Source organism: Rana temporaria, chromosome 4 (assembly GCF_905171775.1).
Source record: "Rana temporaria chromosome 4, aRanTem1.1, whole genome shotgun sequence".
Taxonomy (NCBI): Eukaryota; Metazoa; Chordata; class Amphibia; order Anura; family Ranidae; genus Rana; species Rana temporaria.
Genome location: NC_053492.1, coordinates 95,701,620 through 95,767,201, shown reverse-complemented (window position 1 = coordinate 95,767,201; position 65,582 = coordinate 95,701,620). Strand labels below are relative to the sequence as shown.

The 65,582-nt window shown below is 42.2% G+C and overlaps 1 protein-coding gene across 2 annotated transcripts; it reads left to right on the top strand.

The window, feature by feature from the left end:
• The first annotated feature begins 5,396 nt into the window (after positions 1–5,396).
• Positions 5,397–53,566, top strand: ALLC (allantoicase). Of its 2 annotated transcripts, XM_040348652.1 has the most exons (13): positions 5,397–5,491; positions 9,076–9,113; positions 11,503–11,618; positions 21,394–21,444; positions 26,738–26,825; positions 29,652–29,777; positions 31,177–31,253; positions 34,886–35,018; positions 45,135–45,290; positions 45,431–45,504; positions 47,202–47,310; positions 51,084–51,211; positions 53,105–53,566. In XM_040348652.1, the coding sequence occupies exons 3-13, from the start codon at positions 11,526–11,528 to the stop codon at positions 53,243–53,245; spliced, it is 1,176 nt and encodes a 391-aa protein (XP_040204586.1). In that variant the 5' UTR covers positions 5,397–5,491; positions 9,076–9,113; positions 11,503–11,525; the 3' UTR covers positions 53,246–53,566. The 2 variants fall into 2 exon arrangements, with proteins under 2 accessions (XP_040204586.1, XP_040204587.1); XM_040348653.1 differs by lacking the exon at positions 9,076–9,113 and having other exon boundaries at positions 5,416–5,491.
• The last annotated feature ends 12,016 nt before the right edge of the window (positions 53,567–65,582 follow it).

Sequence of the window (65,582 nt, the reverse complement as noted above, 5' to 3'; positions counted from 1 at the left end):
TGGCAGATTGCCTCTGGGGGAGGCCTGCCTACTCCCAACTCCTGCAGTCCAGCTCCTCTCTCGAGTACACGCACAAAATACACTTTAAAAAAAAAAAAAAAAAAAAAAAAAAAAAAAAATCATTGACCAGATGTAGTCTTCTCCCTATTTAGAAAATTAGACTAAAGCCCTGTACACACGATCGGATATCTGATGGAATCTAATCCGATGGATTTTTTCATTGGATAGCCGATAAAGCTGACTTTCATCAGTCTTGCCTACACACCATCAGTTAAAAATCCGACCATGTCCAACGCAGTGACGTAAAACACCACGACGTGCTGAGAAAAATGAAGTTCAATCCTTCCAAGCATGTGTCGACTTGATTGTGAGCATGCGTTGATTTTTGACTGATGGACTTCCACACAGACGATCGTTTTTTTCTATCGGTTTTTTATCCATAGGAAAAATTTAAGACAGGTTCTATTTTTTTCACAGATGGAAAAAAAACGATGGGGCCCACACACAATCGGTTCGTCCGAAGAAAACGGTCCATCGGTCCGTTTTCATCAGACAAACCGATCGTGTGTACAGGGCTTCAGTGATTGAGATCCAGGTTGCTAATGCATGTTTTACAGAAAGTGGCAAACCATCAGTTTCAGTTAGCCCTGAAATGGAAACTTATTTTCTTTCCTGGGGAACTCTAAAAGACAAGGCAGTAAATTTGTACTTGAACATGTATGATGTGCCTAGGCAGGCATAGGGCTGCATATAAATATAAACAGTAAACTCTGATATAGTCTATAGTAATTTTGGGGCTATTGCAGAACAGTGACAGGGAAAATTGTGGTAAGTGATTCTGGGCGGTCTCTGGAGTAATAGTGTTTAAAAAAATGCACAAATGCAAAAAATGGAAATGGACATTATACTTAAAATACTAAATTGGCAAAGTGACAGGACTCTTGAAAGCCCACCCCCACCGACACACCTATACTTACCTTCCTGTGCTCCCCTGCTGCTCCATATCTCTAGCATGTGATCTCCTCCCAGGATGCAGTTCTTGGGCCTAAACACTGCAGGAGAATGTCAACCGTAGGTTTGCTCTGGCATCATCTGTCATGTGGCTTGCATTGAGTTACATTGCTGGAGGAATTGAACAGTTGGGGAACAGAGCCAAGATGAGGAAAAGTAGGTAAGGGTGGGCTAGGAAGAGACAAGGGACATAGGAGTTGATTTACTAAAAGCAAATACATAGTGCACTTTGCAACACGCAATTGCATTCTGCAAGAGCAGTTGCTCCAGAGCTTAGTAAATGAGCAAAAATTCAGTTTTTCTATTTTCTTTACAAAGTGAAGCTTTACCTTATTTATTAAGCTCCGGAGCAACTGCTGTTTGCCTTTAGTAAAACAACCCCATGGTCTTTTTAATAACTGGATACTACAGATGAATAAACATAAATCTGCCAGTCCTTTATATAAGCCCAACTCAAAAGTCTAGATATCACCTGTAATGGGCCTCTGCTGGAACTGATGCAGGTGACTGATGTGAAGATAAATGTGATATAAGGAAGTAACGGAGAAAGACCAAGCTATGGCTCTATCAGAAAAAATTGCATTGTAGCAACAGATTGTTCCAAACTGTCCCTCTCTTGGAACCAAATACCTCTGTTCCCCTTTCCTTTTCATTTGTTCCTCTTTTCGGTCTAATGAATAGACCTCTGTTAGAAACAATGTATTATTTAACATCAAAAGTGTTATACTACACTAATCTGTCATTTAACCTTTATATTATTGCATTTGTTATTTTGAAAAGCCGGTATAAAAGAAACTTTGTGTGAAAAAACTTTTGTGCGCTTCACCAATAATTTGTTGTATTATTTCTTCATGGTCCATTTACCCAAGAGTGTGGCAGGGGGGTGTACTTTGCCTACAAAATTGTGATAAATGGTACCCTCCTTTTAATCTCAGAAAGTTTGGAGGCATGACAATGCTTTGTAAGTACAACGTGTTAGACTAAAACAGTTGAATGTTTCAGGGCAGTTGGTGCTTTATAAGTAGCGTATATACTCGACTATAAGCCAACCCAAATTTAAGCCAAGGCACCTAATTTTACCACAAAAAAATTGGAAAACTTGAGTATAAGCCTAGGGTAGGAAATGCAGCAGTTACTGTAAATGGAAAAGAGGGTCAACCATGCCCATTTGCAGCTTCACTGTGCTCATTTCCAGCCTCACTGTGCCCATTGCATGCCTCACTGTGACCATTGCATGTCTCACTGTGCCCATTGCATACCTCACTGTGCCCATTGCATGCCTCACTGTGCCCAATGCATGCCTCACTGTGCCGATCTGCATACCTGATCTCTGTGTAATGCAGTCAGTTGGCGGGCGTCCAGTGTAACAAAGCCCCGCCTCCTCCTCGCCCTCGTCCGTGATAGATGGAACACTCCAAGCAGTGAGTCAGTGTTCAGTGTTCTGCCTATCACGGACAAGGATGAGGAGGGGGCGGGGCTTTGTTACACTGGACAGCCACCATCTGACTGCATGAAACAGGGGCTGGTCAGGTATGCAGATCGGAGAGACTCGAATATAAACTGAGGGGGGCTTTTTCAGCACAAAAAAATGTGCTGAAAAACTTGGCTTATACTCGAGTATATACAGTACATAATGCTCAACTAAAAATTGAAGTTGAATGTTTAATGTTTCAGAGCAGTTGGTCCTGAGTTCTATCAAGGGACCCACTTTGGGATTACACTACTACTCCCATATAGTATACTCCGTATTCCCATAAAGCGGTATTAAATACAAAAGCAAACATTTATTATATTGCAGCTTACCAATTCTTAGATGCAGTGGCTGCATTAGTTCTTTTTTACTCTTTCTTTCCTTTATTTTCACCTGGTGATCCTGACAGTAAATCTGTTGATTTTTCAAAAGAAAAAAGCTCTTTTGCAGGTGTAGCAGCAAGAGCAATAGGACAAACCAATTACCACTGACAATGATTAGCTTTTATTTATTTATAAAAACCCAAATGATATCCTAAAAGAAAAAAACTGTTGCCGCTTATAAATTATTAGCTTAAATGGGTTGTAAAGGTTAATTTTTTATTTTCTAAATAGGTTCCTTTAAGCTAGTGAATTGTTGGTTCACTAAACGTTTTCTTCGATTTCCCTTCTAAATGTTTTTTTTCTTTGTTTTCTTTGTCTGAATTTCTCACTTCCTGTTCCTCCTCAGTAACAGAAACAGGAAGTGAGAAATTCAGAAAAAAAAAAAACATTTAGAAGGGAAATCAAAGGAAAAGGTAAGTGAACCAACAATGCACTAGCTTAAAGCGGGGGTTCACCCTAACAAAAAAAAAATTGTCTACCTTGCCATCCAGCATACTAGCGTGAGCTACAGTATGCCTTTATTTATTTTTTTGCGCCGTACTCACAGTTTAATTCATTAGTTAAGTTTCAGACTCCCCGCGGGGAGTAAGCGTTCCTATGAAGAGGGGAACATGATTGACGGCCGGCTATGGCGCGTCACGCTTCCCGAAAATAGCGCTTCCCGAAAAACGGCGCCTGCGCAGTCAGCTCCTAGTCTGTGCGCAGGCGCCGTATATCGCCGTGAAGAGCCGAGTCCTACTCCGGCTATTTTCGGGAAGCGTGGCGCGCCATAGCCGGCTGTCAATCATGTTCCCCTCTTCATAGGAACGCCTACTCCCCACGGGAGTCTGAAACAAAACTAATGGATTAAACTGTGAGTACAGCGCAAAAAAATAAAATAAAGGCATACTGTAGCTCACGCTAGTATGCTGGATGGCATGGTAGAAACTTGTTTTTTAGGGTGAACCTCCGCTTTAAAGGAACCTATTTAGAAAATAAAAAACAAACCTTTACAACCCCTTTAAGTTTGAGTTCAATTTGTTTGTGTTTCTAAATCTGCTAGTGCTTCTAACACTCCCCTCCTCTTGCTGCTGTCTTAAGGTGCCCCTGTGGTCGTTCATTCAGAGTAAAGACACTCTAATACAGGAGGTGTGTTACTGGCGAGATCACCAGGTGAAAATAGAGGGAAAAAAGCCTAAAAAAACAAAACAAATTCAGCCCCCAACATCTAATGATTGATAAGCTGCAATATATTACATTTTTGTTTTTGAGTTTAATACCACTTTAATTTTATCTTCACAGTTTTCTGTCAAAATGAACAGTTTCCTAGGGGGTGCCTGGAAGGAGAGGTTGGGTTTTCAGGTATACGAAAAACAGTTTAGATAAATCAGCACCTATTCCAAGGCTTCCACTGGACTGGTATTGCCCACGTGAAGCAAAGAGACAGATATTTAATGGACTTAACTTGTCTAGGTTAATAGCCATTTTGGTTACGGCCATACACAAGAGATGACGTACCATTGATGTCTCAGTGCCAAAGATCACCCTTTCATCCTACATGATCATTGGAGTTGAATATTCATGTACACTTCCTGTCAGGTTTATCTCAGGGAAACAAATGCTATCATATGCAAAAGTGTTTTTAGAAGGTCAACTTTGCTGATGCAGTCAGTCAGAGGCTGTCTGCTGCATTATGATTATGTCCTTAACAAGACCATGCAAATATCATCTCATGTTGATGGGTAGCCTAACGGTGGCTTAAAGATAGCAGTTAAAAGTATTCTTCTATGGGGTTACTAGACAAGGATACCACTGCATGTAAAAAAAGCTTCCCCTGCTATACCCCCTTTTCCGGACATATGTTTTAATCTGATCAGGTACTGAAGCATTCACATATTTACTAGCTATTCCATGCAAAGTGACAGTACTTCCTGATAACTTATTCTCCCCCTCCAGCCATGTTTTGCTCAATTATACCTCTCTGCTACCTCCTTGGCTGGACCAATCAAAATGGCCAAAGATCAAAACCTGACAAAATAACAGTTAAATATGTCAATGGTCTCCAGGACACTGGGAACTCCAGGACACTGCAATGCTGGGGCAAAGGTGCAGTACCACTACCCCTGTCAGCCTATAGCAGAGCCAAAGGGAACAAGATGTCCCATTGACCCAACGACCCAACTGATTAGTCTGAGTCTCTGGGCAAGTTCCAAAATGCATAATTGGACCATTCTTTAATTTATTTGCCCAGTTTTAGATTGACATTAGTGATCTGCAGTGAGAACATTTAGCAATTACACGTTATGCTCTTGTACCCAAAGTTAGGTATACAATATTACACAGTGATATCGCACAAAAATAATTTCTTTGTATATCTAATTCTATAATAATATAAAAAATATCTGAAAACATGCCCAGGTATAGAAGAGAGAGAGCATGTAAATATAATAACATATTGTGATGTAATTCTGTGCTATCACTTCAACTTTCAAATCTCAGAGTAAATCAATAAAGTGTGGTAACTGATTGACAGGGTGGTTAGCACATGTCTAGTTCTGTATTTATTTAACCAGTTCAATCACCCAGTGTAAGAGCTTTGAGCTGTGACTGACAGTGATCCCGGAGTACGTGGAATCCTGCTTATACGGTAAGATGGCATGATATGCAGTTACTATGTCAAGACCGAAGATTTGCCTTTGAAGCTCTTAACTTTCAATAGCTGTTTGCTCTATATCAATCAGTAAATCTGCCACACATGTAGCAAGATTTTAGTGTTTGGTATCAGCTTAAATCCATATAGTAATCAGCAGAGAAAATGTGTGACATAGGCATCCTTGTAAATATACAATGTGCCCTGTTTGAGCACTGCAGATTTAGCGTACGGTAACTAAATCCAGTATTTTGACAAAACAATATTTTGAACACTGATAGGCAAATTGAAAACATTTTTATTTAGTGGGCTGCTGCATGTCTAAGCTTGAGCACAGGTTCCTTTGAGTTTGAGGACCCCCCCCCATCCCTCCAACAACCCTTGTAGTCTAGGCCTTAATGGATTGTCATCCTCAATCGCTAAAATTTCATAAAATTCGAACATGTTATTGTACAGTAATTTTAAACATTGTTTTTAATATTTTTAAATCTGCATCTTTTATTAAATAATAGACATGTTATGAAGATCATAAGATTTTCATATACTGTTTACACAAATTTCAAGACAATTCACAGCTTCCAAAAGAAAATTACTGAAGGAGCAAACATCACAATTTTTCTCGTTCCTGAAAAGAACTTACGGTTTTCATGTAAAGTGTACTGGTTTCTTGTTCAATAATTTTTATTGTAGGTATATCAAAAATGTACAACAGTACAAAAGTGCCTTGTCCGCCCACGCAAGGGCTGTGACTGGCAACATAGAGAACATAAATGTACATACACAGCATAAGCAAAGGAGGAAGGGCCTTCTTCTCAAACAGGTATATCCAGGTATACCCAACTTAAACAAAACTTACAGTTGTATGCAAAAGTTTAGGAACCCCTGACAATTTCCATGATTATCATTTATAAATATTTGGGTGTTTGGATCAGCAATTTCATTTTGATCTATCAAATAACTGAAGGACACAGTAATATTTCAGTAGTGAAATGAGGTTTATTGGATTAACAGAAAATGCGCAATATGCATCAAAATGAAATTAGACAGGTGCATAAATTTGGGCACCCCAACAGAAAAATCACATCAATATTTAGTAGAGCCTTCTTTAGCAGAAATAACAGCCTCTAGACGCTTCCTATAGTCTGTAATGAGTGTCTTGATTCTGGATGAATGTATTTTGGACCATTCCTCCTTACAAAACATCTGCAGTTCAGTTAGGTTTGATGGTTGCAGAGCATGGGCAGCCTGCTTCAAATCACCCCACCGATGTTCAATGATATTCAGGTCTGGGGACTGGGATGGCCATTCCAGAACATTATACTTATTCCTCTGCATAAATGCCCGAGTAGATTTTGAGCAGTGTTTTGGATCGTTGTCTTGTTGAAATATCCAGCACCAGCGTAACTTCAACTTTGTGACTGATTCCTCAACATTATTCTCAAGAATCTGCTGATATTGAGTGGAATCCATGTGGCCCTCAACTTTAACCAATTTCTCAGTACTGGCACTGGCCACACAGACCCACAGCATGATGGAACCTCCACCAAATTTTACTGTGGATAGCAAGTATTTTTCTTGGAATGCTGTGTTCTTTTGCTGCCATGCAGAACACCCCTTGTTATGACCAAATAACTCAATCAAAATGAAGCTGGCTTGTCCAAATGTGCGTTTGCATACCTCAAGTGACTCCGTTTGTGGCGTGTGTGCAGAAAAGGCTTCTTTCGCATCATTCTCCCATACAGCTTCTCCCTGTGCAAAGTGCACTGAATTGTTGAAGGATGCACAGTTACCCCATCTGCAGAAAGTTAATGTTGTAGGTCTTTGGAGGGGGTCTGTAGGCTGTTTTTGACTGTTCTCACCATCCTTTGCCTTTGCCTCTCCAATATTTTATGTGCCTGCCACTTCTGGCCTTAACAAGAACTGTGCCTGTGGTCTTCCATTTCCTCACTATGTTCCTCACAGTGGACACTAACCCCTTATATCTCTGCGATAACTTTTTGTAGCCTTCCCCAAACCATAATATAGAACAATCTTTGTTTTTAGGTCATTTGAGAGTTCTTTTGAGGCCCCCATGTTGCCACTCTTCAGAGGAGAGTCAAAGAGAACAACAACTTGCAATTGGCCACCTTAAATACCTTTTCTCATGATTGGAAGCACATGTCTATGAAGTTCAAGGCTTAATGAGCTCACCAAACCAATTGCGTGTTACAATGAATCAGTGCTAAGTAGTTACAGGTATTCAAATCAACAAAATGACAAGGGTGCCCAAATTTATGCACCTGTCTAAATTCATTGTGATGCATATTGCGCATTTTCTGTTAATCCAATAAACCTAATTTAACTACTGAAATATTACTGTGTCCTTCAGTTATTTGATAGATCAAAATGAAATTGCTGATCCAAACACCCAAATATTTATAAATGACAATCATAGAAATTGTCAGGGGTTCCTAAACTTTTGAATATAACTGTGTATGCATTTTGGGGGAAAACCCCATATTTGCCAAGGTGGTCGGGACCTTTATGCCAACACCTCCTTAGCGGGCAGTCCTGACACCGATAGGCAGCCAAAAAGGGGCGGAAAATACATTAAAGGACAAAAAAACACCAGAGCAGAGAGCAAGACAGGTGAGAGAGGGAAAAGTAAAGTAGAAAAGAAAAAAGAGTGGTAGGGCCCGGGGTCACCCGAGACATCAATTAGAGCCAACCCACGCTTGTCAGGGGGAGATCAAGAAAGACATATGCCAACCAGACATGCCAACCAGTTTCTCAGACTTTGAAAAACTTGGCGTGTGTGTCGTGGAGAATACTAGACATTTGTTCATTTAGCATCATGACTGTAAGATGGTCCCTCACTCTCTGAAAGGGGACTGTGGGTTTTTTCCAGGCCTGGGCAATCGTCTTTTTGGCTGCTATGAACAAGTAAGATGACAATTTTTGCAGACAAGTGAATAGGCCCAGCAATGCAACAAAGCAAATTTAGCCTCCTTCCGAGTATTTAAATGGAATAGAAGAAACAAGGAATACAGCAGACCAAAAACTCAGGACCAGAAGCCAACCAGTCGAGGGCAGATCCACCAGATATGTAGAGCATCCCCACGATGGCCACACCCCCGGAAGCAGCGATCACTATAAGTCAGATTAGAATGGGCAACATGGGCCGGAAACCAATATCACCACAATAACACTTTATATGCTGCCTCTAAAGTGGCAATATTAAATGAACATTTAGCAATCGAAGACCAGACCTTGCCCCAATCCGCCAGATCTATCCCGATCTTGCTCCCACTGAGCCACAAAGGTAAAGTGAAATTAAAGATGATTGTGGTTGCAGAAAAGAAAATTGCACCATCTATGGCCGACTTTAATATAAGGATTGAAAAAAATGGAAGGGCCCTAGGTTATAGAAGGCATAAATATTGATCTATAGATGTCAAAATTAATTCACCAGAAATATTGACATTTAGATTTTTTTCTTCTTTGTACTAATAAGGTTTATTCAGAGTATGTGAAGTGTTATGTGAAGTGAAGTGTTATAAGTTATAAAATGTATTTCTGACTTTTGTTTTCTCTATGTACAGTACTGTTCAAAAGTTTTAGGCAGGTGTGAAGAAATAAGGTAAAGTAACAATGCTTTAAAAATATATAATTGTACTTGTTTATTTTTATCAATTTAAAAAATGCAAAGTGATTGAACAGAAGAAAAATCGAAATTAATTTAATATTTCAATACCCTTTGGCTTCAAAACACCAATTCTTTGAGGTATACTTGCACACAGTTTTTGAAGGAAATAAGCAATAGTCAGCAATATGTTTACTTTTCAAATTTGTTTTCAAATTCATTCAAATTGATTTGAATTCGAACATAATTTTGTTTTATTATAATTTATTTTGCATTTCTTTAAATTTGTTCCTGTTGTGATTCGGAAATTCTAATAAATCTGAATTTCCGGATATAAAAAAATTTGTCAGAATTTCAATTTGAAATGAACTGTACATGTCCAATAAATAATACCTGGTTATTTTGCTCTGAAGGTCTGTATTCTGCACTTCTTTTTATGTGGTGACAACACTCCGTTATTCCAGTTGTTCTCCTGAGTTGTCACCCTGTCACATATGCCCCTATTAAAGACTGCAAAAGGCCATGTCAGTCTGCTTTGTACAGACATGGTCCACCTTTGTCACTATCAGGAAGCTGGCCCTGAGCAATGATGTGCAGTGGATGCTGAAATGTATGTACATAGTAAGTGGCTGAAAGATGCTGGAGGAATTCAGCAATGTTGTGATGCAACAAAGGAAAATAACTGTATTATTAACCACTTCATTACTGGACACTTAAACCCCCTTCGTGCCCAGACCAATTTTTCAGCTTTCAGCGCTGACCCATTTTGAATGACAATTGCGCGGTCATACAACACTGTACCCAAATTATATTTTTATCTTTTTTTTTCCCACAAATATAGCTTTCTTTTGGTTGTATTTGATCATCTCTGCGATTTTTATTTTTTGCGCTATAAACAAAAAAAGACAGAAAATTTTGAAAAAATAACACAATATTTTTTACTTTTTGTTATAATAATATCCCAATTTAAAAAAAAATTTAAAAAAATCCTTCGGTTTAGGCCGATACGTATTCTTCTACATATTCTTGTTAAAAAAATCGCAATAAGCATATATTGATTGGTTTGCGCAAAAGTTATAGCGCCTACAAAATAGGGGATATATTTATGATTTTTTTATTTTTTTACTAGTAATGGCGGCGATCTGCGATTTTTTTTTGTCAGGCCTGCGATATTGTGGCGGACGTATCGGACACTTTTGACACAATTTTGGGACCATTCACATTTATACAGCGATCAGTGCTATAAAAAATGAACTAATTATTGTATAAATGTGACTGGCAGGGAAGGGGTTAATACTAGTGGGTGAGGAAGGGGTTAACTGTATTCCCTGGGTGTGTTCTTACTGTGAGTGGAGGGGGACTGACTGGGGGAGGTGACCGATGCTGTGTCCCTATGTACAAGGGACACAGCATCGGTCTCCTCTCTCCCTGACAGGACGTGGAGCTCTGTGTTTACGCACAGAGCTCCACGTCCCTGCTGTGTCACCGCCGATCGCGGGTACCTGGCGGACATCGCGGCCCCTAGGCACGCGCATCGGCTTCCCAGCCAGAGACGTCCACCCGGCACTTGAGAGCCGCGCTGTGGACGTCTTTTGTCTACAGCGCGGATCCCAAGTGGTTAAAAAAAAAAAATACAATCATTTATGATAAATGTTGCTTTATGCCCTGTACACACGATCGGATATCTGATGGAATCTAATCCGATGAATTTTTTCGGCGGATATTCGATGAAGCTGACTTTCATCAGTCTTGCCTACACACCATCAGTCAAAAATCCGACCGTGTCCAATGCGGTGACGTAAAACACAATGACGTGCTGAGAAAAATTAAGTTCAATGCTTCTGGGCATGCGTCGACTTGATTCTAAATATGCGTGGATTTTTCTCCGATGGAGCTCCACACAGACGATCGTTTTTTTCTATCAGTTTTTTATCCATAGGAAAATTTTAAAACATGTTCTATTTTTTTCATTGATGGAAAACAAACCGATGGGGCCCACACACGATCGTTTTGTCCAATGAAAACGGTCCATTGGTCCGGTTTCATCAGACAAACCGATCGTGTGTACAGGGCTTTAGAATACTAAATGTTATCAACTTTTACACACTGCTAACTAGTATTGAGTCACTAACCCAGTCATGACTGGTTCTCTTTAAACTGTTGGTTGTTGATTGTACATGGACATAAAAGTCCTATTCTGCCTGAGAACATGAAAAAGATGTATTAACAACATTAGTCAGTTACATAATGCAACGGACATGCCACATATAAACTGCTGAGTACATCCAATCCCAGATTATGTAATCTATAACGTTTCTGCAAATAAAAAATAAAAAATTATAATAATTTAATGGTAATTTTTTTGCGTATACATATGTTTTTATAGAGCAGACAGCAGGTATTTATAAGATGACTGCAATATCCAGAGATCATGGAGTTCAAGAGTGTGTTCCTGAATTTGTACAGATGAATAACCTGGCCTGTGAGTCTGTTGGAGGAAAGGTAAACATGATAGTACATGATTGTTTGAAGATCAACGCCAAGAAAATCTAAAACACGTCATGTACAGCCCAGCTACCTCCCTACTTCTCAAATATTTTTTTTTTCATACTTGCTTTTTCCAGATGTCTTTAGGCTGATTATGTGCCACACATGGTCTTCTTTTTTTTTTGTTTTTTTTCTAGCAGTAGGTAGTCCTCAGTGATGAAGAGAGCAGTTCTGATGTGATGACTCTGTATTACTGTATGTGAGTGTAGGGCATTGTTATGACACCCCCTCGGGGGTGGGTTCATGATGCCCTGCCCTTGCAGAATGTTCTGTGATGATTGGAGTTTTTGAGCCCAGAAGACTGAGTACCTCTAGTGTATTAAGGAAAGCACTACAGGGAACAGCATTGGAAGGGAGGTGAGTATTGCAGCCAGGGATACTTTTTTTAATTTTAAACCCATGCTGGGAGACTAGTATGTGTTTAAAACAAGTCTAGGTGCCAGTCAGGCTCTGATGCAGCTTACTGTGCATGTGTCGACAGGCAACATGCTGACAGAAGGAAAGAGTAATGACTCTTTAGTGTAATGCTGTTCCTAAAATGTTCAATAAGCAGCCTGGGATGTGATATTGATCAAACTGTGGGTTGGTTCTCCTGCGTGAATCGCCATCATTGTACGTTGGGGGCAGATACACAGCAATCTGTGGGCATGCGTGTACCACTGCAGACACACGCACATTCCCATTTGCTAGCGGGGGAGCCAATCAGCAGGTTCGGCCACCCATGATTGCTCCACATAGAGGCAGAACAGGGATCTGCCAGTGTAAACAAAGCAGATCCCCATTCTGTCTAGGGAGTGGAGTGAGATTATCTGTTCCTAGTGATTAGAAACAGCAATCTTTTTCTACTCCCTGTCAGTCCACTCTCCCCACAGTTAGAAAGCACCTCCCTAGGGAACATTTAACCCTTTGATTGCTCCTGGTGGTAACCCCTTCCCTGCCCGTGTCATTTATACAGTACTCAGTACTATAATCAGTGAATGTTTATAGTACTGATCGCTGTATAAATATCACTGGTCCCAAAAAAGTGTCAAAAGTGTCTGATCTGTCTGTTGCGATGTCGCAGTCCCGCTAAAAATCGCAGATCACCGCCATTACTAGGAAAGAAAAAAATAAAACTAAAAATGGCATAAATCTATCCCCTATTTTGTAAATGCGATAACTTTTGTGCAAACCAATCAATATACGCTAATTGGGATTTTTATTACCAAAAATATGTAGAAGAATACATATTGGCCTAAACTGAGGAAGAAGTTACTTTTTTTTACTTGTTTGTGAAAGTGAAAAATAATGTTTTTTTTTTTTTTCAAAATTGTCTCTCTTTATTTGTTTAAAGCGCAAAAAAACAAAGCGCAGAGGTGATACCACCAAAAGAAAGTTCTATCTGTTGGAAAAAAGAACATCAATTTATTTTGGGTACAATGTCGCATGACTGCGCAATCGTCAAAAAAAGCTGCCAAAATGTACTCTTTCGTGAACAGGCACATGTTTGCTAGCAACAGTAGATTTGGAGACACTTGTTTGTATAGGTTATGTAGGGGAATTCATATTCCTTTTAAAATTGCAAGCAGTGAAGCTTACAACATGTACATGTACGTAAACAAGTTATTTTTGGAGTGTTTCTGTCCAGTGACCTGAAAACTGCAATGTTAAGCATTAACACACTGCTGTCTTAAAGTTATCTAAAAAACTTTTCATGCAGAAACATTTTTCCTTTTTTTACACTTTGGTCAAAAGTAAAAATTATGTACATCTTAACCACTGCAGCCCCAGAAGATTTGGCTGCCCAATGACCGGGCCATTTTTTGCGAGTCGTGTGACATTGCATCCAAACAAAATTGACGTCCTTTTATTCCCCACAAATAGTGGTATTTGATCATCTCTGCGTTTTTTTTATTTTTTGCGCTACAAACAAAAAAAGAGCGTCAATTTTTGCTATAATAAATATCCCCAAAAAATACATAAAAAAAAGTATTTTTTCCTCATTTTAGGCCGATATGTATTCTTCCACATATTTTTGGTTAAAAAAATTGCAATAAGTGTATATTGATTGGTTTGCGCAAAAGTTATAGCGTCTACAAAATAGGGGATAGATTTATGGCATTTTTGTATTATTTTTTTTATTAGTAATGGCGGCAATCTGCGCTTTTTATCATGACTGCGACATTATGGCGGACACATCGGACACTTTTGATGCTATTTTGGGACCATTGTTATTTATACAGCGACCGGTGCTATAAAAATGCACTGATTACTTTGTAAATGACACTGGCAGGGAAGGGGGTTAAACACTAGGGGGCGATGAAGGGGTTAGGTGTGTCCTAGGGAGTGATTCTAACTGTGGGGGGGCTGGGCTACAAGTGACACAACAGTGATCACTGCTCACGATGACAGGAAGCAGTAGATCTCTGTCCTGTCACTAGGCAGAACAGGGAAATGCCTTGTTTACATAGGCATCTCCCCGTTCTGCAGCTCCGTGACACGATCATGGGCACCCGGTGGACATCGAGTCCGCGGGACCCGCGGTCACACTCACGGAGCACGCGGCTGGCGTGCACGGTTGGCAAGCAGTCAGTTAAACTGAGAACAAAAGTCAAATTTTCTGAAATCTGCACAACATAACATTAACAGGTTATCCCTACTTCCTAGATAACCCCATAGGATTGTATGTTAATAAATGCTTGATATTCTGCATGGCCACAATTATTTTTATCCTCCTCCTGTAAAAAAACTAAAGTGAATGAAAATCTTCATTACAATAAAATCATGGTGAAGAGGATCTGGGTAAATTGTCCTGGTACAAAATTGCACTGCACCCCACTAAAGGCATGGTATGGTGAGATTGCTCATACAAATGCCTAGTTCACAACACACTGTGAATTTAGTTAGTTACATTTTTTTGTCAGCTGGGCAGGCTAGGACATGCTTTATGCCACGTACACAAGACCGTTTTTAATGTCATGGAAAAAAACGAAGTTTTTCTCGATGTAATTCCTCTCAAGCCTGCCTTGCATACACACGATCGTGAAAAAAAATGCTTGAGAAAAGCGTGGTGACGTACAACACGTACGACAGCACTATAAAGGGGAAGTTCCAATTGAAATAATAAGTGGAGTATTTGGGAAAGGCAGCCATAAATTACATTAGAGCTTCCTCTCACCATATGTTGTACGGAGTGACCACAAAATGGGTACTATGGCCTTTGGTGGTTGACCCTTTCTCCAAGAATGATTGGTATAAAATACCCTACGCTTTTTGGAGAAAAGAGACTAGATGGAACCATCTCAAAAGCGACTGGAGTAAAATCTGTATTGATCCCACAGGACAGGAACATAATCAGGCAGAAGAGGTTCCAACCTAGAAGGACCATGCTGGAAAATAGTACCAGAAGTTATAAACCTTTGTCTGCCCCCTTCTGGACTGTGCACATTACATCATCACATACCTTTTCCAATGTTATCCTAGCTTGATCATTAAACTCAGACAGCAAGAATATTTCATTATCTAGAAAATATTCTAGTAGAGGTACAGGACAAGCAGGTTGTATTACACCATCAAGATCATGTATTATCCACTCCAGAGGATGCGTAACCAATTGTCACTGCAACCTACCTGAGGGAAGATGGCCATCCATGAACTCACTGACAGTTTTAAATATCTTAGAATTAAAAGCAGTTATGGAAGTTCCGTGGGCCTTTTTGGTTTACTAAAAGGGCAAGACATGAAGGTGCAGATGGACAACAAAACAGCCTCTTCATGCTCCTCAGTGAGTTCACACAATGGCCCGGGCCCAAGAAGACTTACAAAGTCTTAAAAAGAGGAAATGAAGAATGCCAATGTTAACCCCATTACAGGACATCTATACTGGAAAATCAAATATTGAAAATAAGCGTACTACACAGCCAGTAATGTAGTCCAAAAATAAAATGATGCCAATGGATACAAACAAGGCCTTAAAGGAGTTGTAAAGTAAAACATTTTTTCAACTTAATGCAATCTTTTCATTAAGGTGAAAAAACATCTGATGCTGGCGCCCCCCCCCCCCCCGAGCCCCTCTTCGCCGCTCAGCCTGGCCGTTGATTGGCTAGAGTGGATGGATTGAGAGCAGCGCAACCATTGGCTGTCAATCACATCCAGTGACGCGGCGCGCTGAGGGGCGGGGCCAAGTGATACAGCGAGCGGCTATGGCCGCTCGCTGTATTATGGAAGCTCTCTCGCATGACTGTGGTCAGTACTTGCGGGGAGGACCAGAGACAGCCGCCGAGGGACCCCAGAAGACATGGATCGGGGCCACTCTGTGCAAAACGAACTGCCCGACTGTAACCCCATCTTAGCAGAATTGGTGCCCGAAAATTATCGCATCCTAACCGAACATAGAACAGGACAAAGAGGAGGAGGCCTTGCAGTGATCTACAAATCCCACCTCGCTCTCACCAAACCTACTCTACAGAACTCTCTGCCCTTTATGGAAACGCTGACCCTGCAGCTTCAAACTACACCAGAAGAAACCGTCCATATACTACTATGCTACAGACCACCTGGACCAAAAACGCATCTCCTCTCACCCTTCTCCGAATTCCTTTCGACGCACACTCTGAAAACCAAAAACCTGTTGCTACTTGGGGATTTCAACCTCTGGGCTAACTCAACTCAGGATCCCATCGCTACCGCCTGCATCGACCAACTGGAAGAACGGGGTCTGCAGCAACTGATAAAGACTTCAACACATACATCAGGTCACACTTTGGACCTCATCTTCATACAAAACGTGAATGTCAACACTATGGACAATAGACCTTTACCATGGACGGACCACCACGCCATCAAATTCATATTAACCACCGATACCGTCCTTCAAAAACCCAAACTCCCAACAACTATACACTGGGCAAGATCAAAGAAGAAATTACACTCTGAGCTCTTCAAAATCACACTAGCAACTAAAATAGACGTACCAAATCCGAACCACTCAACGGAGCAAACTCTCAACGCTTTAAACAAAGCACTACTACAAACAGCAGATACAGTCGCTCCAAAACGCAGAGCTCTCAACCGAAAAAATAACTCAGGCTGGTTTAATGACTTTCTCACTCTACTGAAACAGGAACGCAGAAGAGCTGAAGGAGCCTGGAGGAGGAACCCATCAAAAGAAAACCTCACAAAGTACAAAACCCTCACCAAAAATTACCACAAAGCAATCTTTAAAGCCAAAAAAGACCATTTCGCAAACACCATCTCCAAAGCCATAAACCATCCACGGGAACTTTTTAAACTAGTCTCTAAGGCTATGAACCCCTCCTGTTTGGAGCCCCCTGCAAGTGAGACACAAGAATTCTGCAACGAACTATCAGACTTTTTTATCGACAAAATTGAAAAGATTCGGGCAACAGTTCAACAGAAAAAAAACATAAACCCCACTCAGATACAGCAAGAAGAAGAAATCAACAAAACTTCGATGAATTTCGAGCTGATCCCAATTACCATCGACACCACAAAAAACATCATCAGAAGCCTCCGAGACAACACATCCCCAAACGACATCATCCCGACAAAACTCTTGAAAGAATGCACGGACATCTTGGCACCCACCATAACGCACATCATAAACCAATCATTCAGGGAAGGGATGGTTCCGGACAACCTCAAACAAGGCATAATAAAACCTCTCTTAAAGAAGCCCAACCTCGATCCGAAAGACCCTAACCAGCGCAGACCGGTAACAAGCCTGAACACGATCTCCAAGATCATGGAGAAAGCAGTAGTGCAACAGCTCCAGCCCCACCTGGACGACCACAAACTCCTAGATCCTCTACAATCAGGTTTTCGCCCAGGCCACGGCACAGAAACGGCTCTTCTCAAGATATGGGATGACGCCCTTGAAGCAGCAGATGACGGAGAATCCTGTCTCCTAGTGCTGCTGGATCTCAGTGCAGCCTTCGACACAGTAGATCACAACATATTGCTCACGCGACTCAAAGAAGTAGCAGGAGTCTCTGACGCAGCCCTACCGTGGTTCGCATCTTTCCTGGAAAATCGTACTCAGACCGTGAAACTTGGAGATTTCACATCAGAAACACGGACCATCACATGCGGAGTCCCGCAAGGATCACCCCTCTCACCTCTACTCTTCAACATCTACATCCGCCCGCTCCTCAAAATCATCAGCAAACAGGACCTGCGTTACCACTCCTATGCGGACGACACGCAGCTTTACCTTCGAATCACCAACAAAAAAGACCAATTTCTTGAACTTGGAAAGTGCCTCACACTGATCGACAATTGGATGACCGAAAGCTCCCTCAAACTTAACGGATCGAAAACAGAACTACTCATCCTTCACGCAAATAAAAAATCCATTGCTAGGACCACATGGACACCACCCACCATCCTCGGACAAACCATCGCACCAAGCAAAAAAATCAAAAGTCTCGGAGTCATCTTCGACTCAGACATGACAATGGATGCACAAATAGGATCAGTCGTCAGCAGCTCTCATCATCTGCTCCGCATGCTACGTAGACTCATCCCCTTTATCCCGAAAGAAGACACGGCAGTAGTTGTCGGAACAATCATCAACTCACGACTCGACTACGCAAACTCCCTCTACTTAGGGCTACCAAAATACCAGATGGCGCGTCTACAAGTCGTCCAGAACACGGCAGCCAGACTGGTAACAGGTAAAAAGCCGTGGGAATCAGTCGCCCCAGTCTTGAGGTCCCTCCACTGGCTGTCCGTACAGGACCGGGTGACATTCAAGACGCTCTGCCTCACCCACAAATGTTCACAGGGAAAAGCTCCTCAATACTTATGCGAGAAAATAAAACCGTACGTCACCAAGCGCATGCTTCGGTCAACCAACCAAAACCTTCTCCAAATTCCTAAATCCCGCTACAAATCGAAAGGAGAACGAAGATTCTCGGTCCAAGGACCACGGCTCTGGAATGCTCTACCCACGACCATCCGCTTGGAAGAAAACCATCGGGCATTCAGGAAAAAGCTAAAGACCCACCTCTTCTGAAAGATCTGTACTACTCTGGATGTCAAGCGCCTTGAGGCGATTAAGTTCGCATTTGCTGCGCTATACAAGTTACTCACTCACTCACTCACTCACAATGGAGGTAAGTATAACATGTTTGTTATTTTAAAGGAAAAACATTTTTTACTTTACTAACCCTTTAAATACTGTATATGCAATACAAAATTTGATAAATAAACTTTTTTCAAATGTCAACAAAATTAATCCCAAATTGTACACATACAAAATATATAAAAACATATCAAAAATAAGTTAAAAACTCTAGGGGGCCCCATTTAAAAGATGACTTGGTGCAAGACCTAATAAATATTGCAAAGTGCATAAGTATATAAATGCCACAGTATGAAATCCCTTCAAAACCACAGAATTAATGCAAATAATGTTTAATTAGCAACATTTTCACTTAAAAGTAATAATAAACATTTGAGTGGCAAAAAATAAATTAACAACATGTGCTAATTAGGAGGGGGTTGTGTAGAAATATATACGTTCATCAAAATGCTTTTTGCGAAGCTGAGTATACGTGCAGTGATAAGCAATGAGTAATGTTAATAAGCAGCTTGATGAATCCAACATATGTGTAAATATGAAACCTATTAAGCGCACTGGAATTAAATTGGTCATCTTAAAAGATCAGCATGCATTTGATAGATAATTAATTTATATTCAGAAAAATCAAAAATAGTCAAAGGCAATCAAGGGTAAATATGCTGATAACAGATGTAGTCATCTCTGAGCGCCACAAACCAAAAAATGCTGTTTAAAGGAGAAGTATGGGTTTCAGTTTATTTTTAGATTCATACTTACCTTGGTGGATGGAGCATCAGACCGATGCTCCATCTGTCCCCCGCCGTCTGTGCACTGAGAACCGAGCCACCGAACATGGCTGCTGGCTCGGTTCTCACAGATCCCTGAGAGGAAAGCCGCTAACTGTCAGCGTCTTTCCTCTCTGTTCCTCCTTGCTCATTGGAGAGCTGAGCAGTGGAAGGGCAGGGGAGGCTGTCTCAGCGGCTCGCTGATACGCTGAGACTGCCATAAATCAGGACAGCTGACGGATCCTGACTTGGGAAGTCGCGATGACGCGCTGCCCCGACTGATGACAGTGACGTCAGCGGAGAGCGGACTTCAGACCGCTCTCAGCTGAAAATGGGTCACAGGAGTGCAAAACAAGTTGCACTCCTGTGACCCAGAGGAAAAGCCCAGCCTAAAAAGCTCAGGCTGGACTTCTCCTTTAAAGCTAGGTTCACACTAGCCCGCTCTGTGCGTTCTGGTTGTGAGCGCGGGAAACGCTTAATTGTGCTGCTTTTGCGAGATGTGCGAGCCGTCGCTCATTCTGAATGGCACCCTCATCCATCACTTCCCGCAGTGAGATAGCAGGTGCGGGAAACGCAGGGAAACCACATGGTTAAAAAGACCATGCGATTTCCCTGTGTCCACATTTTCAAAAAGATGCATGCATCTTTTTGCTGCTGTTCTCGTGGCACAACAGTCCATTTAAATTAATTTGCTGCCATGCCCGAGCAAACGTGGGCCGCACGGCCTGCGATAGTGTAAACAGAGCCTAATTCATTTTTTATTTTCAAGGCAAACTCACCCACTCATCCATGTCTCCATACTTTATTTTGTTAAGAAATAACTTTGAAAACACCCCCTAGCATTTCCAGCCATGGCCATCTTGAGCGAGGGCAGTTGATTTATGTAGCATTTATGGATGGGGTGCCTTCCTTCTGTTACAAGGCTGGGCAGTTTGGTGTCTTTGCCCTGCGCGCTGGATGACCTTGTCCCAGCACTGCATAGTGGCCATTGCAGCCGTCAGACCTGCTGATTCTCTCCCGCTGTGTTCAACCGCAGCGCGCCCCCTAAACCGTGTGGACAAAATCACGTACAGGTACGAGATTTTTCGCACTCGGGCCGCCCTGCTGCAGTAAATGTACGTGGGGCAGTCCTGAAGCGCTTAAAATGGACATGGTTCTACAAGAGGCATAGCGTTAATCTATTATACAGTTTTATTTTAATATACTTTACATACAGGGAGATTTATCATAATAAGGACAGAAGCATGGACAAGAAGTTATTGTTTATGGTAAAATTCTCAATGTGTTTGTTTAGCTAGCCACACCTTTTAGGCCTCGTTCACATGGGGCGTATCAATGCAGACCTCCGTGTGTCGGCTGTGTTTACCCACACAGGGTAGCAAAGTTGTTTTGTGCATCCCTATGAAGGCAGTCCCACTGATGTCAATTCGAGCACAGTGGCTGCACAGACCCAGTTTCTGCTCCCAATTTGACATTAGTGTGGGTGTGGGTGTTTGTGGGTGCGTGTCCCTAAATGCACACTGTGAGTTCATTTCATCAGTTTTTAGGCAGATACCATGCAGCTCTAATGGCAGGCTGATGTAAACTGAATTGTGTCCATTTAAACCCACCTACCTCTGAGTCTGTCCAATCCCTGTTGTGGGTCCGCCTGTGTCCACTGCAAACAAACTGAACAGGCATGGATGTAAAAAAACTGACATCCATCCTGTTTATCTCTGATTCAGCAGGGGATCCCCTCACAGAGCCCTTATGGGTTTATTACAAAGCAAGAGTAGTTTGCAAAATTACAATATTGCATTTTTTTTATTTAAATTGAAATAATAGAACATAGTATATTATATATTTTTCCAAGACTCACTGAAAAACATTTTTTTTTTAATAGGTGTTATTTGCAACTGATGACTGGTTTGCTGCTGCAGAAAATTTATTGAAAGTAAGTTTTCTAATTCATTTTTGCATGTTGTTTTTATTCCAAGAAAAAATTATAGGAATCTAAATGTTAAGCAGGGGTCAAGTGTTTTGAGCCTCTTCTTTTTTAACCACACATAAACATATAAATGGTATCAAAATACTGTATATATAGCCTTAAAACTGGTTATAAAATGATAAAACAGCGCTTAGGATGGATATAGTCCAGTGTAGATAAAAGATGTTGAAAAGATCAGTGAATAGGGCAAAGTTCAAAGTGATGTAAGAAATGCTTCAAGGAATGGTAGTACACCCTCCACCGACTTCCAATCTCCACCACTCAAAACGTGAGACACACTTCCCCTCTGGGGTTCAAACTCACCAGATAGCGAACAAAATAAAGCCTTGAGAATAAATCGTCCTGATCAGACCTCCAACCTCATTCCAGAAACAGCAAAGGTTTTTTTAAAAAACTCCGACTTACGGATAATAGAAAAAAACAGAGGCACCAAAATAGTGTAATACTGCTTTAATTTTAGAAAAACCTGTGTAAAAACACACCGCTTCCTATCTACGTACATTAAGAAAATTGTAAATGAGCATAAAAGAGTTTAGTCACCGCTCTCCTCCGCACACAGGGGGTCGCGCTTGTGCTAAATGCACGCTGCTGGAGACGCCTGGTAGCGATGGTTCAGCGGTGGATCGCACTCCTAATAGTTCCTGGATACGCCGTTGTAGCCACGTCCTGATGCGTTTCGTCACTTCCGACTTCAACAGAGGGCGAGGCTACTCGGCGCACATCACGTCTTTATGAAGTCCCTCCACCATGGCTATTGGATGAGGCATCCTTGCTGACCCGCTCCCATTGGTGTTCAGGAGAGCGGAAGAAGCAACGGACATCAGCCGTGTCAGTTTATTGGGACAATCACAAACGTGATAAATAAACACTGCACATAAGATGTGATCAGTACCATACCATGTCGCATGATCTTATACCGCAACATCAGCACTTTGCCCAAAAAGCACATAGAAGATTATCACAATGCGTGCAAAGTGGGTGTCAATAAGTAACAGACATCCCAAGTATGTCTAACCCATAAACGGCTGAGATAGAGCATCCATTACATTGTGGAAGATAGGTCAAAGATCAAAACGATTTTTTAACCCTTCAGATACCATTCAAATGTCAAATATAGCCGCTATATAACTATTAACCATTTCAGGTCCATAGTAATCAAAACATATAGGGATGTGTGTTAAATATATATATATAAGTATACATAAAAGTGTATATAGAAACACATATCAATATGAATAAAAACTATATATATATCATAAAGGAAGAGGAAAAAAGGAAGAGGAAAAAAGAGAGGCCCCCTCGGCAACACCCCAACTTAAGAGAGAAAGGGGGTCCCTCAAAATGTGTAAATTTCTGAAATAATCATAATAATGATAATCAAAAATATATATAAGGTTTGAGAAAAAAAAGTCTTAACAATAGACTCCAAACAATAAATGGAAAGTCTGATGTTATGGGACTTTCTGACATAGCTAATGTTCCAGATACTATATAAAGAAATAGCTTATACCCATCATGACCACAGCCATTTAAAACAGAGATCTATATTATAGATCTCTGAGAGGTAATTCTTCTTTATAAAGATAATATGATAAAATATGCATAATATCATACAGTAGAAAAAAAGGAATATGTAAAAATATTAAAATATTAAAAAATGTATAAATTAAAAACCAGTGAGGAAAAAACAACAGAAGGAGAGGAAATGCATATACATCAATTTAACATTGTGGGATATTATTAATCACTAATAAAACAGTTGATGTCTAACTCAACATTTAACCCTTTAGGCACTAGGGTATCAACAGAATATATCCACTCTGTTTTAAGCTTGGACAATTCTCTTACACGGTTAGAACCCCTCCAGGTAGGTTTTAGGTGACGAACTCCCCAAAATTTGAGGCCTGCTGGGTTTTTGTCATGGAAGAGTTTAAAGTGCAAGGAAACGTTATGGTCCTTATATCCCAGTTTGATGTTAGCTACGTGCTCCTATCCTAACTTTCAATTCTCTCTTTGTGCGGCCTATATACATAAGCTTACAGGGACATTCCAAGATATATACTACATAAGTAGTGTTGCATGTAATGAATTCCTCTATGGGGAATTTCATACTGTTAGATGTGGAAATAAAACTTTCAATGGCTCTCATTGGTCTGTCCGCCTCCCTGCAAGGCAAGCATTTACAACATGCAAAGAACCCATCTTTGTCCCAAAAAGAAGGGGGTTTTTGTATGTATGTCTAAACCTAATAGCAAAGATGTAATTTATTGCAGCTTACCAGTCCTTAGATGCGGTGGTTGCATTAGCTTTCCTTCATTTCAATAACACTTTCAGCTAATACAGTAAATATTTGCTAAACTTGGTATAAATCTGATTTTGTCTGACCTACTAAACACCTCCCCCATGTGATGAAGATCAGGTGAGGAAAAGGGGTTTGAATTTCAAGCCAGGAGATCAGTCTAAAGCCTCATATACACGATCGGACTTCCATCTGACTTTTCCATGGATTTTGCTCTGAATGGGCGTTGGCCATGAACTTGGTATGCATACACACGGCAGGACTTTTTCAGCCAACTTTTATCAAATCACGTGTTTTTTTAGCTCTTTACCGCCACCCTGTGGGCAACTTCTGCTATTGTTGGCTTATCTTTAGCATTGGTTCTGAGCATCTGTGCTTGTACTTTGAACTTAAGTCTGATGGATTTGTGTACACACGATTGGATTAGTCGGCGTAGGACATTTGTTGCCGGAAAGTTTGTCTGTTTTCACAGCGAACATTTGTCCGATGAAAAAGCAAAAACATTTGTCCGATGGAGCGTACACATGGTCGGATTGTCCGATCAAACAGGTCCATCGGACATTTGTTGTCAAAAAGTCAGATCGTGTGCATAGGCCTTATGGCTTCATGCACATTGCATATAGAGTGTTTTTTTACACAGTTTAGGGAGTTTAGCAGAGTTTAGTGGGGTTTTTTTTTTGCCAGAAAGCCCCAATCAGAAACCGGAAGGTTTTTTTTCCTTCCTCTAAATGTTGAGCTCAAATCCCTCTAATCATCCTAATGTGCATGGACACATAGGATAGCATTGAGCTGCTTCTACAGGCAAAACACAGAACTCCTGTAGAAGCAGCGATTTTTAAGCCAGTGTGCATGGAGCCTAAGGATATAATACTGCAGTACAGTAGTGAGCATTGTCCCTCTAGGACAGGAAGTGTGGCAAAATCACCAGAGGGAAAATAAAGAAAAAGAAAGAAATTACAAGCTGCAATAAATTACATTTTTGTTTTTTTGTTTTGAGGCTTTAATTTGCTGCACCTGGACAGATTTTTCCTGTTTCAATGTTTTTATTGAAATTTTATATGTATAAAGATACAATACAACATATTTGATATTATATATATATTCTGGACAGATTTTTGTACACATTCACAGAAGTTTGAGAACTAGCTTCTGTATGAGGTTCAATGAACTGGTACCTAGTATACAGATCCTAATGATAAATATTAATACATACATTATTTTTTCCTTCATCAACTTATATGCAGTTTTTTTTTATAGGGCTCTTAACTTGGAGCATGTGTGTTTCAGCCAGTAACATTCATTTTATTTATTTATTTATTTCAATTCATTGTACAGAAAAATGCTGGTATGTGCATTCAGAGGTGAACCTATTATAAGCAGAAGACACAGAGGCAACATTACTTGAATTACATAGTAAAGAATACCGAGCTAAATAATTTTCCAAAAAGACACACTCTAGCTGCCAGCACTACAATCGACAAACCATTGTGAACAAATATTATATACAAAAAGTGCATTGCTTAAAAGGCAATATGTGAATTGACAGTGATGTTCTCACAGAAACGTATATCCTATGAACCAATATAGTGTAAAAATGAGAAATATTTAAAAAGCAAAAGTTCAATTCATATACAGTAAAGTCCAAAGTAGAAAAATTCCTGTGTAGTTGAAGTGATTATATATGGCGATGGTGACTGTCCAGGTATAACACCCAATGTGAATATCCAGCACCAAAGTTGAGTATTGCGCTTACCAGAACATATGGACTCAGATACCGTAGTACTGAGTCAACAAGGCATATGTAATCCACATATTGATTACGGAAGCAGTTTAGAGGATCTCACATCACCAACTCGCGACAGTATTGTCACTCGCTCAATTGTTTTGTACATTCCGAAGGACCATAAAAATATAAAACAGCCTCCACATAGTGTAAAACTGTATTTGATTAATTTATTTTAAAAAGTAAAACACTTACATCACATCCAAAGATAAAACCCTGTCATAAGATCCAATAAGGAAACGACATGTAGAACGCAATGGCCTAGACAGAATTGTGGACCCCATAATCAATATATGGATTACATATGCCTTGTTGACTTAGTACTATGGTATCTAAGTCAATATGTTCCAGAAAGCTCAATACCCATCTTTGATGGTGGATATTCACATTGGGTGTTATACATGGACTATCACTCTTGATATATACTCACTTCAACTACACTGGAATTTTTCTACTTTGGACTTTTGTATATATATGACTTGAACTTTTTATTTTCAATTATTTCATGTTTTTACACTATATTGGTTTATAGGATATACGTTTCTGTGAGAAGATTACGGCCAATTCACATATTGCCTTTTAAGGGAAGCACTTTTTGTATATAACATTACTTAAATGTAATGCATGGCAAACTAGGACTGCACCATATGCACTAAACTTCAGTGTAGATAGGTTTAGTGGTTACGATTTTCTGTGCACACATGATGACCTAATGTCTGTGCCCCCATTACAGAAATTCACCCTCTCTGTTTGTCCTGTTTACCATTATCACTGAAAGTGAAACTAAAAGAAAATCCCAAATTTTAGTTTATCACCAGAACAGTAATAGAAGGGATTATGATGCTAGTTTTGGGGACTCTGGTGACAACTAGAGATTCCCTTAGTTTGGAGAGATTCCCTCTCACATTCTGATTAGGCTATTGGAAAGGAAGGGAAGGGAAATGTCTGCAATGGAACACATGGCAAAAAAAAATAAAAAATGGCTTTAACCTTCCCTTACTCAATCCAAAAAAAAAAAAAAAATTTGCCTTTAGTTTTACTTTATGGGTAAATGATCTTTAATGAACACATTAGAAAATACATGATTATATTTGGTACCAAATGCATCATGAAATAAAATGCATTTCCTGAAATAATTTTTTATATTTGTCGTTTAGAAAAATGACCCAGAATTTAAAGTTGGCCTCTTTACAGAATATGGCAAATGGATGGATGGTTGGGAGACAAGAAGGAAGAGAATTCCAGGTAAGAAGTATATATATTCCTGGCTCTGCCTCTTAGCTATTACAATTTATAAACCTGACGGGAGAAGAAGTAAGGCTTAACGGCTTATCTTAATGTAGACCCTTCATATTCCTTCTGGGCTTAACTATATTGGAAACCCACAATCTTAATTATTTCTGAAAGACAGCCACACCCTACTCAGAGCCTAGGCTATAATTTTATCCTCTGGATAAAGTCCTTGTCAAATCTGGCTGCAACTGTGTGGTAAAAGTACTTTGTCTATGTAGAATTACAGCCTCAAAACCTCCACCATGCTCCACCTTTGAGCTTGGACAGCACGTCTGAAAACATCTGTCTTCCTTGAAATGTCTGCCTGTGAGATATCTTGTTGCTGTGCTAATGCTTGCCATCCTGTAAGATGTTTTAGGCCATGGGTAGGCAACATTAAAGAGGTGGAGATCTACCTGAACAACATGGGAAAATAAAAGATCACCGGGAACAGTGTCGCCCAGTGTTGTCTCCTCACACCTGATTTAAACCTGTAATTGCCACACTACCGTGTCACAATCGCATGCATTGCACAGCAATCTTGAGTTTAAATCTGGTGGTGAGGAGGCAACATATCGCCTCTTCACCTCCTGTCAAACACACTTGGATCACTTTTCAGATGAGCAGCAGTGCTTGCTGCACTTGTGAATGAGCCCTTAGTTGCATTCAGCATCGGCACCCTTCACACAAATTTGGGTGGTGGTAAAACCCTGCAGTTTATTTTCTGCAGCAGGAATTAAACCCCCTGTTGCTTTTGGTCGGTGCTACCAACTGGTAAAAGTGACCCATTCAAGTAAATAGGACCACTCTGCAAGTGTCCCGCAACTGCATTCTTCTGTGGGGTCCAAGGGGTTAAAGCAGGTGGTGAGAAAGCAACTGTACTGCAACTGTACTGCACAAGGTTGCAGGGCATTTTCAGTGCGGCCTCATTTACTTGAATGGGTCATGCTTGGCAGGTTCTACACCCACCAACCATGACAGGGTGTATAACTCTTGCTGCAGCTGTGATATGTGTACACACCTGGCCACTGCTAAAGGGGGTGCAGTTGGGGCAGAGGTGGTAAAGACACATCTTAACTATGTTGTTTTACCACCCAAACTGCAAATGTAAATGAAACCCTTACTGTTCTGAGCCCCCTATAAGGCTACATGAACACTGATGTGTTGCAGTTTACCTGCACTGTGGGTGTATCGCAGTGCATCTGCCACCGTCCTGGGTTAGCTGCGCTTTGCCATAGAAGTCTATTATTATATGCTGCAGGCAGTGCCGATCCTGACCTCCCTGGGGCCCTAAGCAAAATGACATGTCACATTAAAGTTGAGAATTGGGGGGAGGGGGGGGGGGGCTGCCAAAAATGACATGTCACATTAAAGTTGAGAATTGGGGGGGGGGGGGGGCGCTGCCGACAGTGACACGTCACATTAAAGATTAATGACATCTTACATTAAAGTGAGAAGTGGGGGGTGCTGACTTTTTACCTCTTCTCCCATACAGCCAGCGAGTTGAGAAGCGGGGTGAGGGGCCGAAAATGACTTCTCACCAGGGGGGGCCTCATAGTAATTTGGGTGGCCCTCTGCAGCTTTGCAGGGCCCTAAGCGGCTTGCATAGTGAGCCTATAGGGCGGATCGGCACTGGCTGCAGGTGTGGTGCACTTTCTGAAAGTGCAAAGTGCACCCAAACTCCTGCATTCAGAAAGTGCACCAAACAGTGAAGTCTATGACTAAGCACAGCAAACCCTCAGGAAAGTTGCAGGTACACTGCACCCGCAGTGTGGGTAAACTGCAGCACATCAGTGTTAAAGTAGCCTTATACTATTATGCCCAGTATATTGCTTTACATTTACCTGAAGATCTCTTCTTTTTGGCTGCTGGCACCACTTTGGAGGCCACTAGTAGGGATAAGAGATGGAGTGAAGATGGTATCACTCCACATGGGACAGGAGCCGGCACTACAGAGGAGGCATCGGCTTATGTGGCTCTTGCTCCCAACTCTAGCTCCAACTTTACAAGTAGTCTCTCTGCATTGCACTCTGATGCTCTGCAATGGTGGGTCAGCAAGCCCAGACCGTGATCCACCAATCACCTGGCCTCAATCTACTGGTAGATTGCGATCTACTGGTTGCTGACCCCTGCTTTAGGCTGTCCTGAATGAAAATTCTTGTCTATCTTTAAGTCATTTGTTTTTCACATCATTAGTGTGCCAGCTGCGACAGATGATTTTCATATCGCATTTGAAAGTGCCTGATTCAACATGCTGGGTTTTTAAAAAGAAAAACAAAATAAATAATAGCACAATTATATACACCATTTTTTGTTTTTCAATTGACTGAACATTTGGTTTTCAAATCATCTATGGCCGGCCTTAAATGTAACTGTCTTCAGTGGCCTCAGCTTGCTAGTAGAGCATGTTTTTTTTTCCTCACCCAGTTTCAATCCTCCTACACAGCTGATTGATCTATTGATTTTGTTTTAACCTATATGTTATCTTATTGATTATTAGCACCCTTTTGGTATAACAGTACAGTACTGCCGTTTCTAAAGCAAAAAAAACTATTGCTTTTTGAAGGTTTTGAGATGTGTGTGGCATTATACTTTAAATTCTTGTAACATCCTTTAATTGTAATTGTTACATTTACAAAGCATGGTTTAAAACTTAAACACTGTGCACTCTGCCCCCAAAATAATGTGCAAACTAGGGAATAGTTTTAACTATTTGAGCACAGCACTGGACTTTGCGTATAGATCACAGCATCAAGTGGAACAATGAAAAACATAATAAACTGCATTTTCTTCTGTTAGGTCATGATTGGTGTATTATTGAACTGGGTGTTCCAGGGATAATTTATGGATTTCATGTGAACACACGATTCTTCACTGGAAACTACGCTCCTCAAATTTCTGTCCAAGCTGCATGCTTAGAGCCAGGTAAATGATATTTCTCATAAAATGGACAGATCAGGTGTTTTTTTCATTGATATGGGGATGAAACATGTAACAATATGTCAGGGTAACCAGCCCGTAGAACTGGTTACCTAGTTACAGCCCAGAAAAATAACTTGTCCCAGTCAAGGTCGAATACCCACAGTTTTCATGTCAAGCTACAACAAGTCCATGCATAATGCATTCCAAATGTAATTTTACAATGGTAAATTGGTGGTTTGTTGGGTCTAAAGCAATGTTGTTCCTATTATTTTTATTATAACATTTTAAATATAGAGCTTGTTGCAACAGCATGTGTTCTGTGTCCTGACTGTTTCCAAGCTCTAACATTATACAAAAAAAGGGCTTACTTAAACCTTATGCCTCGTACACACGATCGCGATTCCCGAAGAGAAAAGTGCGATGTGAGCTTTTTGTCACGAATTTGTCACAAATTTGTCATAATTTTTTTCTGTGAGAATTCTGGCCAAGAAAAGATTGAGAGCAAGATCTCAATTTTCGTGACAGGAAAAGTTCCTATCGCGATCGTCTGAATGCAATTACGACACGAAAAAACCCACGCATGCTCAGAATCAAGCGGAAAAGCCTAACTGCCTATTGAACTTCATTGATCTTGGCTCGTCGTATGTTTTTGTACGTCACAACGTTCTTGGCGGTCGGAATTTCGTCCAAGATTAGTGTGACCGTGTGTATGCAATACAAATTTCAGCCTTTTTCCTGCTGAAAAAAAAACGTGTTTTTCTTGTCGAAAATCGCGATCGTGTGTAAGAGTGTACTTAGGTATTTGCCCAATGCGAGAGCTGTGTTTGTATGCATGGGGTTGCACAGATTTCATGTTAATTGGGATGCAGCAGCAGCTGCACGAACACAGCCGCTGCTCCTAATTTGACAGTTATGAATGTGAGTGCGGGTGCTGGTCCCTGAATTCAAACACTGTACATTCGGGGACCCATGTCAACATGGGAGCAGCAGCTGTGTCTGTGCAGCCGCTGGGTCCCAATTGACATGAATGGGATGGCAAGCACTGGGATGCACGGAATACCTGTGCATCCCCAATTCAGACAAACACAGCACTCGTGTGCTTAAGTACGCCCACATGAATGAGGCCTAATAGTCAAATATTCATGCTTGCAACAGATGATCATTTAATGAAAGCAGTGTAATTGGCTCATACTTAAAGGCAAAAAGAATACTTTTTTTTATTTATTTTTCACTGACATAAGCGGCATCCTTAATAAACCTGCATGTTTTGCTGACGGTGTATAGGTTTCTAGACAGATGGCAAATTTACTATGATTATAAAATTAAATACAAATAGTTAAATTATAAAAGGCTTACCAGAAAAAAAAAAGCAGAATGATTTTTATAAGTTCTCTGTTTTCAGAAAAAAGAGCATTGCCACCACGTGGGGACAGAATTGGGTCTGCTGCTTCAGAGGAAGACTATCAAGTTGCAGAAAAGGTAAGAGAAAAAGACACATACAGTACATCTCACAAGCCTATGGGCTAAGAAAATGTAACACTTGAAGTCTTGCCCATTATTAATTTCTAGTCTGTAAACTATGCCCTGTTTTGCTGATTAAAAGGAAACAATAATGGTTTTGGACCATCTGTTTTTGTAAGGCTCTCTTCACACGTGCGATTGCATTCGTCCCTGTTCACCGATTCAGGTGCGAATCAGCTCCGAATTTGTGCCTGAATTCGCACCTGAATCCGCACTAGAAGACGCACAGGATCTTTTTTTATTGCGGACCATGGCCACCCCAGAGATGTATGAACCGGCTACATTGAGAGATGGTCACACTCTCCTGTCATGCGAATTGGAAGCGTAGAAACTCACATCCAATTTGCATATGTGTTAACGGAGCCTAAATGTTTTTAAAAACTGTGATCTTACTATTTTTTAAATAAATAGATAGATAGATAGATAGATAGATAGATAGATAGATAGATAGATAGATAGATAGAGTGCCTTTGAAAAAATATTCATACTCCTTGAAATTTTACACATTTTGTCATTTTAAAACCAAAAACATAAATGTATTTTATTGGGATTTTATGTGATACCCTAACACAAAGTGGCACATAATTGTGAAGTGGAAGTAAAATGATAAATGGTTTACATTATTTTTTACAAATAAATATGTGAAAAGTGTGGGGTGCATTTGTATTTGCAAAATAGCTCAAGCTCTCTCAGATTGGATGGAGAGCGTCTGTGAACAGCAATTTTCAAATCTTGCAACAGATTCCCAACTGGATTTAGGTCTGGACTTTGACTGAGCCATTCTATAAAATGAATATGCTTTGATCTAAACCAGTCCCCTTTGTAGCTCTGGCTGTTTATTTAGGGTCTTTGTCCTGCTGGAAGGTGAACCTCCATCCCAGTCTCAAGTTTTGCCCTGTATTTGGCTCCATCTTTCCATCAACTTTGAGCAGCTTCGCTGTCCCTGCTGAAGAAAAGCATCCCCACAACATGATGCTGCCGCCACCATGTTTCACGGTTCAGGGTGATGTGCAGTGTTAGTTTTACGCCACACATATAGCTTTGCTTTTAGACCAAAATGTTAAATTTTGGTCTCATCTGACCAAAGCACTTTCTTCCACATTTTTGCTGTGTCTCCCAAACTGCAAATGGGACTTCTTATGGCTCTCTTTCAACAATGGCTTTCTTCTTGTCACTCTTCCATAAAGGCCAGATGTGTGGAGTGCACGACTAATAGTTGTCCTGTGGACGGATTCTCCCACCTGAGCTCTGCAACTCCTCAAGAGTTATCATGGGCCTCCTGGCTGCTTCTCTGATTAATGCTCTCCTTGCCTGGCCTGTCAGTTTAGCTGGGCGGCCATGTCTTGGTAGGTTTGCAGTTGTGCCATACTCTTTCCATTTTCAGGTGATGGATTGAACAGTGCTCCGTGATATGTTGAAAGCTTGGGATTTTTTTTTTATAACTTAACCCTAATCTATTTGGTATTTTCCTTGGCCTTCATAATGCCGTTTGTTCACTAAGTTTCTCTAACAAACCTCTGAGGGCTTCACAGAACAGATGTATTTATACTGAGATTAAATTACACATAGGTACACATAGGTGGACTCTATTTACAAATTAGGTGACTTCTGAAGGCAATTGGTTCCACTAGATTTTAGTTAAGGGAATCAGACTAAAGGGGGCTGAATGCAAATTGAATGCCACACTTTTCAAATATTTATTCGGAAAAAAAAAATGAAAACCATTTATAATTTTCCTTCCACTTGACAATTATAGGCCACTTTGTGTTGGTCTATCACAGTGGTCTCCAACTGTGGCCCTTTTTTTATCTGGCCATTGGGACACTATCCACTGATACTAACATTGGGGCATAATTCCACCCACTGACACCAACGATGGGACACAATTCCTTTCAATTATACCAATGATAGTGCAAAATTGCTCCCAATGATACCAACGATGGAGCACAATTCCACCCAACAACATCAACAATGGGGCTCAATACCTCCCAATGACATCAAAGATGGGGGGCAATTCCTCACAATGACACCAACAATGGGATATAGTTTCTCTCTATAAAAACAACAATGGGGCCAAATGACATCAGTGATGGTGCACAATTCCCCTTAATTATACCAGCGATGGGGCACTATTACTCCCAATGACACCAACGATGGGGAACAATTCCTCCCAATGACACCAACGATGGGGAACCATTTCTCTCAATGACACCAACAAAGGGTCCCAATGACACCAATGATGATGCACAATTATTCATATTGAAACAAACAACACAGCATTATTTTTTTTCCCAGTAATGTCAGGACCTTTTCACTGTTCGGCCCTCGTAAAGTCTGAAGGACAGTAAACAGTTTAGAAAGTTTGGAGACCCCTGGTGTATCACATAAAGTTCCAATAAAATACATTTACGTCTTTGGTTGTAACATGACAAAATGTTGGAAATTTCAAGGGCTATGGATACTTTTTCAAGGCACTGTAGATAGATAGATAGATAGAATAATATTTAATTAATGCCAAAGGATTCCAAAATCACTATGGGTTAGCTGAAATGTCTGCATGCCTCAACAGGCTTTGTTTAATTGAAACCTTGGACTGAGCCATCGGATTAGGGATGAATTCATAGCCATGATTTATATAAATCTATGTGTAAATTGCAGCTTTCATTGTTGATTGCTATAAGTAACAGACTATTTTTTTTAACACTCTGTAAAACATGTAAAAAGTAGCTGAGCTAGGGGGATAAACTTACAGTGCATTAAAAAGTAAAAGCATATCTCATGAATGCCAGAAAAGAGGTCTTCCTCCAATAAAAAAAACTGTCCGACAGCTGGCTGGCTGGTAGCCTGCGTGTGGCTCCCCCCTATGCGTTTCGTCATACGTGACGTGATAAGGAGTACGCACACACAACAAACCACTCTCTTATATATGAAAACCAGCCAAGGAGGATCATCATTATTGGTTAGAAATTGCTAATGGGAGGATTAAAACGCTGAATGCTAATGTCAAACGTATCCCAGTCAGAATATTTAGAGGCATACCTAAGGTCAATGTAGAGCCTTGTGAGCAGAATGAGACATAGGTGTGACATTTATGGTGATACTACATATGTAGAAATAATTTTTTGTTTGTACCTCTACTTGGGCCAAGAAAAGATAGAGCACAATTTTATCCTACCTAAAACACACTGCCACACACTGCCACTGAATGAAAAAGGTTTTCTTTTAATCCTACGTAAGACATACTGATATACAGAACTGTTTGTTTACTAGAAGACTTTTCAAGGACAATTGCTGGTGCACATTTTATGCAGTGCCACAGAAGAGGGCCCAGTGAGAACAGGTTAAAAATGTGGCAATAGGTAGTGGACAAAAAATCCACTGTGCCACTTGCTGGTCACAAGTGGTAACTATGAAATATTATTAAGGGAAAGTTAAATTTCATTGGTAATAATAAACATATTCAACGAGGAAAGAAATTAATTATATACAAAATCACCATCAATGGCAAAATCCAAATTTACGTTACCAGCTGCTTAAATTGTACCTTAAACAGGTCCTTCAAAGTGTAACAGGTGTTTTTTCTTTTTCAGTTTAAGTCAGAAAACTGGGACTATCTTTTAAAAATGGTGGAGTTAAAGCCAGGATATGAGGAGAGCTCTCACAATTACTTACATGTCAGTTCAAGAAAAAGATGGACACATGTTCGCCTCAATATATACCCAGGTAACTAGAAACACACAGAGCTGAGAGGTATTGTTAGAGGTAGCCACTTCATACACATTGTTAGGCATTGCAGAACTGCCATTTTCACTTACTATTTACCAAGGGTTAAAGTGCTATGCCCCAGGGTTCTGTACTGGGACTAATGCTGTTATTTATCAATGATATTGAGGTTGGGATTAAAGCTAGCCATACACTAGTAGAAGAAAAATTCATTTGATACCTTGCTGAACATCATGGGCTAGCACAGAGGTATTAATAAAGAGACCGAACAACAATTTGATACAACATATTTTATTTAGCTTTGGTAAAATTGGCCACGGTGTCATCCATAAAAATGTGGGGGGGGGGGTTACAAAAATTATCAATAAATAAATTAAATTACAAAAGGCCATCTTGGCTAAACTTATACTTTAAAATAAAATTAATTGCTGTCCATCCAGCCAAAGCTGGACGACTACTCCCCACCGGCCGAGGCCAACAGCGAAGCCGCTGGCCGAGGCCCCCCCACCACCGTGGCTGATTCGATCATGCTTTGGATACCCATATTGAAAATGTCCAGGCCTATGCCTGACAGATGGATTTTGTCGCCACGAAATAGACCGGGCAAGAAACCTTCCAATTCAAAGTGGCGAAACGAGGAAACACCAATGGAAGACATAAAACCGTGGATTGTCCTATTAAGGCGCCTACGGATCCTATCTACATAAAAAAGACTACCTTGTGGGGACCATAACAGCCTGGGGACCATCTTGGAATACGATAACGTGGAACCCGGGAACATTAGGGCTATGGAATGGAGATCCCTCTTCATCTCACATAACAAGTCCCATGTGCTAAACTTACCCAAGTCATTTGCCCCTGCATGGATAAATATGATTTGGGGAGGAGGCCAGATAGAAGACAAATAAACTAGGTGGTCCTTAACATTGCGCCACCGCATGCCTCTAACACCTGACCACAAAATCAAGAATAAATCATGATCCAGTCCCAAATTGGAAGAGTAGGATCTGGATCCGGAGTGCCTGGCAGCCCAGAACACGTAGGAGTGTCCTACAACCCAGACGATTGTCCTGGACAAATCTTAAAAAAGAAAAATCACAGTTAGAAGACTGGGACGGACATATATCTTATACCTATCGCTGCCCCACCTGCCCACCTTCTTAACCTTACTCTCCGAAAAACCAAGGGCGTCAGCTGTGGTGGCCGCCCCAATTCTGAAGGAATGAGAGGAAAAACGGAACCCAGATAGGTTCAAGCGCTTCAAACAGGAGGCCAGCACAGCTGAAAATTGATACCTTGTTAAAGATGTCAAGTCTTCGTGAATGAAAAAAGAATTGGTACCAAATGGCCTAACCGAAAGATAATTCCAAACATGAAACGCAGGACAAATAACTTCATTAGGAGAGCTAGATAGGGATAACCACTGACCAATCTGAAAGGACTTGGACCTAGACAAAAAAAGGCGAATCGAACAATCATCCAACTGGACATGAGAAAAACGGAGAAAAGAAAAAGAGCTTCTGTTTGCCGCCGTAAACTCGCCTAACCTGAGGGCTCCAAAAAATGCAATAGAAAAAGCGGCCTTAAAAAGAAGGGACTCAAAACTAGATGAACAGACCTCCTGAAGAATCCCCAGAAGGTCGATCAAAAGGGGGACCGATATGGGACGCCTATTATCAGCTGAGGGCCTGGATCTCTTCAGGCCTTTCAGAACTTGAGTGACCTGGAAGAAAGAAGTAAGGGCCGGGAGGCCCGCAAACTTCAGAAAAAACGATACTCCCGCCAATATTTTGCCTATAGAAGCTGGAGAAAACTTAGCTTGAATAAGAGAGGACAAAAAAGACAGAGCCACGTAAGAAGTTACAGATAATGGATCCAAGCCCGAAGGTTGACAGAAAGAGCACCACTTGTGCCACGAAAGCCTATAGTCCCTCCATGTTTTTTCTGACACTGAAGCCTTGAGATTCTGGAATATTAGTCCCAGATTAAGCCCCAGAGGAAGTCTGGGCAAGGGGTGCCATGTTGATCCGCTGACGGCGCCAACTCCCGGAATCTCTTGAACTGTGAACGAGATAAAGAATCTGCTATGTTATTCTCTTTACCTGCTATATGCTCAGCTCTCAACCATATGTTACAGTTCATGCAATGCAGTATAAGGAAACGCAATAACTTCAAAACGGGATCGGATTTAGAAGACAGCGTATTGATGGCGAAAAAGACACCTTTATTATCTGTATGAACTAAAATTCTCCGATTCATAAAGATGTCTTTCCAAATGACCACCGACACGATTACAGGGAAGAGCTCCAACAAAACCAGATTCTGAAGTATCTCCTTCTGAAGCCAATCCGGATGCCAAGCCTGGGCACACCAGAGCCCATTCAAAAAGGCCCCGAATCCTGAAGAACCAGCTGCATCAGTAAAGAACTCCATCTGAAAACTATTCACAAAATCTTGTTGCCAAGCAGATGAACCATTAAAATCATTTAAAAAAGCATCCCATATTCTTAAGTCTTCCTTGATGCTCTTTGAAATTCGAAAATGAGTGTAAGGGTTCACCATGCCCCTGATGGCTAAAGAAAACCTGCGCGAAAAAACCCTAGCCATAGGGATGACTCTGGCCGCAAAAGCAAAAAGCCCCAGCAAAGACTGGGCCTCCTTTAAGCACACCTTCTTTTTAGAAAGAAAAGCTGCAATCATCGACTTCATCTTCTGTATCTTCTGTTGTGGCAACCTAAATTCCATCAGTTCAGAGTCAACGGTAATTCCCAAAAATTCAATGACAGTAGTGGGAAAAACTGTCTTCTCATGCGCCAATGGTACCCCGAAGTCGTGACAAACGTCAAAGAAAACCTGCAATGCTTCCATACATACTGACGACCCCGCAGGACCTATAAACAGAAAGTCATCCAGATAATTCAGGATGAGGCCCTGGGGTATGATATCTGACACGACCCAATGTAAAAAGGAGGAAAAGGCCTCAAAATAAAAAACACGACAATGAAAACCCCATTGGCATACATTTGTCGAAATAATACTGACCTAAAAATTTAAACCCCAAGGAATTTAATCCTTGTGGGTGCATGGGGAGAAGGCGGAAGGCCGACTTGATATCGGCCTTTGCCAGTATAGACCCTTGGCCTGCCTGTCTCAAAAGGCACAGAGCCTCATCAAATGAGGCATAGCAAACTGGGGCCTCAACGTTGGCAACTTCGTCATTCAAGGACGAATGCGGAGGGTAAGACAGATGGTGGATCATCCTGAACGACCCTTCCTCCTTCTTGGGCACAATGCCTAATGGGGATAACCGGAAATTCGAGAATGGAGGACCGGTAAAGGGACCAGCAACCCTACCCTCCAACAATTCTTTGGAAATTTTTTCCTGCACTATGCTAGTGTGCATGGATGCAGATAATACATTTTTTACCATTGCACACCCGGGCCCTTGAAAGATGGTACTAGGAAGCCATTAGTGAAACCTTCAGTTAATAGAGCCGCCATCCTGAGGTCTGGATAGCGCTCTAGCCATGGGCGCATTCTTGCCAGGCTCACCGGTGTCAGGGCCTTTCCCATGTGTGTCCCTGTATCCTGACTGAGGGGAACTTGCGGCAGCTTTGCGAAAACATCTGCTCGCCGCGTGGGTCCCACTGCAATAACAGCATTCATGCCTATATCTACAGTTCGATAAGAATTTGCATTGACCCTCATTAAATGCAAAGCAGACACCCTTCCGAACCGAACTCTGAGCGTTGGACAGGGGACGAGGGGTGAACTGGGGCCTTGGTGGCAGCATAAGGTTCAGCCATAAGCCCACGTCTTTGGCACCCCAATGTAATGAGGGGTGAACTGCCAATTTTTGGCGAAAGTTCTCGTCATACGAGAACCATGCGGAGCCGCCAAAGTGGCGAAAGGCCTCGGCAATGATATCTAGGTGCTGAAATAATCCTGAACACTTCCCAGGGAAGCGCTCACCCATAACTGCTGCATAAATGCAAAATGCTTGCAGCCAGTTTTGGAAGGTCTTGGGTACTGCCCTCCTCCTATCCTCCTCTGTTCTCTCACTGGTTTGTCTATCAGACTTAGCCAGGAATTCCTTGGAGGACGGCAATAATGATAGCATATCCAGGTATTCACCCCTCCATATTTTCTCTTTAACCGATTTGGGCAGATGAAAACCCAGCGGGGACAGCTGCAAGGAAGGGGTTCTTTAAAGGATGATTCGCTGACCATAGCAGCTGAAGATCTGAGAGGTAAAACATTACCATGCATAGGAGAATATCTGACATTTGATCTGATAGTAGTATCTTTATCCTGCATTGAGGAGTTACCAGCCTCATGCCACACAGCACCAACCTCATCCATATCCTGTACATTATCACTCATCCCAGCACTAGACTCCTGTGCACTCTGGCTTGCTTTGCATGCCTGGGTACTCTGACCCTCACCTGATTGTAAATACATATTAATATCAGCACCGGACCACCGTGCCCCCTGTGAAACATTATCAGCACCATGACTATGTGCACCCTTGAACTGCTGAACAATGACAGACAGTGAATCAATCAGACTTAAAAATTTAGACATTTGGTTAACATCTCTCAATACCACTTCAGGTAAAACATGCTCACCCGAGCCCCCAGCAGGGGGGGAAGAGGCAGCGCTGCTCCCTTGCTGGCAAGATGCACTTCTCGTTGCGGCTCCCTCCACTTGAGGAGCGACATTGTTAGCTTTAAACTTCTTTTTCCTCCCAGGCTGTTTCCTGGGGGCGCCCTCGCCTGTTGTCGGTACTGCAGCTGGGCTGGGAACGGACGAGGCAGGGCCACCCTCCTCTGACAGGCACAGCCTCAACCACTCCTCCCCTCCCCTGCTCTCCGCCTTCTCCAGGAGCCTGCAAAGAAGCTCCTCACGGCTGTCCGGAGTCCCGCGCTTCATGTTGGAGAGAGAGAGGGAGAGGTGGGCGTCGCTGCTCGTCAGGAGACGTGACTGAGCGGGTCGCCTCAGCCTCTCCCCTATATAGCCTCGCTCAGCGCGGGCTAATGCCGCGCGCGAGCTGACCAATCAGGGGGGGCTGCCGCGATGAACCAATCCCCGGCTGTTACCGCCCGGGGAGCGCGGCAGCCCACCTCTCCCTCCGCGCTATCCCATGCAGGTCCAGCTTATTGCTGTGACCTCTCATTCACAAATACTTTAAAATTGTATTTGCTTTTAACATTTTCTTTTTTCTTTTTGAATGAATGGACTTTCCCAAATGAAAATCACATTCACTGTTATGCCACGTGCACACGATCAGACATTTCGACAACAAAACCGTGGATTTTTTCTGACAGATGTTGGCTCAAACTTGTCTTGCATACACACGGTCGCACAAATGCTGTCGGAAATTCCGATCACCAAGAACACGGTCACGTACAAAACGTACGATGGCACTATAAAAGGGATGTTCAATACCAAGTGTGCCGCCCTTTGGGCTCCTTCTGCTAATCTAGTGTTAGTAGAAGTTTGGTGAGAGACAATTCGCGCTTTTCAGTCTCATGCTTTTCAGCCGTTACAGAGTCACCAATGTGCTATCTCCATTATGAACGCTAGTTTTACTAGACCGAGGACTTCCGTCTCGTATTTGATTCAGAGCATGCGTGGAATTTTATGCTTCAGAATTGTCTACACACAAAATTCCGACAGCAAATGTCCGATGAAGCCTACACACAGTTGGAATTTTTGACAACAAGCTCCCATCGAACATTTGTTGTAGGAAATTCCGAGCGTGTGTACGCGGCATTAGAAATCAGTTCATTTGAGAAAAAAATGTCATGCCGCTCCTTTGAATTTTCTCATCACTGCAGCCAAAAATGAACATGGATTTAATCCCACTAATGATTAGAAAAACCTATGAATGTTCTTCTACTAGCGTATGGCCAGCTTTATAGTTCAATTTTTGTGTTTGCTGACATTACCAAAATTAGGCATGGATAAAAATTCAGCACAAGATGTATCATCATTACAGGAAAATCTAGATAAATTAGAGGGATAGGCAGCTGCATAATAGACGAGGTTTAGTATTGAAATATGTAAAATTATGAATTTGGGTGCTAAAACGTGCATGCAAAAGAGGCTTCCATGTGTGAATATTTGATGATGTTTGTGAGTCCTTGTAGATTATGCAACAGCATGTAATGCTAATCTGCGGCTAAAAAAAACTTCAAAATACTCTCATGCATTAAAAAATGCATTAATTCAAGAGATAAATCAATAATTCTACCCCCTTACACAGGGCCGGATTAACAAGGGGGCTAATGGAGCTGCAGCTCCAGGCCCCTTTCTCAAGATAGGCCCATTTGCCCAAAAAAAAAAAAAAAATTCAGAAAAAATAAAAAAAATAAAAAGATCGACTTTGGGGGTTGTAGCTTGACGACCAGAGGTCACAGAAACCCCACATTGGGGGGGGGGGGTAGGCATGGGAAGTGTATCCCTTTGATCTAAGAAGAAAGCGTTAGTTACAATGGGCCAGATTCTCGTAGAACTCCGGCGGCGTAACGTATCGTGTTTACGTTACACCGCCGCAAGTTTTCAGCGTAAGTGCCTGATTCACAAAACGCTTGCCTGTAAACTTGCGGCCGTGTATCGTAAAGACGTCCGGCGCAAGCCCACCTAATTCAAATGGGGCGTGTACCATTTAATATAGGCATGCTCCCGTGGCGAACGTTCTGCGCATGCTCCGTTCGCAATTTTCCCGATGTGCTTTGCGTGAAATTACGGCGCCCCGACGTGTTTGTGAATGGCGACGTGCGGAACGTACTTACGCCGTACTTACTCTGAAAAAAAAAAAAATTATAATTCAAAGCGGGAACGACGCCCATACTTTAACATGGCTGGTGTAAAGTTAAGCAATGAAAAAGATTGCTTAACTTTGCGACGGGAAAAAACGACGTTACGCACGCGAGTAGATTCGTGGATCGCCGTAAATGCTAATTTGCATACCCGACGCTGGAAAACTACGCGAACTCCACCCAGCGGCGGCTGAAGTATTGCAGCCTAAGATCCGAAGGCGTACGAAGCCGTAAGCCTGTCGGATCTTAGCCAAAAGCCGTTGTATGTTGTTTGTGAATCACAAACTAAGATACGACGCGGCAAATTTGAAAATACGCTGGAGTATCAGTAGATACTCCGGCGTATTTGTTCTGTGAATCTGGCCCAATGTTTCCTGTTAAAAACTTGGCAGACTGCCTGGATATGTTCTTTTGATAGCTGAAAGTCTTTCCACTTGTTATATGAAAGAATCGGCAAACTCTGCATTGGAGATCGTCAGGGGGGTTGAATTGAGATCACGATTTTTTTTAACGATTAATTGTGCAGCTCTAGCACGGTATTTGGCAGCAATTTTTCAAACATGTTTTTTTGGAAAAAAACAGTTTCATTCATTAAAAAAAAACACTAGTTAGTTAAGTAACCCCATTTTTTTTTGGTATCCTAAGCGATGCTTTAAATTTTTTTTAGGTTACATGTTTAGAGTTACAGAGGAGGTCTAGTACTAGAATTATTGTTTTCGCTCTAACGATCAAGGCGTATGTAACCTGTGTGTATCTGGCTCTGATACCCAGCCACTGACTAGTATCTCTCCCCAGCCTGTCCCCACACACCCTCTCACCTGCTGACCTGTGGATGGGGGAATCACTCCTGCAGTGTTATTGTGTTCTGCCAGTGCGTACAATGATCAGTATTGCTAACTATAGCTGTCAGCACTGATTGTTTTGGGAAAAACCTAACAGGCTGGTTGTAATCAAGTTGATTAATAGATTGTAAAACCAGCTAGCCCATACATAGATTGACTATGGCTGGTCTCTGCATAATTGGCGTAATTTCAATCCATGTATGACCCGCTTAACCACTACGCAGTCCCTAAATATCCTTCCACTCCTGTACATAGTGCTCACTGTCATACTCTCCACACTCATCTCCTGTACATAGTGGTCACTTTAAATGTTGGCACTTAGGCACTGCCCAAGGGCCACTGGGTCAGTAGGGGGCCCCATGAGAGGCTCCTGGGATCCTGTGATAATAAAGCGGTAGTAAACTTTCCTGACATTACTACTTTTTAGAGGCCCTGGGGTAGGTTATGCCACAATGTACAAATATGCACAGTATATTAGCACATTAGTGTACACTTAAATTTTCAGACTGAGCCCTCCAGTGCTGCGCTGTGATGAATCAGGCGGGGCCTGGGCGCTTCCATCTTCACCCGGTCTTCCTTCTGGGTTCTGTGCCTTTGGTCACTTGCCTTGGCCGGGCTGTGTTCATGTCATTACCACGCATTTATTTATTATTTATAAAAGGCCCCACCAAAATCCTCAGCACCAGGCCCATGATGTTCTTAATCTGGCCCTGCCCTTACAAAACACTGGTTTAGGTTCATCTTGAGGATGCAGTTCAGTTTTGGTTACCAATCCACAGAAAGGATGTCCTTGCACTAGAAAGAGTTCAGAGAAGGGTAACAAAATAAACAATTATGAGGAACAATTACCTCAGTTCACTCCAGATAAAAGGCACTTAAGGGCATATGATCACAATGTATGAACATATCAACGGTGATGATATAAACTGTAATAACCTGTTTACTCTAAGGTCTTCCATTGAAATACAATCTATAAATAAAGGGGCAGACCTTCAATAATCCACCCAGCCTCCCTTCATAGATCCCAGTTTATTCATAGAAGCTATAGTATGGCTTATGTGAATGGAGGAGGGGCAGAATTGGATGCTCTCGATGGGTATCTGTCTGTGACAGCTCCTTAGTTCTATTAACCCGTCAGTTATGTTGTGGTGGTGGTTGGGGTGGGGGTGGGGGGGGTTGGATATCAGATGAGGAAGATGGCTACTAAATTAGAAGACGGAAGCATAAGGGACACATCACACTGAAGGTAAGTCACACCACTTGTGCTTTTTTTTCTGAGTTTTTTTTTTTTTGTAAACTTTGGCTTTAAATTCAAAAGGCTTTAGGGATTTATCTAATTGCCAGTATGTGGCCAGAAAGATTTTTTTTGCTATAGAAAATTGACCAATGTTTGTATAGTTTTTTTTCCTTGCTCTGGATCAAACACACAAAACTCACACACACACTAATGCCCGGTACACACGATCAGATTTTCCATCGGAAAAAAGTTGGGTGTTTTTTCCGACAGAATTCCACTTAAGCTTGGCTTGCATACACACGGTCACACAAAAGTTTTAAGACTTTTAAGAACGCAGTGACGTACAACACTACGACGAGCCGAGAAAAGTTTCGAATTGTTTCGGAGCATGCGTCGGAATTTTGCATGTCGGAATTACCACAGACGATCATAATTTCTGATCGGAATTTTGTCCGTCGGAAAAATTGAGAACCTGCTCTCAATCTTTGCTGGCAGAAATTCCGACAGTAAAAGTCCGATGGAGCATACACACGGTCGGAATTTCCGTTCAAAAGCTCACATCAGACTTTTGCTGGCGAAATTTCCGACCGTGTGTATGGGGCATTACACACACACTCACACACACTCAAATGTTGATCTTGATAGACCTTTGTATTTTTTTAACCATATCTATTATGTAACAATGTAGCAGCTTGCCAACAATATAGAATTCATACTACTTCATAATGGCCACCAAAATGTACCTCAATGGGATAGCTACAGAAAGGAGGTACATATGTGCCAGCCTGGAGGATGGATGTGACATCAGAGGAAGGAATGCTCTGAAACACAGCCTGGGAGAAAGACATTGAAGAGGAAACTTTCTGGAACAAGGCAGCTGAGAGAGACTACAAAAAAGCATCTTGTGGAAAACTTAAGTCAGATTGTAGTTGTTCAGAACAGAGCGGTTGGAGCAGATTTCACCTGGTTCTTTTGTTCTAAAGTGGCCATGGATTGTGCGATTTTCTTTCCTGTAACCCCCATCAACATGTGGGAAATCCCTCCACAAAGCTATTGTGATCTCACAGGGAGGGGGCGGGGGGAGCCGTCCCTTCTGGGAGAACATACAGAAATTATTGCTAGCGGCTATGAAAATGTTTGGTCAACTACAGTCATGACATTTATCTTATCAGCTATTTATCTTAACAGCATATTTACATTTTTTTTTTTACAGATGGTGGTATAGCAAGATTTAAAGTGTACGGCATTGGACAGAGAAACTGGTCCTTGTGTAGTCCAAATGACTTGGAGGATCTTCTGTCAATGGTTAATGGAGGTGTGTGTCTTGGATTCAGTGACGCACATTATGGACATCCTCGGAATCTCATAGGTATCTACAAAAGCAGCTAATCTTTTCCATTATATGCTATAACTAAAGGACATCAGATTATGGACATTAATCATTATTTACATCACTTTTCTTCATTTATTTTTTTATTTTTTTTATAACTGTGTTGATTTAACCTACAGGAACAGGAAAAGCAGATGATATGGGTGATGGCTGGGAAACAGCGAGAAGACTGGATCGTCCTCCAATATTAAAGGTAAACAAATATACCAGGATATGCACTAAAGTATTTGTGCGGCTTTACTAAATAATATTTAGTTTGCTAAAGCACTGTCGAAAATTCTTGTTTTAACTTTTTTTTCTATCACTGCTCCTTATGATCTCAACTGAAAGAAAATGCGGCAGGGTGAAAAAACAGGAGCACAATCAGAAGACAGAAATAGGTGTTGTCCTATAACAGGAAGTGCTCGAGCAAGGACTAGACATTATTTTAATGAAAGCAGCAGATTAAAATATATAAAATTACTTTGGAAAATACATTGTAAATTAACAAGATTTGTGGGATTTTAGTGATTGTATTTAGATACATTTTAAGGTTTAATAAGACTTCAGCTTGCTTAGTGAGTTTCTTAAAGCGGGAGTTCACCCCCAAATCAACTTTCTGACATTAGTTCCAGCATACTGCTAACATCTGCAGTATGCTGGGTTTTTTTCCCCGCTACTTATCGTTTAATGAGTCCTTGTTATCCGGCTCCGAGCGGGGAATCCTGCGGGGAGTAGGCGTTCCTAAGCGAAGAGGAGTTGATTGACGGGCTGCTCATGGCGTCACGGCTTTCAAAAAAACCTGAAGTGACACTCGGGTGTTTACGGCGCTAAACGGCGCCTGCGCCTGCCGTGTAGAGCTGACTGCGCAGGCGCCGTAAACACCCGAGTGTCACTTCGGGTATTTTCAGAAGCCGTGACGCGATTTAGCCGACCGTCAATCAACTCCTCTTCGCTTAGGAACGCCTATACCCGGAAGCGATCCCCGCTCGGAGCCGGATAACAAGGGCTCATAAAACGATAAGTAGCGAAAAAAAAAACCCCAGCATACTGCAGATGTTAGCAGTATGCTGGAACTAATGTCAGAAAGTTGATTTGGGGGTGAACTCCCGCTTTAAGTATTTTTATTACTCTCGTCCATAGTTTGAAATATTGGTTCATCAAAAACAGATATTTAAAAAAAATAAGGAAATCTCAGGTGGCTAGACGTAGAACTTAGATCAGAGATCACACTACATGATCAGATTGAAACTTGGATCAAATAGCAGCCACAGTAGTTGAAATTAGCCTTAGGAACCCTCAGATATTAACAACAACAGAGGATCTGAATATTAAAAGTAGATAGAGCAAAAAGAACTCACTTGCACTTTAATTTTGCCAGTAAACTGAAAGCTTTCTTTAAAAATAAATTGGCCAATTCACAAATATAGGTAAGTAATGCCTTATTTAGATAGACCTCATATACCCTACAGTATATATTTAACTGTCCCTGCACATGTGTCAACAACCCCTTGAAAGAATACACCACCATATACCCTGTATTTGTATGAAGAAAAGTATACCGCTCTAAAAACAATCAATCCCTATTGCTTCTGTCCCAACAAACCAAGAGGGTGCTGGCTGTGCTCAATTACCATGATGCAGTCAAACAAGAAGTGGATTAGGAAAAAAGAGCTGACATGTTTCGCATCCTGTGATGCTTACTCGTAGCTACGAGTATTCCGCATGAATTTTGGCTGTTTTTTCCATTTGAATTTTTGTTGTTTTTTCATGTTTTGAATAAAGACATTGTTTTTTGAGGAGTGCGGCGATCCAGGATTTTTCTTTCATCTCACTGTATTTGTATGACTTTAAATGTTTGTAAAATAGAAGAAGGTGTGATATTTCATCAGTTACATTTTTGCCTTATAGGCAGATGACAACGGCATTCTCCAGGTTCCAGGAAAGGAATGGACAGTTTTTCGTCTTGGTCACCCAGGTCTCATAACACATATAGAAGTAGACACCAACCATTTTAAAGGTATGGTCCTTAAACCAGCCTGCAGTTTACCTGATCTATAGAAAATATTTACAGTGCTTTACTTTTTTCACATTTTGTTATGTTACAGCCTTATTCCAAAATGGATTTAATTCATTATTTTCCTCAAAATTCTACAACAATATCCCATAATGACAACATGAAAGGAGTTTGTTTAAAATCTTTTCACATTTTTTAAAAATAAAAAAATCACATGTACATAACTAAGTATTCACAGACTTTGCTCAATATTTTGTTGAAGCACCTTTGGCATCAATTACAGTCTCACGTATTTTTGAGTATGATGCTACAAGCTTGGAACACCTATTTTTGGGCAGTTCCTCCCATTGTTCTTTGCAGGACCTCTCAAGCTCCATTGGGTTGGATGGGGAGCGTCGGTGCACAGCCATTTTCAGATTTATCCAGAGATGTTCAATTGGGTTCAAGTCTGGGCTCTGGCTGGGCCACTCAAGGACATTCACAGAGTTGTCCTGTAGCCACTCCTTTGTTATCTTGGCTGTGTGCTTAGGGTTGTTGTCCTGTTGGAAGATGAACCTTCACCCCAATCTGAGATCCAGAGCGCTCTGGAGCAAGTTTTCATCAAGGATGTCTCTGTACATTGCTGCTTTCATCTTTCCCTTGATCCTGACTAGTCTCCCAGTTCCTGCCGCTGAAAAACATCCCCACAGCATGATGCTGCAACCATCATGCTTTACTGTAGGGATGGTATTGGCCAGGTCAGGGCCGATCCGCCCTATAGGCTCACTATGCAAACCGCTTAGGGCCCCACAAAGCTGCGAAGGGCCCCCAAAATTACTAGAGGCCCCGCCTGGTGAGAAGTTATTTTCGCCCCCTCACCCCGCTTCTCAACTCACTGGCTGCATGGGAGAAGAGGTAAGAAGTCAGCACCCCCTGCTTCTCAATTTAATGTAAGATGTAATTTCCGACAGCAGAACACCCCCTACCCCCGCTTCTCAACTTTCTTTAATGTGACATGTCACTGTCGTCAGCGCCCCCGCTTCTCATTTTGAATGTGCCATGCCATTTTGCTTAGGGCCCCAGGGAGGTCAGGATCGGCACTGGGCCAGGTGATGAGCGGTACCTGGTTTCCTCCAGACATGATGCTTGCCGTTCAGACCAAAGAGTTCAATCTTTGTTTAATCAGACCAGAGAATTTTGTTTCTCATGGTTTGAGAGTCCTTCAGGTGCCTTTTGGCAAATTCCAAGCATGCTGTCATGTGCCTTTTACTAAGGAGTGGCTTCCGTCTGGCCACTCTACCATACAGGCCTGATTAGTGGAGTGCTGCAGAGATGGTTGTTCTTATGGAAGGTCCTCCTTTCTTCACAGAGAAATGCTAAAACTCTGTCAGAGTGACCATCGGGTTCTTGGTCACCTCCCTGACTAAGGCCCTTCTCCCTCGATCACTCAGTTTTTGCCGGGCCACCCGCTCTAGGAACATTACAAATGTTCCAAACTTCTTCCATTTATGGTTTATGGAGGTCACTGTGCTCATTGGGACCTTCAATGCTGCAGAAATGTTTCTGTACCCTTCCCCAGATCTGTGTCTTAATACAATTTTGTCTCGGAGGTCTACAGACAAATCCTTGGACGTCATGGCTTGGTTTGTGCTCTGACATGCACTGTTATCTGTGGGACCTTATATAGACAGGTATGTGCCTTTCCAAATCATGTCCAATCAACTTATTTTACCACAGGTGGATGTCAATCAAGTTGTAGAAACACCTCAAGGCTGATCAGTGGAAACAAGATGTACCTGAGCTCAATTTTGAGTGTCATGGCAAAGACTGTGAATATTTTTGTACATGTGATTTTTTATTTTTTTATTTTTAATAAATTTGTGAAAAAGTTTTCAGACAAACTTCTGTCACATTGTCATTATGAGGTTTTGTTTGTATTATTTTGAGGAAAATAATATATGTAATCCATCTTGGAATAAGGCTGTAACATAACAAAATGTGGAAAAAGTGATGTGAATTCATTCCAGATACACTGTAGGTACAATGAAACCTTATGGAAATGCTGTAAGTACACAAGCAGAATGTTCTGGCTGATGTCTGGAATGGGTGTTGGATGCACCGCATAAATATTGTAAATAATAATATTTAATATTCAGTACTTGAAGTGAACAGGTGCCATATTAAAGGCTGCTGGCTCCAGGTTTTCTGCTAGTGGATTACTGCTGCGTCATTAGTAGACTAAATAGCCTGTGTAATTTGATATCCTGCCATTCATGTCTTTTATTACACCTACCCTATCTGCTAGTTCATACAAACCTCTTCTTCAATGGTGGCTCTGTGTCAGGTCCAGCGTCTAAAGGTGACCAGACACGTAGGCTACACAAGGAAACTGACACCAAACAAAGGATATATATATCAAAGTGATATTTATTTACAGTGAAACACAGCAAGCAACACACACAGCAAACACAGCACACAGTAAACGTGAACATAAACAGACCCCAAAAGACAAATAACAAAAGAACCTAACTACTAACTAAATACAAAAACTATCTAAAGGACAAGGGGGAAGTGGGATCTCAACAGGGTACTCGAATAGAAGCAAGGCAGGGGGAGGCAGGAACAAGGCAGAGAGGTACAAACTGGATCAGGCACAGGCAGCAAGGAAGGGACCAGAATCGTGACGCCCTGGGGGAAGGGAGGAGAAGCCTTTAATATCCACCTGGCAGCTGGAGCCAGGTGTGGCTGATCAAAACCTGCTGGCTTCTGGGAAGCACCTGCTGGTGGACACTGAAACTGCAGCCGTCTGCAAAGTGAACCCCAGTGCCACCAGCAGGTGAACTCAACCCTGACACTCTGTCAGCTCCCTCCTGCCTGACATTCTTCTAATGAAAAATTGAAGGAGCCCTGTAAAAAATTGTCAGCTAAGCAGCAGCTGCATCCAATCAGATGCAGACATTCTTACGGTATTCTGCTAGCTGCTGGGACTGACCGTCAGCCATAGGTGTGCCAAGTGTGCATGGGCACACCCTATTTAATCACCCTGTGCTGTGCATATTTCCCCTGCTGCTTGGCTGCAGAGAAATGGACTAAGGAATCTCTGTCTTCCGTTCCTTTTCTCTGTCCCAGAAGTGAGACATCAGGGGTCTGTTTAGACCCCTGATATTTTACCAAAGTCCCCCAATGGGGCTCCCAAAAGATTGAAAAAATAAATAAATATTGGAACAATTAAAAAACAATAATTGCAAAAAAGTAATAATAAAAAAAATAATAAAAATAAACTACTAACACCAATCTCTGTACTACTGACACTGTCTACTGCTATATATATATATATATATATATATATATATGGGGTGCACACCCTAATCCCTAATGCAATAGGCTGCACACACCCATGCCGTCAGCATACAATAGCTGTAGATAGAGATTCGTCCATCTGTGCTGAGTAAATGTGCATGGAGGAATCAGATTTCTTAATTTCACTTGCAGGCTAAATAAAAAAAAAAAAAACAATGTGTATGGCCGACCTAAAGGTATTCAAAAAGTGAACTTAAATATATTAGAAAGCCCTTTGTGCTCTGCAACTTTATTGTCATAGAAGCACAATATATTATTACATGTTTACTTGTGAAACAGAAATATATATATATATATATATATATATATATATATATATATATATATATATATATATTTATATATTTATATATATATATATATGTTTTTAAACAAAGTAATTTGGGAGGATTCTAGGGTTTGGGTTAATAGAGTGTGCTGGTTTCTGTTTATGTCAGGTAATTCACCTAACTCATGTAAGATAGAAGCGGCAGTTCTGACACCTAAAGAAGAGGAAGAGAAAACCAAAGCAAAATGGGATGTAAAGTTGGACGACATTTGGAAAACACTTCTTCCTATCACACAGGTATTTCAAAGCTTAATGTCCTAGTATAAGATGCACTAAAGAGTAACTTTAGATTTTGAGAATTTTGAGAATTTGAGATATATAAAGCCCCTGTGTGTGAAGACAATCTTTCCAAGGTCAGCACACAAGGCAATAGCCCAACTTCAATATGCAGGATAGGAGTTCGATTTTGTTTTATTATTGTTGTCATTGACACTGTCAGACTGATTCCCCTCACTTCCTGTGTTGACAGCAAGACAGGCAGTGGTAGAAATTATTCCAGTGGATACCCAGACTATAATAATATACTGACAGAGGTTCTTAATATTCCTCAAATTGTCAGAAAACTAAAAAAAAATGCTTAGGCTTGAGTTTGTTAGCAGGATTGGTTGATGGTTCTAGTGTGTAGAGATACACTTGGACAGAATCAGATACCCCCAGCCAACTGAATATTGGCTGAATATTTTGTCAAGTCACTATTATTTCAATTTAGAAAAGCCAGTGATGGAGGTGTGTGGCTGTATCATGTACCGATAGTGTGCATGTTTATGGAAACATACTTCAAAAGAAAGATATTTGATGAGAGTGACCATACCCACATGTAGTGCACAGACCGCATTGGTCTGACGGTTCGGTCCCAGATTCTTTCCCCTGTTCAGCTCACAGCAGTCAGGCACACAACATTTTCACATTCTGAGAAAGTAAACAGGCCATTTAGCTCTTTTTTGGATGTTTATTTTAGGGGTAGAACATGGATGGGGTCGAGGTGAGCCTGGGGATACTGCAGAAAATAATAGTATGAACAATGAGGACTGAATCATAACTTCAGGGTGAAGGCACCCCCTTTAAAGTTGTAGAACTGAGCAGCAGGCAAGAAGGAATCCCAACAGAGATGCAGTCCTGAATGCAGAAAATTGCAGCTAAAGATCTTCCTTAGGAGTTTAGGGAAGTCTTTAGCTCACCAAGGCTGGTACTGTTTTTGATTTCCAGGCAGCCATGTGCATGGTCAACAAACTTCAGTATTCCAGCAGCCGATATTCAGAATTTTTAGTGGACTTTCAAAGAATAATTCTGAAAGGATAGGGCAGAGGTCCTCCCCAGCCAAGCCATAGCTGGGACCCCATTAAAGTGCTGCAGTCCAAGGTGAAACTCCCAGGGATGCCGCAGCCATGAGGCTGGGTCTTACTCCCCTAGGACCAAGAGGCCGTTGCTCTAAGCCAAAGCCTATTTATACCTCCCTCAGCCTCCTGCTGGTCACATCCATATAAACCAGTGATTGGCTGAGGGAATATTAACAGGGAGGCTGGGATTTAAATTCTCCCAGCCACTATGTCCCAGGATCCCCTGGGGTACAGGGGGAAGCAATTGAACACAAGCCAATAGAGCCCAGAGCAGACCTATTAATCAATAGGTGTTCTCCCTTACAGGTTACAGGGAGGCCAAAAACTAGATTTAGCACAAAACACTAAACACAGTAACGCTGAGGATGCTACACACATAATTATTCAAAATGTAATGTGTATGGTTAACTCTATTGCACTGAGAGTAATGAACATTCTGCTCCATTGTGCTGAGACAGAACTGGACAGCTACCATCAAATTACCACTGCTAAACTCTTTCGGAATCTTAGCTGTTCTTATCATTATAGATGGACACATAGATATTATTACAGAAATATACAAATTCCCCATCCAAGCACTGTTTTGAAGTGTTTTAAACACAAGCCTAGCTGAAGGGCCACAAGAAAGGTTGGAACTTGTCCCATGCAACCTGCTACTAAAGCATCATTCTAACCTTGACTTATGGTGGTAATATCCCATAAAAGCAATCACTTTATTTGTTTCATGGCAGCTATCAGAATATTCTGTAAAACATTTAAATTAATATATTTTCATGTGTTTCTATGCCTTTAGCTTCAACCTCACAAGCAGCATTTCATTGAAGGAACTTTAATTTCACTGCAAGAGGTTGTGACTCATGTGAGGATCACTATTGCTCCAGACGGAGGTGTAAGCAGAGTACGGCTCTGGGGTTTTCCACGACAGCTTCCATAAGAAGATATCAGCAGTCAAAGGAGAGGTTGATTTGTGAACTTTTTGAACCTTTGATCTTCTGCTTGATCACTGCAAAATGTATTATGCAAAAGACTTATGTAAGGATCACTATTGCTTCAGGTGAAGGTGTAAGAAGAGGGCAGCTTGCTGGTTTTCCATGACAGATTTTATTAGAATATACTATAACAATTAGTCAAAAGAGAAGTTGATTTATGATTATTTTTACTTTTTAATCTATTGGTCTTCTTGATTCACATGAAATGTAAATGCAAAGATTTTATCAATTTAAATAAACACGTTGTGAATACCAGTAAGAGGAAATCTTTGTTAGGCCTCTTGTTTTATCAAACGGTATAATCCATAATTTTGTACATATGCTAGTATAGTAAAGGGAATTCTCTTCATTTATTCTGTAGCGCTCTTTGCGCCACAGTCCTTCTCCATGGTGGTGTCCACTCTGCACTCTGCATTTATTGTAATTTTATTTCTGTTAATCTGACTATGCAAGCTTAACCTCCCTAGCAGTAATCCAGCGAGTGTCTTGGGGTTAAATTTCAGCACCATTAGCGGTAACCCTGACACACTCTCGGGACTGCATCACAGTATCCTGGTAGAGGTTACTTACCTTGTCCCCAGGATCTTGCCTCTCCGCTGTGTCCGGTGGCCAGATCCTTTGCCCGATTTACTGTGTTCCAGGCTCCATTCCCTGCGAGCGTTGCAAGGTATGGGGACGGAGCCAGTGGAAATTTCAAAAAAGTGAATAAAACAGAACACATACAGTACACTGTAATCTTACAGATTACATTACTGTATCAAATCATTTGACCTCCCTTTTGTCCCTAGTGCTTTGTCCAGTGCCCTGCCTGCAGTTTTATATTATACTGTATATACTGTTCTTTCTGCCTGGAAACTTGAGAATGTCCATAGCAACCAAAAAGTGTCCCTTTACGTCAAAAATGGTTTTAGACCCACTAGAAAACAGCAATAGTAAATTAGAATCACTTAATTAAGCGATAGTAATTTGTGGGGAAATTCGTCATCAATCACTGAAAGTGACGACAGCGACAATTCTGCAACTGAGCAACGTTCGGTGTATTTGATTTGATTATATTTGTGAAAATGTTTTAATATTATATTTTTATTTTTTATAATTATTTATAGTTACTTATGATATTATAATTTATGATTTTGTGTTTCAGATTTTATCACTAGACTCTTGTTTGGACAGATTTAAGTGAGTTATTCTTGAGAATTACAGGCTTACAATATAAAACTCCAAATTTCCATGCAAAACAATGTGCCGCTTTGAGACGCAAAAATCTGACATAATCATACCGCCAGGGAAGTTAAAGTGCCTTTGAATTTGACCACACCAGTAAGAGCTGAGTACTTAGGATTGCCAAAGATACCTTCTGCCAAGACATAGCTCTTTTCTCTTCTGAAAATATCTAGCTACTGTCTGCGCTGGCCTGGCTCCTTATGTATTCACCTCCCTAAATAACTTTTCAGGTAGCTGTCAGAGGATGAACAAAGGGAAATAGAATGTAATTTGAGAAACATCTCTGAATCTCCTGGGGCTGCTGAGATCACATCAAAGATGGCAGCAACCAGCAGCCATCTCAGGTCTTTGGATGTCTACACAAGGGTGGTCTTCATAGATAAATCCTGTGCATATAACACATTAGATGCAGATATAATAATATGGGAAAATTATTTTTCAAATGATTGGTCTAGTAACAGGGTCTCTTCATTCTGCTGTATAAGGTAGGAACAGTTTCAGTACCCTGCTACTGTTGCATTTCCACTTGGACATTATATTATCCTACTGCTACTCTAAAGCCTCGTACACACGTTCAGTCCATCCGATGAGAACGGTCAAAAGGACCGTTGTCATCGGTTAACCGATGAAGCTGACTGATGGTCTGATGTGCCTACACACCATAGGTTAAATAACCGATCGTGTCAGAACGCGGTGACATAAAACACAACGACGTGCTGAAAAAAACGAAGTTCAATGCTTCCAAGCATGCGTTGACTTGATTCTGAGCATGCGTGGATTTTTAACCGATGGTCGTGCGTACTAACGATCGGTTTTGACCTATCGGTTAGGCGTCCATCAGTTAAATTTTAAAGCAAGTTCCTATTTTTTTGACCAAAGGTTAACTAATCGATGGGGCCCACACACGATCGGTTTGCACCGATGAAAACAGTCCATCAGACCATTCTCATCGGATGGACCGATCCTCTGTACACGGCCTAAGTTGACCAAAGACCATTACAGTGCCCTTTGTCATGCAAGCTTAAAGAAAAGGAAAAAAAAGCTGTAAACTGAAAAATACCAGTAATGTATGCCTTAGTTAAGCAGAATGGCTTAAAACTGGCATGCAGATCACAGTAATTGCACCATAACATTTAACAGGGCAAATAAAATTCAAATGTCACATATTCTAATCATCCATAAAAAGACAGGGAATGGATATATAATATACACAGTATTTTATTAGTCAGAATAGTATTTCATTATTAACGTTACACAATTATATTGAGAGGAAGGAAAGTTTAACAAGCAGACTTCAGTGACGTGGCCTCAGGAGTCTTTCAGAGTGTTATTCTAATCATTGTTTTCTTACATCTCTGCCATATAAAGCTAAGAGGATCTGATGGAAAAACATCCTCCTGATGACCTCCTAGATAACCTTTCAGCTGCTCTTATCTTATGAGAAGACAACTTCATTTTAAGAAAAGTAAACTAAAATTAAACTTGTTTGGATAGGACAAGTAAGTAAATAAGAGTCAAGTGGAGCAGAAGCGGATCACAGTGTTCCGGTACAAGCAGCAATTGAAACAGAGAGGCAGAGGTGAAGAGAGATAGGAAGACAAGATATTTTACTTACATTTCAAAAGTAATTTAGGTCAACAAATCGGCTGCAAGTGTTCTAATGTCAAAATGAACAAGTTGTGCAACAAACTTCCTTTACTTTGAAGTTCATTTCAAGCTTGTTATTCTTTTTTAAGGGAGTAGCCTTGCAGAAGTTAAAATAATAAAGGAGCTCCAATGCAATAATCACCTTTTTTCGACAATGTTCCCTTGGGATTCACCACTGTGCAGTTCAGTGCTGGACCTTCCAGGATGAATGGCAACCAGCTTCATTCAACCCATTTGTGAACACAGGGTACAATGGACCCTCCCACTGGGGGTAGATTATACAAGCACCCGGGGCTTTAAAGGAGAATGCTACAGATACTAGCACCCCCATCCTTACCTGGTGCCATTCTTCACTGGATTCAAGACTGCCCACTGCTGGAGAAAGAGGATAATCTGTAAAGTCACCTAACAAGACTAAAGCCATAGGATTTAAGGTATGCATGCATTTATTTTTTTTATAAAAAAGGATGATATGGAGGTTCAGGGCGGATAGATGGGGGGGGGGGGGTTAAGTTTCCCACTAGACAGTGTTTTTCCCTCCCTCCTCAATAGACAAAGCTATCTGTAAAAAGATCACTCATTAAAGCGGAGCGAATAGGGATCAGCTAGCTGTAGCAAAACATGGAAATAGGGGAATCAATCAGTCATGACAACATTTAGGCTCACCACAGTGAGTGAGTGAGTAACTTGTATAGCGCTACAAATGCAAACTAAATCACCTCAAGGAGACCACACATTACATGATTATATATGATGTACAATTTCCTTTAGATCCACCAGCAACTATGTAGATACAGATTCATTGGATAGATTAGCTGGGTCCTCATATTACAGTATAGTTTTATTACATCTAAAGTTGATTATCTTAAAATTGTGCAGCCATATTGTAATATGCAGGGCCGGACTGGCCTACCGGGAGATCGGGAGAACTCCCGGTAGGCTGCCTGTTCTGCGGCCGGTTTCATTTGCGGGGGCTGCAGCACTCGCAGTCCCCTCTCTCCTGTGTATCATTACGGAGCTAGCAGCCTGGCTGCCTGGGTCTGTGTCCGGCGATGACGCTGTAACACGGACAGTTCCGCCCCCCTAGGCCGGCTCATGCGATAGTAGATAGAACCAGTCTACATCCTATCACACGAGCCGGTCTAGGGGGGCGGGACCGTGTTACAGCGCCATCGCCGAACACAGACCCAGGCAGCCAGGCTAGCTCCGTGATGATACTACACACACAGGAGATGTCATGCCCGCCGAGGTGCTTAAGATCGGATTCGGCAGGGGGCTGCATCTAGATTAATTGAGCTGTCTATATTCCTCCATACAGCCGCTGAATGTTTGCAGGAGGGAGAGGAGGAGAATCAAGCATTCCGCGGCTGTATGGAGGAATATAGACAGCTCAATTAATCTATATGTAGCCACCCTGCTTCTCCTCCTATCAGGTTCTCCTTGAAGCTCCCCCCCAGTGTTCTCCTCCCCACCATCGTTCTCTCTACCCCTGTTCTTTCTGCCCCCCTGATCTCCCCATCCTTCTCCAGCCACCATCCCAGTGTACCCCCCCACAGTTCTCATCTACCCCTGTCCCCCCCCAGTGCTCTCCACCCCTGTCCCCCCCCAGTGCTCTCCACCCCTGTTCCCCCCGTGCTCTCCACCCCTGTCCCCCCCTCAGTGCTCTCCACCCCTGTCCACCCCCAGTGCTCTCCACCCCTGTTCCCCCCGTGCTCTCCACCCCTGTCCCCCCTCAGTGCTCTCCACCCCTGTCCCCCCCTCAGTGCTCATCCACCCCTGTTCCCCTCAGTGCTCTCCACCCCTGTCCCCCCAGTGCTCTCCAACCCTGTTCCCCCCCGTGCTCTCCACCCCTGTTCCCCCCCAGTGCTATCCACCCCTGTTCTCCCCCCAGTGCTCTCCACCAATGTTACCCCCCGTGCTCTCAACCCCTGCCCCCCCCAGTGCTCTCCACCCCTGTTCTCCCCCCAGTGCTCTCCACCCCTGTTCTGCTCCCCACCCCCCCAGTGCTCTTCACCCCTGTTCTCCCTACCCCCCTGTTCTCCCCCCAGTGCTTTCCACCCCTGTCCCCCCCCAGTGCTCTCCACCCCTGTTCTGCTCTCCTCCCCTGTTCCCCCCATTGCTCTCCACCCCTGTTCTCCCTACCCCCCTGTGCTCTCTGCCCCTGTTCTCCCCCCCAGTGCTCCTCACCCCTGTTCTTTCTGCCCCCCCCAGTGCTCTCAAGCTCCACCCATCGCTCTCCAGCCCCCCAGTGCTCTCCACCCCTGTTCTTTTTGGCTCCCCCTCCAGTGCTCTCAAGCTCCTCCCCACCACTCTCCGCTCCCCGCCCCTGTACTCTCCACTCCCCCCTGCATTTTGCCCCACCCATGTGCTATCCAACCCCGCCAGTGCTCTCCGCCCCCCATAGTGCACCCAAGCCCCCCGTACTTTCCACCCCTGTTTTTTCTGGCCCCACTGGTGCTCTCAAGATCCCCCCCCCTCAGCCACCCATGCTCTCCACCCCTGTTCTTTTTGGCCCCCCCAGTGCTCTCAAGCCCCCCAGCGCTCTCTGCTTCCCACCCCTGTGATCTCCACTCCCCCCTGCTCTTTGCCCCCACCCATGTGCTCTCCAACCCCGCCAGTGGTCTCCGCTCTCCCTTTTCTCCAGCTCCCACCCAGTGCTCTCACTTCCCCAGGATCAGAGGACAGGCTGTCTGGGGGCAGAAAATGAGGACGGCTGAAGGTGCAGGTGGCCAGGGACCACTCCATCTCACAACAAACAGATCCTCTGGAAGGAGCACTGTCCCCATCCAAGATGAGAACAAACCCTGCATGCTGATGGCGATCATGGTTATCCGGCTGGCATGGAAGGTACCGTACCGAGCATCAACAACACACCTTCCCACAGACAGGGACTGCAGACTGGGACATGGGCCACAGGAGGGGCTGCAATAATTGGCACAGTAAGACTGCATTTGATGGGCACAGTGAGGCTGCATTTGATGGGCACAGTGAGGCTGCAATGATGGGCACAGTGAGGCTGCAATGATGGGCACAGTGAGGCTGCATTTGATGGGTACAGTGAGGCTGCATTTGATGGGCACTGATGAGGCTGCATTGAGCTCTTGTATCATGTCTGCAGCCTCTGACCATCTCCTGTATCATGTCTGCAGTCTCTGAGGGAGTCTGGAGAGGAGTCAAGAGTGGTAGCACCGCTGGGATGGGGGTCATGGGAGAAGTCAGATGTCTGTGGACTGTGGAGAGGAGACTATATAGGATAAAACTAGAGCCACCAAGCTGGAGCCGACTGACTGAGCCCTGCATGGTGCACCTGAGAGGAGGTCAGTGACAGCACCGCTAGGCCAGTCTGAGGGGGGGGGGGGTCACTGATGTAAAGGGGAAGTGAATACGATAATGTAAAGGGGCACTGATATAAAGGTTTGCCCCTTATATCAGTAACCCACTACCCATACCGTATTCTTTTTGCGGAAGGTGATCCCCCCCCCTCCCCACATTCTGAGTTCCTGGGGTCCCCCATGATGATTGACCACTTTTACCTGGAATTTGCGTTTATAGATATAAAGCCCTCTGTGCTTTCATATCTGTCTTATCTGTATATAATACACTCTTCAAATGTGATTTAAAATGTATGGTTTTCCCTTTCATGAACATGAAAATAATGACGCTGTGCTGTTACGCTGGTATAAAAATGCTGTGGGGCTGGTATGAAATTTTTTCCAGGGCTGGTTTTTAGTCCCAGTCCGGCCCTAGTAATATGTGTGTTGAAAAAGCCAGTCTCCCTCCACCCATCCTTACTATATTCTTTAGGGGAACCATTGAAAGTGCCCTGACCAGCTTCATCATTGTCTGGTATGGGAACTGCAGGTCTGCTGACCGCAAGACCCTGCAGTGGCTACTGAAGACAGCTGAAAAGATTATTGGTGTCTCTCTCCTCGCCATGCGGACATTTTCCATACATGATGCTCCAGCAAAGCTACCAGTATCGTGAAGTATCCTGCCCATCCCTCCCACAGTCTCTTCCAGCTTTTGCTTTTTAGGTAGAAAGTACTGGGGTATCAAAACCAGGACTGTCAGACTGCTCAACACTTTTTCCCCCAGGCTGTGAGAGCCCTCAACTCCAATCCTCTTTAAAACAGCTTTTACAACCTATATATTGTGTCCAGAAACGCCTCACTTTCCCTCCTTTTTTTACTCTTGAATATGCACTAGACACTTTTCTAAACACTTGCTGCTACAAAGACTTTTAGAAATATACAGTATATGTACAGTTACGTAGTTCCCAGATGTGTAAAGGTTTATCATTTTTTTTTCATAGAATGACAATAAAGCTTGATTTGACTTGACTTGACTTGAAACCATAGGTGTGTGCAGCCTATTGCATTGGGTGCACCCCAAATTTCAAACCTACATGTGTGCATGTATATATATATATATATATATATATATATATATATAGACACACACATATATAAATGTAAACAGATATTTTAAAATGTATAAAACAGTGTCAGTAGGGCAGAGGATGATATCAGTAAGACAATGGATGGGGTCAGTGAGTAGGGAAGAGGACAGTGTCACTAGGGCAGTGGACGGTGTCAGTATTTTTTTTTTTTTTACAATATTTAAAAAAAAAAAAACATTGTTTAAGGAAGCCCCATTGGGCAGCTTTGATAAATATCAGTACCAGACAGAAGGGGGAACCTGCACCACACAGGGTGATTAGGGTGTACTCAGGCACACCCCCTGCGCATGCCTATGTTTGAACCTAAGAAAGCATGCCTTTTTTTCATTGTAAAGAAAGAGGTGGGTGGATTGTTTTGTAATGTGCATGTTGAACCTGAGTTAGTTGCACTCTTTTATGATGCTATATACCTCACAATGATAAAAATAATGAACAAAAGACAAACTGAACGGTGATATGATGGAATAAAAGAATGTAGCTCTTTTTACGGCCCCACCCACACTGGGCGTTAGCTAATCTCTCCTAAACACCTTTCCACTTGTTATCTATATTTTTGCAGAAAAAAACACTTGACGCATTTAAACGTAAATGACGCTTTTTACGAACGGCGCATGCGCCGTCCGTGAAAGTATCCCAGTGCGCATGCTCCAAATTAACCCGCAAAAAGCCAATGCTTTCGACGTGAATATAAATGACGCACAGCCCTATTCGCGAACGACTTACGCAAACAACGTAATCGACGGAAAATTCGACGCTGGCCCGACGTCCATGCTTAACATTGGCTGCGCCTCATATAGCAGGGGTAACTTTAAGCCTAACGTAAACGGCGTATCTGTACTGCATCGGCCGGGCGTACGTTTGTGAATAGGCGTATCTAGCTGATTTACATATTCTAGGCGTAAATCAGCGTACACGCCCCTAGCGGCCAGCGTAAATTTGCAGTTAAGATACGATGGCGTAGGAGACTTACGCTGGTCGTATCTTAGAGAAATCCTGGCGTATCTGATTCTTTGAATCAGGCACCAAGATACGACGCCTCAGACTCAGAGATACGACGGCGTATCTGGAGATACGCCGTCGTATCTCCTATGTGAATCTGGGCCATTGTGTATAAATTAGCCCTAATTCAGGCTACAATGTTTTTTACAAAATGAAATACAGTCTGTGAAGTTACTCAAGTTCCAACAAACAGAGCCCCCTCCCTTCCCTTAAAAATCCTTTCCTATCCAGTCTTGATTAGCAGTCCCATGACAGAGAAGCTGAGCTGTTATGAGCAGACAAGCAATATGTAGACCAGCAGACTGTGTGCTAGACATGTGGGAGTAATGACTGTGCACAGCAAGGAGACCACAGCTTATTATCCTCTGTACACTGCCTGGTACAGATCTCTCACTAATTCATTCACATGAGTAATAGCAGAATTTTCAGCAATCAGTCTGAAAGGTACTATGTAAATGGCATCAGTATTACATACATACATAACAAAAGGGTAAGAACAGTCCTGGGCCAGATCCAAAAGCCCTGTTGCCAATTTCAGTAGCTTTACCAACATGTGTGACAGATTCTGGTAGTTTTTGCTATTACAGCACCAAATTCAAAACTGGTGGTAAAGAGGACCAACTGTAAGTTGGCAAACAGAGACAGTCACAATGCCTGTCTCTATACACTATGTGGCAGATTGGCATTTTTGCCATTACTGCACCTTCCCAACCTGTCACTGGCTGGTAAGAAGCCTTCCGCCTCAAAGATGTTGGCAGTGGTAAGAGCTGTTTATTGGCTATTGAAACTACCCACTGCCAGTGGTGGGAGGGAGCACAGCTGCACTGAGGTTTGAGTATACTTAGCAAATACCATTCCTTGTTGCCTAGAAAATAGAACAGCAGCTGAACTCTGGGTACATACGCTTTAATCTAAATATTTTCCTCAGTAGCCCAAAGGATATAAATCCACTTTGTGTGCACCAAATGCCTTGACAAATTCAGATATTACCTTGTAAACGTAGCAGTGACATCATCACTGTGTTGTACATAGCCTTTACGGAGGACATGCTGTGGTGGAAAGGATCCAAGAGGCCCCACCCACTACATGCTTCCTATAGAAAACTACAGGAGGGGGAGGAGACAAGACCAGTCAACCTGTACAAGGAGAGAGGGCAGCAGTGACTGGTCTTTATTACAGGAAGTTTCTACACAGAGGCAAAATTTCACACTGGATTACTGCACAGAGCTGGAAGAAAAACACAAAGCACTGAAAGATTTAAGTTAGAATACATGACTCTTGTCTTTAGACAATATTTTCTTAATTGGGCAGCACAGTGGTGTAGTGATTAGCAATTTCACCTAGCAGCAAAAAGGGCCGCTGGTTCAAATCCCAACCACAGCACCATCTGTCTGGAGTTTTCATGTTCTCCCTGTGTCTGCGTGGGTTTCCTCCGGGTAATCCGGTTTCCTCCTACACTCTAAAGACATGCTGGTAATTTAATCGGATCCTGTCTAAATTGGCCCTAGTATGCATGTGTGTTATTTAAATTCCTTGAGGCAGGGACTGATGTGAATGTACAATGTACTGTATATGTATAATTGATTGCGCTATATAAGTACCCGAAATAGATAAAAAAATTATATGGAATTCACCTTTAAAGGATAAATATGCTTTTAAAACACAGTAGCTATTTAAAAAATATATCCAGAGACACCAAGAAAATTTGCATATATAGACTCCTTTCTAGCAGTGTGTGATTTCAAGTGACTGCATACATTTACTGTAGCATAGAGACCATTATTTATGGCTCCTGGCAGTAAAGACGTTAAATCAAACATGTAAGGCCCCTTACACAAGGGTGATCTGATCAGGTCCGCCTGTCAGTTTTTCAGACGGATCTGATTGGACCCTCAATTCAGCCCTATAAACCGTCAGGTACAGTATAAACAGGCTTGTGTCCGTTTACACCCGCCTACCTCCAATCTGATCCAGTCTGTGTGTGAGTGTGGGTAGGGAGATAGAGAGGTTGTGGCTTTTGCTGTGTGTGATGGCCATAAGATGGAGGATGGTGGTTGCTGGCTGGGAGAGGTTTTATGGGTTCACACCCTTGCAGGGCATGGTTCTGTTTGGCTGAGTCTGGTCTGGCCTGGTGTGTGGGCGTGTCTGTGGTAACACACTTGGTTGTTGGTTGGGGAATGTATGTGTTATGGCTGTTGGCGGTAATAGCTGGATGGAGAGGCAAGCAACTGAAGTGATAAAACTGTATGTGATGCTCTGTAGAGCTTAGATGTCACATGTCTGGACTATTGGAGTAGTTTGTAGTCAATTTTAATGTGTGATGTGTCAGTATATGTGCACATTTTTTTGCGTGCTATCGTGCGCTGCGGTAGGGCAGCATGTTCATTTGAGTAGGTAGCTTACTGCATCCAAATCACTCTGAAGAAGTGTGTAGCACTATCCCCGAAGAAGCTGCTGGTTTGGTTTGGGGGCGGCCTGTTACCTCTATTACCTCGCCGTCTAGGGTATCAGGTGAGAGTTGAGAAAAAGTTCAATGTCCACACTTTAGACTTCTTTTTCTTTGCTTTATTTGCCCAACTTGGTAAAATAATAAAATTAGTAGTTGAAGAGGTGGGAGGGTAATAGAGAATAGGTCCAGGTGTATAAATTTGTTCGGAAACACTCCTGCTTCCAGCAACGCAGCTTTGGTCGCCACTCTAGCCAGAGCGGGTACTGTGCACCTGGATAGGCCTCTCTCACTAACCTAACAGCCAGGATGTCACACGAAATCTTGGTAAAGTCTCTGCCACAGACCTTCCCAAAGATGGAGACACATTCGGACCAAAATCCTCTCAGCACAGGATTAAGCACCTGGATCTCTACCGATCAACTTCTTGTGAACTTAGAACTGACAGGCGACCATCATTCAGCCTTTCAGTAATGGTGCATCCTTTGATGAATTTCAAGGCCTCTCCTGAAATATCAGCCTCTTGCTTGGTGCTCTCCAAGACAGGTTCTTCATCAGGTGGCTTCCTCCCTCGGGACGGACAGCTCAGGACCACTCTTCAAGCGTAGACCCAGTCTGACTACCGGGCCTACTTAGTAGATCACAACCCCGGACCAACGTGGTCCCAGAGCCAGGAACACTTGAACACACACCCCCTGGCCAGGAGGGCCACACACAGGGGGTGGTGGGACGACAGACCCAGGATCGACCCCGGACCAGTGACGTCTGTCCCTTATGTACTCCTCCCCAGCAAGCAACTTCCTCCGATTGGCTGCTGAAGGGGAACACCCAAAACATCTTGACCTGACAACAATAGTGGTCACTCACAGTACAGCCATGGCTGGAACAGAGGCCCGAATTTAGTGAAAAATAACACAGTCTGAGTCAACTAAGTGTAGCGCTCACCCCTGAAGGAGCAGCTGGATAATGTGGGGATCAGCGTATTAAGTTACCAAGTTCTCTTGTCTAGGGGTACAACTTGTGAGTGTGGATAGGGAGCAAATGTTCAGACAACAGTGTGAGTTTCCAATGCTTTATTCCAAGGCCAACATAGCCAACATCAACATGGCACACAATAGGAAAAGGGTTGATGAGCAGAGAGAAAAACTGCAGTATCAGGCCTTGGATATCAAGAACATGGAGAGCAAACCTGCTCTCAGCATAGACAGTTCAAACGTCGCCACTCCCGCCGGAGTAGGTAAAGTGCCTCTGGACAGGTGATTAACTTGAGCCTGGCAGCCAGAAGGTCACTTCACAAATAAAGTCACTGGGGGGAAAACAGGGCCCCTGCACAGGCCTGGTATATATTCAAATATGGTTAAATGGTAGAACTAGCGAATCCTCCCAGTAAGTCCAATTCAGGGTCACCAATAGACAGCTGAAATGTACCTGTCATGTGGCGTGGTGACCGGATCCCCGATGGCACGCCCAGACCTCGCAGACAACCTCTGTATCTAGGTTCTCCCGA

Bases quoted from the DNA above. Each gene is read 5' to 3' on its own strand.
- ALLC (XM_040348652.1), top strand. From the start codon at position 11,526: ATGACTGCAATATCCAGAGATCATGGAGTTCAAGAGTGTGTTCCTGAA. The intron at 45,291-45,430 runs GTATCTACAAAA...TTTAACCTACAG, and splicing joins ACATCCTCGGAATCTCATAG to GAACAGGAAAAGCAGATGAT. The intron at 51,212-53,104 runs GTATTTCAAAGC...CTATGCCTTTAG, and splicing joins CACTTCTTCCTATCACACAG to CTTCAACCTCACAAGCAGCA.